This window comes from Coffea arabica, chromosome 3e (genome assembly GCF_036785885.1).
Source record: "Coffea arabica cultivar ET-39 chromosome 3e, Coffea Arabica ET-39 HiFi, whole genome shotgun sequence".
NCBI classification, from domain to species: Eukaryota; Viridiplantae; Streptophyta; class Magnoliopsida; order Gentianales; family Rubiaceae; genus Coffea; species Coffea arabica.
In genome coordinates, this window is record NC_092315.1 from 44,056,116 (window position 1) to 44,122,699 (window position 66,584).

General features: G+C 33.1%; 3 protein-coding genes and 1 long non-coding RNA gene across 7 annotated transcripts; 3 read left to right on the forward strand and 1 right to left on the reverse strand.

The window, feature by feature from the left end:
• The first annotated feature begins 16,701 nt into the window (after window positions 1-16,701).
• Window positions 16,702-34,332, forward strand: LOC113737834 (disease resistance protein At4g27190-like). 3 transcript variants are annotated; one of them, XR_003459990.2, is made up of 3 exons: window positions 16,702-16,884; window positions 17,582-17,656; window positions 20,114-21,884. XR_003459990.2 is itself a non-coding variant. In XM_072083512.1 (3 exons), the coding sequence occupies exon 3, from the start codon at window positions 30,246-30,248 to the stop codon at window positions 34,065-34,067; it is 3,822 nt and encodes a 1,273-aa protein (XP_071939613.1). In that variant the 5' UTR covers window positions 16,702-16,884; window positions 17,582-17,656; window positions 30,232-30,245; the 3' UTR covers window positions 34,068-34,332. The 3 variants fall into 3 exon arrangements, 2 of the variants coding, with proteins under 2 accessions (XP_071939613.1, XP_071939614.1); XM_072083512.1 differs by lacking the exon at window positions 20,114-21,884 and adding an exon at window positions 30,232-34,332; XM_072083513.1 differs by lacking the exons at window positions 16,702-16,884; window positions 20,114-21,884 and adding exons at window positions 17,157-17,478; window positions 30,232-34,332.
• An 11,941-nt stretch (window positions 34,333-46,273) lies between these two features.
• On the forward strand, window positions 46,274-48,241 carry LOC140038288 (uncharacterized). Of its 2 annotated transcripts, XR_011842121.1 has the most exons (4): window positions 46,274-46,583; window positions 46,858-47,645; window positions 47,776-47,835; window positions 47,939-48,241. It is a non-coding gene; the product is annotated as an uncharacterized lncRNA (long non-coding RNA). The 2 variants fall into 2 exon arrangements; XR_011842120.1 differs by having other exon boundaries at window positions 46,858-47,835.
• A 1,310-nt stretch (window positions 48,242-49,551) lies between these two features.
• Window positions 49,552-51,101, reverse strand: LOC113736889 (probable aspartic proteinase GIP2). The gene has a single exon (XM_027264088.2). It carries the CDS (start codon window positions 50,987-50,989, stop codon window positions 49,673-49,675), a length of 1,317 nt encoding a protein of 438 aa, XP_027119889.1. The 5' UTR covers window positions 50,990-51,101; the 3' UTR covers window positions 49,552-49,672.
• Window positions 51,102-63,543: 12,442 nt separating this feature from the next.
• LOC113737681 (protein indeterminate-domain 7-like) lies at window positions 63,544-65,980 on the forward strand. Its single transcript, XM_027264873.2, has 3 exons — window positions 63,544-63,892; window positions 64,070-64,466; window positions 64,801-65,980. The coding sequence occupies exons 1-3, from the start codon at window positions 63,721-63,723 to the stop codon at window positions 65,675-65,677; spliced, it is 1,446 nt and encodes a 481-aa protein (XP_027120674.1). The 5' UTR covers window positions 63,544-63,720; the 3' UTR covers window positions 65,678-65,980.
• The last annotated feature ends 604 nt before the right edge of the window (window positions 65,981-66,584 follow it).

The window sequence follows — 66,584 nt, forward strand, 5'->3', positions numbered from 1 at the left end:
AATATTGTAATATTGAGTAGGTTGATCTTGAATTGAAAAACCAAAAGAGTAGTAAGTTTCAAGAATAATTCAGCAATATAAATCATCTGATTCGAATAAGTCATCTAGCATTAATGATGGGTATATAAGGAAAGTCAAAATTAAAAATGATTTGTTTAACTATAATAACTAACACTTCTTCATCTGTGTGAAATAAGTAGGCTTATCACTTTGGGACACAATGAGTATTTTTTTCCCTAATTTCAATTTTTTCTTCCTTTTCATCTCTATTCTTAAATTGAAATTTTAGTGCCAGTCAATGTTTTGAAAATCGGATTGCACCATTCGGTTCAACTAGTTGAGTTGCAAACTGATCATGACTTGGATCCAACTCTATATTTAACTCAGGAAGTCAAATGAGTTGATCAAAATTGGTAAAAAATCAACATTTGAACCAATTTTTCACTAAATATTTATTTTCTTTTTTTATTATATTAGTTTTTCTCCAAGTAATTTAAAATTAGAATAATTAAAAATTTTAAAAATTATTGACCCAGTCGAACTAATTGAACTGTAAATCAAAATCTCATCTGGTGCATTGCCGATCCAGGTTTCAAAACATTGGTGACTAGGTATGTAATTGAACCGAGTCGAGCTACTCGAGCTGATCGACTCGACCTATAAATAACTATACTCAAGCTTGAGATCGAGTCGAAAAGTCTCAAACTCGAGCTTGACTCGGGGAAATCTTTAAAAACTCAAGACTCGACTTAATTGATAAGGCTTGACTAAAAGGTCAAGCCTTATCGAGTCGAGTAATCAAGCTTTTTGACTCGGCATCCTGTTTGTAAATTCAATATAAATTATACTTATAACAGTCATTTTATAATTATAATATATATTATTTAAATTATATATATTATTTATACGGCTTGACGAGCTACTCGTCTAGCCACGAGTTGCAAAATTCTAACTCGAACTCGACTTGAATGTGTACTCGAATAACTTGAGACTCGGTTCGAACTTGGTTTGACCAAGTTCAATCCAAGTCATTGACCGAGCTGCTGGCTCGGCTCGCGTACATCCCTATTGGTGACTAACCGCGAGTGGCAAGTTTTTCTCATAAATGCAAAGAGTAGCAAGTTGTTCCCTTCACGAGTCTAATCAGTCCCTACGCCTTTGTCTTCTGGGTAGAGTCTAATCAGTCCCTATGCCTTGTCTTATGGGTAGGGATAAGGGACAAGGACGGTCATCAGAAGGACCGTCCCTGAATAGTTGATGGTCATGATTTGGCCACAAAAAGATGTATAGTCCAGATCACTTCTTGTATCTCGATATTTACAACGTGTGTGGGATCCACAAAATTTTGTTATAAAGTTACACGTTGTACATACAAAGTTACGTCGTGTGCAAATAAAGTTACGCAATGTGCAAAATGCACAAAATCGCCAGAAATGGTTGCACCTCAACCGTTCCTGGCCGTGGTCCTATGGGTAGATATAAGTACCTATCACATTAACTCTAACGAGCAGTCTTTAAATTATCAAAACAAAAAAAAAAAAAAAAAAAACTCTAAGGAGTTGCAAGTTCTTCTCTTCTCAACATAAGACTTATCTCAAAGTTTAGAAATAAGTCCCTATCACATTAATTCTGAAACGGGTACATACATCATATTGATCTTTTACTCTTCCTCCTCGGTTATCTTGATTTTCTTAATTGTTTGTCTATGTTTTCGGGGGTTGGGCGGGGCGGGGCGGGGGGAATTTAATTAGTGACAAATTTATAACAATGGTATTATTAGTTATAAGTATTATATAATGTATTTTAGTATATGTAATATAATTGATATTATCAATTATACTAATAATTATATATATTTACTAATAGAAATTATTAATTAGTTATACTAAATTTACTAATACATTTACACTAAATTCCTAATTACACTTAACACATTAACATTTTTTTTCTAAAAAAAAAAATACGATAATGACTTAGTGATAGTATTTATTACAAAAGTGAAAACTTAATTACTTTAGTTGTATTTGTTTCATCATATTAGATTGTATTCAAATAGTTTTGTTTGATTATTTTTATGGGTTTCAATTGTGAAATTACAATAGATAATGACTTGATGATATATTGATATTTTAGTACTTAATTATTTGTTAAAATTTGATTATAATAAAATTATATAATAAACTTTTATTAATCCCACAGGAGGGTAGGAGGCAACCGTAGGAGAAGCAGGATGGGGCGGGGGACCCAAACCCGCCTCGTTGCCATTACTAGAATTAGTTTTCATTGGGCTTATCCAAGAAACATTTAGGAGTGATCTTGGCCAATCATGAAGTCCCCAAAGATCCCATTTCAGAAAATTTTGACCCCAAGAGCTTCTATGGTTAGAAAGGAAGTGGAATCCAATTACTCTGCCACATGGAACCATCCCGGAACCTAAAGGCTAAGACCCTGATTATGTGAATGTTGCTTAAGGTCATCTTATACATTATGATTGGTGCAAGCTTGATAAATTGGCCTCTGGTTTGATCGCATTCCGAGTTAAGCATTTATTGTTGAGAACGCAAAAGGATTACGTACTTTCACTTGAATTTTTCAAATGGGTTGAGCTCAAGAACTCGAACTCGATTACCCTTCAAACACATTCCATCAGTCTGCATATTCTTACTAAAAATAGGAAACTTAAGTCAGCCGCCATTGCAGATTTCTACAAAACCTAGTTCTTCTCCCAAATTTTCCCAATTCTTTTCTATTTTCTAGAGTTAATTGCGGAAATGAGTTGTTCAAATCTGTTAATTGCTGAAGTTTAGTTCTATATAACGATTATGCCCTTATTTGGTCATGTGGAATGTGTAAAATGTGGTGGTGCCACTGCATAAGTCCTATATTGAAAATAAAAAACTAGTTTGAGGACTAAATTGGTTAAAATAAATCATCGAGGATGAAATTGATTTTAGTGAAAATATTTAGGGACCAAAATGGTGAAATTCCCATAACATAAATAGGTGACATAAAGAAAATAAAGGCTGATAAGCATTACTCCTTTTCATCCGACCTTGATAGTTTTGATTTTTTTCACTCAGTTAAAAAAAAATTCGTTAACCTTGTTGAAATAGTAAATGTAACCTACCATTTTCCTAGAATATCCTTATATTAATATTAGGAGTATGATTAATTATTATATTTTTACATTAATTACAACAATAATACTAATAGAAAATTGCACCATTCAAGATGTGAATCAAAATAATTATTAATGGAAAAGTTAACTGTAATAAATAAGGCAGGGGTAGAGAGCTTTTTGATGGGAAACTTACAAGTAGGGGGAGGCAAGCATCGACCCAACCTTATGAGTACTTGGAGTATGATAGTTCTAATGAACAGTCAGTCACTTTTCACAGTTATATGATTCCAAAAGATGATCGAGAATTGGGTCAATCATGTTTATTAGAAGTGGATAATAGAGTGGTTGTACCAACCATAGGAGTGTCAATTGGGTTTTTTTGAGACAGATTTGGGTTCAAATTAAAAGGTTCAAACTTAAATCACACTGTTATATGTGTTTTGTGCTCAAATCGAGTTTGGCCCAATCTCATAATTAAATATATAATTATATATAATATATATTTTATAAATATGAATTAATATAAATTTATATATAAATTATTAACATTTTATGCCATAATATATATAATTATAAATTATAGATATTATAATTATGAATTAATATAAATTATTAACATTATATGTCATAATATGTATAATTATAAATTATAGATATTATAATTATGAATTAATATAAATTTATATATAAATTATTAAAATATGTATAATTATAAATTATAGATATTATAATTATGAATTAATATAAATTTATATATAAATTATTAAAATATGTATAATTATAAATTATAGATATCATAATATGTAATTTATATATTTAATTATACTCATATATGGGTCAGATTTTAATCGGGCATGAACCTAACATGGCCCAAAGTCGACTCATATATAGTTTGGGCCTAATGTTTAGATCCAAATTTTGCTCGACCCAATTAAAACTTAAACTCATTAAATTGTTTACTCTTTTTTTTTTTGTTAGCAATGATACAGACCCCAACTAGATCAAGGGGAAGCCTAAGGAGGCTGTTGTAGGGGCTAGTGGGTATACAGACCCAACTAGATCAAGGGAGTGCTATGACACGACCCTTATATTTTTTTCGCTGCAGGTGAGGATTGAACCCTCACCTACAGCCCAAGGAGGGACGGGACTTAAGTCCCTCCCTGGTAGCCATTGGGCCAAAATTGAATTGTTTACTCATTGTCCATTGAACTGTTTTTTCGATCAAATGGACCAAGTTTGAATTGACTCGACCCATTAATAACCCTAACCACCCAATACTCATCTATATATATATATATATATATATATATATATGAAAGTAAATATTTTAATTAGAGTTGTTTCTCACTCCTATATGGCATGCCTAATTGAAGAGAATTAAGGAGTCATGGGTCACTTGGATTTTATCCATATTGAATCCTCTTTGGATTATATTATGTGCTTCAAAATTATCTCCAATTTTAAAATAACTTTAAAAAATAACTAATCTTATTTTAATGATTCTGGTTTCTATCAAATTATTACATATAAAACTATAGTAAAATCTTTTTCAATTCACAATTATTAAAATCTTACATATTCCAAATTACTTCCTTAATCACAATTATTAAAATCTTACATATCCAAATTAGTTCCTTTCACTACCACACCGTTGATTAGTATTCAAATTGTTCATCATTTTTTTCCTTTAATTTTGAATTAACTTAGTGCAAAAAAGAAAATTAACTATTACACCAACAGATTTACCAATATTATTGGAAACTGAATATTTATTGATGAAGAAAAATGAATTGCTGAGTTTTTTCATCGTAGTTAAATATGAATATATAGTTCTAAGTTTATGGTCATTATAAAAATTTAAATTTTCTAAAAGAACATTTGTCCAAAAAAGAATATCGATCAAGTTTTGAATAATGGATACATTATTTGATGTATACTATCATATTATAGTGAAAGTATGTAAACAAAATTTTAAAAATTAGTAAATAATTGAATATTTAGAATACATTAATTTTTTAAAGTTAGTGGATGAACATGCAGAATTGTTGTTAATTTTTATATTTAAATTATTTATATTAGTATAAATTCACAATAAATTAAAAAAAGGACCATACTGAGGCACGGACAAAATTCTAGTTTACGTATTATTGCAACACTGATGTACTCATAATTGGGCTGTATCTTCCTTAGGTGTCAAATGTGATGCTATGCCTAGGGGTGCTAGCAAGTCAAGCTGCTCGCGAGTAGCTCGCGAGCAGCTTGATCAAAAGCTTGACTCGAGCTCGGTAAAATCGAGCTCGAGTTCGAGCTCGAGCTACTCGTTAAATTTAACGAGTCGAGTTCGAGCTCAAGAAATAAGTACTCGAGTGCTCGTCGAGCTTAATCGAGCTTTTCATATTTTATTTATATTATATATTTATATTATATTATATATTATATATTTTAAAAAAAATTATAAATTTATTTCAAAACTCGAGCTCGAGCTCGAATAGCTCGGGCTTGATATTTACTCGAGCTTACTTGAGCTCAAACGAGTCGAGCTCGAGTTTAGTTTTATTTCATCGAGTCGAGCTCGAGTCTAAATTTTTTTACTCGATCGAGCTCGAGCTCGAGCTCGAGTAGCACAAATTTTGATCGAGCTCGAGCTCGAGTATGGTGCTACTCGAGCTCGACTCGGCTCGACAGCACCTCTAGCTATGCCTGGTTGTTATAATGCAAGGTGGGTTGGATACTAGCCAGTTCTCAAATCGATCGCTAACCTCACCCGTTTCACATATCAGCAAGTATTCGACTTTACTCAGACTCAGACCAAAATAATGCAGAAATATACCTAATTTTGGGCTATACACGAGTACTAATGTGGATTCTATTCACAGAATGGAATCCTATGTTTATTGAAATCCCATGAATGGTATCCTGTGTTTTGATCAATTTGTCATGGTGTACATATTCAATGCACATCCTTCGCTAGGACACAAACTTAGAAGGAAAAATCATTCAAAACTTCCCTCACATTTTACAAAATGATTTTTTTTGTCCCTTACTTTTAAAAATATAATTTTATATTCCTTACAAATTCACATCGGTCAAATTTGATACCTACTTAGATTTTCGATTAATTTTTTTGTCGGAATCCATGTTTTGCACGTGATCATTTTTTAGGAGCAAAATTATCAAATCATATTTTACATAATCCGATCCATAGTCCCTCACATTTCACAAAATAAATTTTTTTCGTCTCTCACACTTCATACGGTATGATTATAAAAAATTCCTCCCAAATTTTTTGCCGGTGGACAACTCTATTGCTGAACCAAGTAATTAAAACCAATTGTTTAGTAAAAGTTCATTATTCACTATCACTATCATTAGTTAATGATAAGGGATTTTGTCGAGCCCATAAAGTGTTTGGTAAGCAAAATGAAATAGGTATACCTTTTACATTTTTTTCCCATTTTCCTACTTCTTTTTCTTCTAAATTTTCTTCACTCTCTCAATTTGTTCTAGTATTTTTTTCAAAAGTTGATATTATACTAGTATAATAAAAGGAGACTAAAAATATAAGGTATTCTAGTAATAAAAGGAAACTAAAAATCTAAGATGTTGATGAACATAAGATGATAATCAATGATTTCAGCTACCATAACAAAATGAATGTTACCTATTGATTATCTGGGTGAAAATTATACAAATTCAGAGGTCTCAAGTTTAGAAGAATTTGTTGTTGGCATCACTGAATATCTTGCTAATGATGAAAACTGAGGATGATACTGTAGTTTTTGAAGCCTGTTACGCAGAAAGAAGCACATCAAAGCATTAATAACTCTTCATAATTTCTTATTACAACATGAGAATTCAAGTTCAAAACTTTTAGATCCAATAAGAAAAATTAGGGATGAGATTCAGGTAGATTTAAATTTTAAGAAATAACAAACTATAATAGACTCATATTTTAGGAAAATATGATGCGTAATTTTAGTGAATTATTAATTTATGATATGAATATGACCAAAGGTTGTATAAGATTTTCCAAAGAATTATTATTTTATTATTTTATCAAAATTATTAATTTAGCTTGTTAACCCAAGTTGGGATCGTGAAATTATTATTTAATAGAGATTATTAATTTATTGAGTATTAATTTATAAATATTTTACTGGTCATTTGTAAAAATATCATTCATGAAAACTAGTTTTTGTAAAGGATGTTTATGATATGGTGATTTTTTTATGGTGTTTAGTTATTTGGTAATTAATTTCAATTGGTTAATTACTAATATAATTTAAGTTCATATTCAAAATAGGAGGATGTGTAATTAACTAATTAACAAAACTACCCTTGAAGCCATAATTTTTTATTTGAGAAAAAATTAAATACTCTTAATAGTAAGGATACAAATAAAAATTTAGAAAATATTAAACGTGTGTGGATGACTACGCACCAAATGTACAAAATTTCAAGTTGAATTCAAATTTAGATTACTTGTCATGCTTATACATTTTCACTTAAACTTATTTATTTAGTGAGTTTTGAGTTAATATATTTGAATGACTCGTTTAAGTCTAAATGCATATTGAAACTCAACTATTCATGGGGTTAAGTAAATCCACCAAGTATTTTTAAAGTTTGTTATATACATTTACTATTTTTTCTTTTCTTTTACATTTTCCCCTTCTCTTTCTTTCTCCTTATTTAAAAATTCAAGCAAAATTTTCAATTGTTGCGTAACTGATTTCTCATGTTAATACCTAAATCTTTTTAACTCTTGTAATATTTCATTAGCTGAAACTCTTCACAATCACCATTTGTATTGTGGTCCAAAGTTTCATTGGTTCTTTTCTTTTTTTTTATTTGCTTACAAAATTTATTTACTAATTTAAAGTATTTTTATTTTTTATTACAATAAAATATGATTACTTAGGTTTAAACAATATATGGGACCTTTTTTTTTCCTTTTAGATCAAATGGTAGAGTATATATGATAATTCATCATTTAGAATGTATAATTGGTAGATAAAGTTGAGGCCCAAAAAATTAGAGGTCTTGGGTTCAAATTTCTCTGTCCCTTTCCTATTTCTTAAATCCCACTCTTTCCCTATTGAATTTTTTTTCAATATAGGGACCTTAACTCCTACATGCATATGGAAAAATCTAATTATAATCCAATTTCTAATTAAATCATTATTCATAATACTAAGATTTATTGCTTTCGCTAGTTACCATATAACACAGTCACATCTAAATTCCTAACTCTTGTATTCATCTTTATACTGCATTTAGTTAACTTATCTTTCTACAATACTGAATCATTATTTCTTTTTTCCTTTTAAGAACAAAATTGTAGTGCCATGCTTGAAAAGTCCACCCATTTTCTTTCGTCCCACTCTCTTTTTATTTTATATTTCTTTGACACCAATCACTATTTTATTTTCATTTTTTGTTTGGGCCCGTATGTCTAGAAAGTTTTCAAAACATCTCCAATTGTCGGGCTATTTTAAGATGACCAAATTTGCAAAGGCGGCCTTCCTTGTAATTTCAGAAGGTTTTCTACCCTGTACGTGGATCGAATGTTTTTTTATTGGGAAAATCGTTCAGAACATCCCTCATATTTTGCAAAATAACTTTTTTCATCCCTTACTTTTAAAAATGTAATTTTACGTCCCTTACATATTCACATTGGTCAAATTTGGTCCCTACTTAGGTTTCCGACTAATTTTTTGTCGGAATTCACCACGTGCCTTGCAGTGATCATATTTTAAGGACAAAATTGTCAAATTAAATTTTATATAATTCGATTTATAATCCCTCACATTTCATAAAATACATTTTTTCGTCCCTTACATTTCACAAAATGAACTTTTTTCATTCTTCACATTTTTTAAAATGAATTTTTTCATCTTTTATTAATCATGTATGTGAATAATTTTTTTTAAATCTATATATATATATCTATTTAATTTCACCTAAATAGTATGAATAGCATGTGAAATCAAATAGAGATATATTACATACTATTTGTACTGCTTAGATGAAATCAAATAAATATATATATATATATAGGTTTAAAAAAATTATTAGTTTTTCACTTATATTCATTTTCTTTTACTCGAAATTTGAAAATAAAGAAGACATTTAATCCTAAATATTATCGAGTGTTTATATCGAATTAAATTTGGACAAAAAAATAAACAAAAGAAAAGTATGAACAAAAAGAAATAAGTGATTGGCATTTTCAAATTTTAAGACAATCATAATGCAAGTAATTCAACTGTTGGTCTTAAAGTGTCGAGTAGAAATTTCATATTTAAACTAAAATTTGTTAGTACAATTATAAAATTCGAGTTAGGACCCATTAATTAGATGATCTTATTATATAATTCAATAAATAAATTATTACTAAAAGAGAAATGTCACAAATATTGAATAGGTTCAAATGATGAAATCATATAAATATAGACATCGGTTTCAAACAAAATTATTAGTTTTAAACCCCTATATATATCTATTGAATAGCATGTGTATAACTATGATTAGCATATTTAGATGAAATCCAATAAAGATAAATTACATGTTATTCATACTGTTCAGGTAAAATCAAATCGACATATATGTGGGTTTATAGAAAAAAAGCTATTCATACACATGATCAATGAGGGATGAAAAAATTCATTTTGAAAAATGTGAGAAATGGAAAATTCATTTTTTGAAATGTGATTAACGAAACAATTCATTTTGTAAAATGTTATGAACGAAAAAATTCATTTTGTGAAATGTGAGGGACTATAATTCAAATTATATAAAAATTTGATTTGATAATTTTGCCCCACATGCAAGTCACGTGGTGAATTCCAGCCAAAAACTAGTCAGAAACTTAGGTAGGGACCAAATTTGATCAATGTGAATTTGTAAGGGACGTAAAATTATAATTTTAAAAGTGAGGGATGAAAAAAATCATCTTGTAAAATGTGAGAAACGTTTAGAAAGATCTTCCTTTTTTATTTTTTTGGATCCTACAAGCAACCGGCTTTCACTCCTCTACAATAAATCTTTCGGCTACCTCGCTCTATCGGCCCCCACTAAGCCCTATTGGCTTTCTCTTATTTGTTCGGCCCATGGTAAGCAGAAATATTCACTTTCCACAGTAGCCAGAAAGAATCCCCCTCCTTGCAACATATGGGGAAGAAAAGTTGGTCGAGTATTCTAGAGCAATAAAGGAAACAGAGTGAAGTAGCGACATGCACATATAACCAAACTTTTTGTATTATGTGATTTATGTTTATAATTATTTTATCTACAATCTCAATTCTAGCTTCTTGATGTATTATGTTAATTATATTTATGATTACTCATCTATAAAATTGATATCGATTTGAAAGTCACCATGTTACGTATAAGATTATTTATCTAATTTCTAAATTTAAATTAAAATCTACCAGGTCAATTATGTCACGATTCTAATTTTTTGTAGCACTATGTTAATTGTATTTCTAATTATTCATCTATAATTTTGATTCCAGTTAAAAAACCACTATTTATGTAATATATAAAGTTAGAGAGATCGCAGTTAGTGTAAACTGTTTAATGTCATTTTCTAAACATTCAATTTTATCCTTAGGAAAAAACTTTTCATTTTTGCTCTAATTAATTAATCACGTTTTGCCAATATAACTACCCTAAGTAATGTAATTACCAAATTACTATAACCTTATAAACCAACATTCTTCAATAAATTTATAATAAATGTACTTTTGTGAAAAATAAAATTTATACAAAATTAATTCCTTTTAATTATTTATGTATATAATTACTCATCTATGTCAACTAACAATTAAATTTAAACCGTCATAACTCTTTTGTCAGGTAAGCATTTATAGCTTAAGATTGGAGTACACATGGTTTCATTTCCGCATATCCCAAGGATTATTGCATTTGACCAATTTTTTCTATTCTTTTGTTGGGTGGACTAGGGAAAACGGATACTCCAATTTATGGGCTTTTAACTGACCAAAATTGCCCTTCAAATTTTGTCCTTGCCAATTTGGCCTGGGGAGCTGCTCCCCAGTTGATGCCAAATTTTGGGTGCAAACAAGTGCTCATAAATTGTTGAGGGGCTTGCATTTTATTTCTCCTAGAAATACAATGGGACTCCATAATCACGCTTCTAACCCCTACAATGATGTCGAGTAGCTCATTGAATAGATACATCTTGCCCGGCCCCACAATGATGTCTTGGCCAAATTTCCTTTGCTCTTCCCACCATGCACATATGAATCAGCTTTCCACCATAGATGAAACCGGAATAGGTGCAACAGATCGTGGCACGATTCACGGGAGACCGGGTCAACATAATTTTTTTGTCTAGGTTTGGTTTGAACTTTGAAGACATTTAATAAGATCGTTGCTTTAGCAATCCCTAGTCAGCTGATGGACTTATCGTCCGCTACTAGCCTTTTGTACTGGTGGAATTGCTTGGTGGTAGGGAAGGTTAATTAAAGGTTCAAGTTTTAATTCTCGCCTTTCATCAATTTGTCATTATACATGGTTTATTTTCAGTGATTTTCTTCAATGAAGTCTTTATTTCAATCGATTTCTTCTAGATAGATTATAAAAATGTTATCATTGTGAAGAAATAAAAAAGACGGACTTATTGTTGGGTTTGATTTGAAAGCATTTAATATTGACAACAATGTATCTTGAAAAGTAAGTCAAGTCAGACGTAGTCAGTCAACTGTCCTGTGCTGTTAACCATCGGGCCAAAGGCTAGTAACCACCACCAAGGACTTGGTAGGGTGGGAGACAAGGGTTGGTTTTTTAAAAAATTCAGAAAGGTGTATTGTGCACCAGTCTGATCCGATGGTGGTTCAGTTCTCGTCGATCCTCTAATTGGTCCAATTGGATCCCCCTATAGAATAAGTTAGAGTATGAGTTGGAGTAGGTGTAGAGTAGACTATTGTCGACTGTGAAAAAAAGTGTCAATGTGCTGTCCACACATAGCGTTTGTGTCAATGAATTTATTCAGTAGGTGCCAAGTAACTTATAGTGTGTTTGGATAGTAAATTATTTGGAATAATTTTTTTAAAAAAATAATGTAATACTTTTTTGATATGATACATGTGAGATAAATTGAAAAATATGATGATGATGCAAACAAATAAATTTTGAGAAATAATCACTACCCAAACAAACACATTTTGGCATTCATTGTCTTTCTTCATTTAACTTCATTTTTTCAAAAAATCAGTGTGAGCATTATACATAGTCAGCCAGACCTTGAGGTACAGTGGGAGGGTTTACAAAGAAATGTTATCATTGCTGTTTTGATGACGGTCCCAAGTGGCCTAAGCCGGCCATACCTTCCAGAATGGTTGCCGACCTTGGACTGGAGCGTCACAGTTGAGTTTATTTAGTTTAACTAAACTGATTCGTGTAATCCTTACTATATTTGAAACAAACTCGTACAGTTTTTGATATAATCACTAACTTATATTGTATTTAAATTTACATCTAAATTGTATAAATTTACAATAATAGTTATTGAAATTGTATGAATATGAATGAACTGAATAGAAATCAACTTGTAAGGCGCCTAATTCACGGCTTTATGGTCCCCAGAATTCGTTTTCAAAACAAATAGACGGATAAGAACATATACCAACCTTCAACGATTAGTTCATTATTCGTGGAAGACCACAATGCAACGTAAACAATAAGCATAGGTGGAATTAATCCTTGACAACGCCATGAAAGGGTTCATATCAGGGCGGAGGAGTAAAGAAAAGTGGCCGTATGGAACGAGCATAAAAAGCTAAAGAAGAACTTCAAGAATAACGTAGATGAAGAGAAATTCCCGGAGACTTGGATAAAGAGAAATTCAAGAGAATAACGTATAAGAAATAACGCAAGAATAAACAAGTTGTGGCTCCCACGCGTTTGATTGGTAATATGGTTGCCGAGCGAAACACAACAATCAACTTAAAATATGGTTCAGGACCACAACTTCTTGACGAAGTCATCACAAGTTATTATCTCAATTAGTTGGCAGGAAAATAGCTAATTCTTGTTTGAATAGCAATTTTATATATTTACGGAAAACGTACGTTTTCCATGAACATATTTTCTAATTATCTTTTTACATCACATATATCAAATCACTACAGTATATTTTTTACAAAAAATCAAGAAAAATGCAATCCAAACAAGGCAGTCCGCCAACTTTTTGTTAAAGACATCCTGCCCTTAGAACTTTTCGTTTAGCCAATTTAAGACGTAAACTTCAAGTAATTATCTGATTCAGTCCTTTTAGGCCAATGTTTAGCACAACAATATTCTTTTCAGTACTAGCAGTGGGTAATTTTGGAAACTTGCCTCATTCTTCAATTTATGACCAACATCATTATTTATTCTATGTTTAACGAATAACCAATATAAATGGGGCACAACCAATCATTTGTCTAAGAAGTTCGGCTTGGATCAATGTGGCATATTAATTACTAACGAAAAATCATGTGCCTACAAAAATTTAAAAATGTGTTGTTTTTTCTTCAAACTAGATCAATTTTACGATATCTCAGTGATGGTAATGTGTAGAGGTGGCAATATGGATAAATGGTTCATAATTGGTTTTGACTTAATGGATGGTGGATTAAATTTATCCAATCCATTTAGATCCATTTATTAAATGGATCTAAATGGATGGATCTAAATGGATTAAATAAAAACCAATTATCCATTTATAATCCATTTAAATATTTTGATTACTTTTTTTTGTATTACCATTTCTTGTAATATGAAGATACTTTTTTATGTACTTGTAAATTTTAGGTGTTGAAAATGACAAAAATCAATAAATTACAAAAATAATTGGAACTAACCATGAAGATTGTTGTACAAATAACCATATGGTAATTAATGGGGGATTAATGGGGACTGAATCACATCATAATCAAAGGAGGGAGGTCATATAATTTATATTTTATATAATTTTATTTTAAACAAGGGATATAATAGACATTTTATACTAATAAATAATATATATATATATATATATATATATATATATATATATATATATACACGTGTGCGTGTGTGTATGAAGTTCGATTAAATTCGACGAACTTTCAAACTTCACATGCTAGGCTGAAACTAAATTCGTGAAGCAGTTCGAGCTGTTCAAACTCAAGTTTGAACTCCATGAACACAAGTACTACTAGTGTTTCGTTTTCTTTTTCTTGATAAACAAAAGTACTAATTAATACTATATAAGAGCTCTGCAATTCCACGACGTGATATTTGTAAAACAGCAATGTTGATTTCTGTTCCCTTGCGTGATCATTTACGAATCAACGTTGCAACATTTTTGTTCCAACACAGGAGCAACGGTAAATCTGTTGCGCTAGAGTTAACTCTTCCATGACTGTCGAATATGAGGATTGCCCTGTGATTTTCGTAGGCTACGGCCTCTGCAAGGAACTCACAAAAGTGAAATGTTGCCCACGTTGAACCACCACTAGAAAACATATGACAGGAAATGAAAAAATGTAGCCGAGAACATCTTTCAAGTTGGAGGAGCGATGTTGATAATTTTGAATCTGTACGCGTATGAACAAGGAAGAATGAAGAAAGATAAACAAACCTTTGATTTGGGGGATTAATGGGGACTGAAAGTCCATTTCTTTTATTTGGTTTTAAGTAAATGGATATATATGGTTTATGTGGATAATCCATATAAATCCATTTAATTTAATGGTTTTACTTTGATGAACCATTTAAAACCAACACTATAAATGGATAATCCAAATCCATTTAATTATGGATTATATGGATGGATAAATGGATTTCAATCCAAATTGCCACCTCTAGTAATGTGCACAATTACTCATTCCTATATGCATGAGATTAAAAAAAAGGCTAAACAATTTTTTTTTCTTATAATTGATTCAAACTTCGATTCTGTTGGATCAATAATTTGTTTGTGCATGCTAACAATATGCTTATAATAGTTATCCATCGAAAATGACCAAGTTGTTGAACAAAGTATCGGGATGATTAATTTTAAGTTAAGGGATGTGGCTGGTTTCTAAAATTGCCCCTTCGTTGTGCCACAAAAAAAAAAAAAAAAAATCTAGGCTACCCTATGCCTAAAAAGACTAAAGTGCCTAAAACATAAAAAGTTAGACACTTAACTTGCCAAAACTAAAGTTCAAGGACAAAATCTCTATTATGAAAAAAAATTGAAGGACGTAATGGGCTATTTCTGTTTAAGTTAGCTTACTCCCCGATTTCCCTTTCTGAAAAATTGTTTCAATCCATTGGGTAGGGAAAGAGATTAGTGTTAGATCTAATCCAACAAAACAAATAGCCTACAAAAATTTCTTGAAATACTTATGAGTGCGTATGGATTAGATATTTTTTTAGAGTTTTTTTAAATACTACATTATAACATTATGTATGAACAACTTTCATTGTCAATATATTTTTGGAAGCTTTTAAAATTTAAAATTAGAATATTTTTAAAAATTAAAAAACTTTGTTGCTCAAAAAAAAAATTAAAAAACTTTATCACCTACCACCACCAACTATCGCCGCCACCTCTTCCCTCCTCTCTCCTCCACTGTCACCACCACCCCTCCTCCTTCTCCTTCCTCTTCCTCCCTTCTCTTCCCCTTTCTCTCCTCATTTTGCGACAAAAAAGGGAAAAGGAGGGGATGAGGATAGTGAGGGAAGAAAGGAGAAAAAATAAGGGAGGAGGAAGAAGAAGAGCAAGATGGAGGAGGAGTATGGAGAGAGAAGAAGAAGGAGAGGAAGGAAAGAGGGGAGAAGGGCGACGGTGGTGTGGCATTGGACGAGGAAGGAGGTAAGTGGTGATGATAATGGTGGGTGCAAGAAAAAAAAAGATTGTAGGATTTGCTATATTTTTTTAAAATTTTATTTTTGTATTTTTGTAGGTTGTATTTAAAATTATTTGAACTAGGAGCTTTTAATGGTATTTTTAAAGTGTGTTACACCAGCATTATATTTAAAAATTTTATTTTTGAAAAACACTAGTTACGAGTTTGTTTGGACAACAAGAATTTGGAATAAAAATTTCAGATTTTGTTTTGCTTGCATCATACACACAATTCCCAATCACCTTTTTATCTCACATACATCACATCACAAAAAGTGCTACAGTAACTGAATCAAATAAATCATCCAAATAAATTCTTATCCAAACAAACTCAATCCAGCATATAATTTCGCCGTCAACAGCTCGATTTATATCCAATCTAATTTTAAGGCTGCCTGGGTGGCACATGGCATTGAATGATTCGACTGGGTATCCAATGTTAGAGGATCCATCCCAAGTTTCCATCCTATCATTATGTGATTTTCTAAAAAAAAAAAAAAAAATCAAAGAAATGGACAACCACACATTCAAATGTAAAAATAAACGTGCAGTAGCTGTAGATTGTTGATATCTGACGACCAAAAAAAAGGAAAAAAAATCTAAACATGACGTGACTTCTACACGCTATACAAGGGTCCGTTTAATTGAATGTTTCTTCCTCAATGCAGGCGTATGCAAGGATCCCTTTCTTTGAAGACCAATAATTCACCTATACAAATCCAAAAGCCAACAAAGTAACTAAAACCAACGCGAGAACCCATTTCAATATCCACAACAAAGACATTAACCTCAAAATACACAAACTTGGAATGCAAAACACAAGGCCTTGCGTTCAGGGAGCAAAATATCAGAACCCTAAGTTCCTTATGTACTAACGGTAAGTTGGTAACTAGTTCGAGCTTGAAATTGCTTTTAAACACGGTATCAGCTGAATATACGATGTTTTACAGGGTAAATTTGAGTCTTATTCTTAATTCTTAGTCAATGCTGAAATTCTTTGATTATGTGAAATGTAGACTACAAAAACAAGGGAAATTATTGAACAAAAAATTAAGAAAAAGGGAATAAAACTATCACGAGGAAAATCTAGACAAGTCTACTAGAGGAAAACTACAATTAGAAAATCTTGCAAGGAAGCAAGTTCTCACTGGCAGAACCAATAAGAGAGAAAACTTGTATGTATAGGCTCAGATGGAAGAGAAAAACTTTGCAGGGGAACTTCGCAGTAAGAAGGAAAGAGGAGAGAAGGAAGAGAGTTGCAATAAGTTCAATTAGCAATAGTTAAAACAAAAGAGAATTTGGGATTTGAGGGAGTTGTATATGGTATTTTCGCCCGTAAACAACAGCAAGTTATTTGTCTTTTTTATTTTTTCAACGTTGTGGAGCAACATCCGTAAATGTACTGTTTCCCCTCTGGATTTGATAATCGAGCAGCACCTCTTCATTCACTAATTTCAACTGTTTAGTGACTGTAAGCCAGCCCAAGCTTTTAATTCTTCATCTTTGCTGTTTACGATTTCAATTACACAAACCATAGCTTATACTTCTTTCGTATTTCATGATCTTACACATAGGGTGTGCTGAGCATCTTCAAGCAAAGGTGTGATCCTGAATGCTACAAAGGAAATTGTAGGAAGATCAACTTCAGTGTAAGTTCCATTATATTTCTAATATGTAACGCAGCTGATCTGCAGCTTTTGTTGCTTAAAGCGATAAAGTCTTTCTGCTTTGAGAAAATCACTTTTCTCCACCTTCTCTGTTTTTTTTTTCTTTTTTTGCATAATACAGAGTCGTTTGTTCTCGATTATCGCTTCCATGTAACATAGTTAGATCATATTTGTTACCCTTTTTGGAAAAAAGAAAAAGAAAACCTACCGAATTTGCTGGGTATCTAAAATATTTCTCCCTACATGCTCTATCATCATGCATCTTTGAAAGTTCAGGCGGAGTGTGTTTGCATGTATAGAGGATTTACAGAGTACAACTTTGAATGTTCAAAGTGATTCTTGAAGGATTCATTCAACCAATGTTCTTTTAACTTGTTTGACCCTCAAAACATCCCTTTTTTGAGTCTCCCTTGAAAAATAAAAAATGGCAACATGAGAAAAACTGCGGTTTGTTGCTGTTTGTTACCCTATACCGTCCCATTGAAAATAGTTCGACAGCCCAAACGCGTTAGAAGATTGTGCAGTCTGATGCTTTTGAAATTAAATGTAATTTAAATGATGTAGAAATCAAGTAGTAAACATATTGAGAGGGAGGACACATACTGAACGACTAAATGATTGGATTTAACCTTTTTGTTTTTTGGAATTGCCTACAAAATTACAACAAACAGTCAAACATAAAAATCTAAGAAGTGATAAAAAAAATAGGATTAAACGTATACACTAGTCCTTTGGATGCATGTATCACAATTTGAATTTGAATTCATTTTTGCACGTATGGCATGCATCCGCGGATGTTAATGCATACAAGATTACCAAAATAATAATAACAATAAACTACTCCTAAGCTACGTTTATCAGCTCTCATGCTAGCAACAGCCGTTAGCCTAAGATTGTATCTTAAGAGATGAATTGTTGCGTCTGTGGTTTTGGTGTAACTTCCATTGCTACTTGCCTTTATCTCTACTAGGTTTTATCTTATGGAGATCTCAATATTAGGCTTACTATTCATGGTGAAGTCCTCTTGCTTGTTTGATTAACCACTGATCTCCACCACAGAAGATTTTGTAGACATACTCCTGTTAGTTTCTAGGAGATTTGTAGACAATTGAAAGCTTTTATTTAGCCTCTCGCCCCAAGATTTTTGACAAAATTCTGTTTCCCTCCTCTACAATATTTTTTACCTTCCAATTTAGTTAATGTTCAACTTAAATTATTAAATGATTTAGCATTACATATTGAATTTTGAAAATCAATGTACTACGTCAAAAAAAGTTATCTAAAGTTAAATTGCATATGCCTTTCAATTAATTTTTACATTTCAATTAATTTTTGCTTTGTGAAATTTCATTTTTTATTTCTTGGTTCTACATACATATGATCTTTTAAATGTACAATCTAAACTAATAAAGTTGTATACTTCTAAAACCTCCCTTTGTAAAAATATAAAATCAAGATTTGGATCCAATTACCAACGCTATTTGCGTACTCCAAGTTGTAAAAAAATTGTGATTGTTTTTAAGAGTTTGATAATATGGAATACTGAATTTATACCTTTTTCCCTTAGGATTGTAAGTGAATTAATGTGTAGAATATATATCTTACTTATTATGTTTCATACACTTAAATTCTCAGAGCCAATGGTAGACCCGGGGCAGCCACGCCCAACTTTCAACATATTCCTACTAACTCCTAAGAAATAGAGAAGATTTTCATTAAAATCCTTAAATTAGCTCCTAAAATTTTGACAAAATTTTATTGCCCCTCTCTACAGTATTTTTGACGTTGCTCTCTAGTTAATTGACTAATAAAATCTAACTTTTATTTATTGCTTTAGCATTTCATATTGACCTTTAAAAATTAATCTTTTATGTCATAAGAAATTTCTTTAAAGTTAAATTGTACATACCTTTCGATTAATTTTTGCATTTTAATTCAATTTTGTTCTGTCAAATTTCATATTTACATATTGAGTCCTAAATACATATGATTTTTAAATGTAAAATTTAAGCTAAAAAGTAACATACTTTTAAAAGATCTCTTTGTAAATATGTAAAATCAAGATTTAGATCCAATTAATAATGTTATCTGTGTATTTCCAATAGAAAATGTGATTGTTTTTAAGAGTTTGATACTATGGGATAGTGAAGATTATATTTTTCCCCTTAAGGATTGTAAGTGAAATAATGCATAGAATGTCCAAGTTACTTATTATGTTTCACACACTTAAATACAGCTTTGTTTGAATAGCCAATGAATTTTGGGAAAAAAAATGTTGCACCATGAAAGCTTTTTATTGACCTTGTACACTTGCAGGAATTTATCGATCAAATTTTTGGTGTCGTTGCTAGGGACAACGCTTAATTCTTACACTTTAGTTATTTTGTAATTTTTGTTTTTATTTTATTTTTTCACTTCATTTTGAATTATCTTGTTCAGATATTTGGTGTATGATCCGATCTCAGAAAGATAGTTTGATATTTGATCCAGAAATAAAGAAGATTGCTAGGAAATTGAAAAGCAAGCCAAGTTATATAAAAAAGCATTGCAACAATCCTCTCCTGGCAATAATATTACCATTGAACTAGTAGTGTTGGGTAGTTCTGATAAAGAAGAGATAGTTGAGGAAAATAGGAACAATGCTAATGATCAACGGCAAATGGTGTTGCCGGTTCCACCCAGCAAGAATTTGTCTTCAGGACATCCAACATCCAGTTATTACAATTTCCCCACATTGTATTCAACTAAGTGAAAGGGCAAGAAATTATGAGTTGAAAATGGGGCATTTTAACATGTTACCCTCATTCCATGGTCTAGCCAATGAAGATCAGTTGTCTTTTATCCGGGAATTTTATGTAGTGGTTCGGACTTTTTCATTAAATGGGGTGACAAAGGATGACCTATGGATGAGATGTTTTCCCTATTATCTTAAGGATCGTACAAAGTCTTGACTTCTCAACTTACCATAGGGATCTTAAGAAATTGGGAAGACATGTATAATATCTTCATGACTAAATATTACTCATCGTATAAGACTATAGATTTGAGGAATAAAGGGGAGTCAATTCATGAAGATTGGGAACATTATAAGCTGCTACTCACCCAATGTCCTCTTCATCAATACTCTTTAGCTCTGCAAGTGCAACTTTGCTATGATGGGTTGAGTCTGACGGCTCAGAACATGGCAGATATCTCAGTTAGAGGATATATTGGGGACAAGATGCCAGAAGAGTTAGTAAGTTTGTACGAGTTGCGTTATAGTAACTCTCAACAAAAGGCGATTTGAGGTAAGAGAATAGGTGCCTATGAAGTGGAATTGCCAAAGGATTTGGGTTCGTAGGTTGCTGAATTAAGTCACCAAGTGCAGCAGATACAGTTAATGTTAACTCATGGCACTAAACCTCAGGAATCTTGTTCTTATTATCATATATACAGGCATACAACTACTAAAAGTTACACCCAAAAGCCTCCTACCTTGGTTGAACATGTGGACTTTACTAGTGCTTATGGTGGTCAAAAATTGCAACAGCAAAGAAATGCCCTTTTACTAACACTTGCAACCTTGAATGGAGAAATCATTCTAATTTTCATGGAAGGAGCAAGGGGCCACGCCTATGGACCACCTGGTTTCCAAAATCAGTAGCTAAGAGCTTAGTATCTACCTTCACTTGTTCATGAGAAAAAGTCAAGTGCTGAGGATATGATGCTTTAATATATACAAAAGATGGATCAAATAGCGCAATCTCAACAAGTCTCAAATCAAAATCTTGAGAGGCAAATGGGTCAATTAGTTAAGGTGTTGAATGAAAAGGAGCAACGAAAGTTCAAAGGAGGCAAGCATGGCGGTAACACTTCGTTCAGGTAAGGTATTGGAGGATCCCATTCAGAAATCCAAAGAGAAGCTAAATAAGCAAGATGAGCAAGTTGTTAGGAAAAAAGGTGAAGAATCTGAGAACAAGGTCCAAAGTTCATGCAAGGAGGTTATTGAAGAACATATCTCGATTGAATTATCTGAAGTCCGACCATATGTGCTACCAATCCCATTTTCTTAGTGTTTGAAGAAGAAGACGTGTTAGGAGATATCAAAAATTTTTTGGAGATGTTAAAAAAATTGTAAGTGAACATCCCTTTTGGTGAGGCCATTGCTAACATGCCAACTTATGCAGAATTCCTCATGGAGATAGTTTCTAACAAGTAATGATTCAAGGAATTGCTACAGTTTTGTTGACAGATAAGTGCAGTGCCGTGGTCCAAAATCGTATTCCTAAAAAAATATCGGATCTAATCTTTTTTACTTTTACAATCACTTTTTTCATCTTACATACGTTACATCCCAACTATGGTATAAAGTTATTCAAAAATTTTTTCCAAATGATCTTCAATCCAAATGGACCCATTGTTTTGTTAAAATAATCTAGTAACAGAAAATAGAAATTTATTTAGAAGCTTTTTTACTTTGAGGTGCAATTAGATATCATGCTGAAAAAAAAAACCATGACTTTCAAATTGCACCAGTAAACTGATAGTTTTTCTTCACATATAAATTCATTTCCCTCACTAAAAATCCTAACTCCATCACTGAAAAAATTAATCTTACATATTAATCTATCACCAAAGATAATAGTATTGTTTGAGGTTTTAACATAAGTTTTGGATTGAAGTGTGCAAAACTTTGGTGTTTGTGATCCAAAAATAAAAGGTGGACCTTAGACAAGGGGTTCGTGGAAAATTGGAACAGTTATTAGATCGGCGGGCTACTGGGCAGTTGCTTAGCCCTTAGAAAGTACTGAAGATTTTCATTGAAAGCCTCTATTTTGCGCACCCCAAACCCCCAAACACAAAGATTTTGGCAAAATTTTGTTGCCTCTCTCTATAATATATTTTTACCTTGCCATTTAGTTAATTGATTTTAAAAAATTTTAACTTCTTATTAATTACTCTAGCATTTCATATTGACATTTTAAAAATTAATCTGTGATGCCAAAAAAATTTCTTTTAAGTTAAATTCTACACCTTTCAATTAATTTTTTCATTGCAATTCATTTTTGCTTTGTCAAATTTCATATTTACGTACTTGGTTCTGCATACATATGATCTTTTAAATGTAAAATTTATGCCAAAAAGATTGTATACTTTTAAAAGTTCTCTTTGTAAATATTTAAAATCAAGATATAGATCCAATTAATGATGCTATTTGCATACTTCTATTTAAATTTTACCCTTTTCTATCAGAATTATAAGTACATTAATGTATAGAATATATAGCTTTCTTATAATGTTATATACACTTAAATTTATTGTGGCTTTCTTTGGATAGCCAATGTATTCCAAAACAAATTTTTTTTTTGTAGCATCATAAATATGTTTCCCAATCATTTTTTTTTATTTTTTTCAATCACCTTGTCATTTAAAATACAGCACATCCCAATCTATACTACAATATTATTTGAAAAATTTTGCAAATTATCATGAATCCAAATGGAGAATCCAAATGGACCTCCTGTTTTGTTAAAATAATTTAGTGCCAAGAAATTTTATTAAAAGCTTTTTACTTTGAATTGCAATTAGCATCATGGTGTCAAGAAAAAAAAATTCATGATTCTAAGATTACACTAACTTACAGTTTTCTACACCAACAAGTCCTCCTCCTAACTAAAAGTCCTGGCTTCCTACCTTCCAAAGAGGAAGAGGTTAAAGTCCTAAAAGAAAAAAAAAAAAAAAACCTAAAACTTGAGGTGACCAAGAATACTACCTCATAGTAGAAGCTAGGTGTCTTTTCCTAAAGAGTCTTTGACTCTTGAAAATACCACGTCCAAACACATGCTCAAGGTAACATGAACGTGGGGGTAAAGTTACTCTAGTAACTGATAGACTTCTTATGGTAAAGAGAACAATGAAGTCTAAAAAGAACAATGACAAAGAGGATCAATAGTAAGGGACCTCAAACGGATTGCATTACCCCCAATAAAGAGGAGTCAATAGTAAGGACCTCAAAGCATGCACGACCTCAAAGAATAGGAACCAATAGTAATGGACCTCAAGTGATAACTGATATGAACAGACTTGGCTGTGGGTACGTAAATATATGTCATATGTTTAGCTTAAACCATTCAAAGAGCTCTGAACTCTCCCTTTCCTTTTTTCTGTGACTTTGAATTGTTTGATTTACAGTGAAACATTAAAAGAGAAGCCACATTTTGCTCTCAACCTCCTGCTCACTGGTTCTCTGTCTTTCTATTTACTTTGTAAAAGGTTAAGATTCTTGAGAACTCAAAAGACTGACATTTACTTACGGTGTGCATAATCGGTAATTTACATACCAAATCATTGCTTTCTTAAGCATGCATTAGCTTAGCAACATGAAGCGGGTATGAAATAGGCACAGCTTCACAATATTTCCTTTATCGATCCAAGTACACACTTTGGATTCGGTTTTGCAAAATATTGTAGTTTTTTATTTCTTGCTCTTACACATATTTGTGTGTTAATTTGGTATATTATGTCTATATGACTATTTCGATAAGCTAACTTGGCATATCCAGCAAATTATACTTTCACTCTTAATCTTTTGGTCTACCAAAATGCATGTTATTATATTGACAAAAAGTTTATGTTTTGTTTGATGTATATCCTTCCTTTTGTTAATTTTCTTAGTTTAGACAAATGAAAAGTACGTTTTTAAGTTTATAGTTTAGTTTGCTTTGAAATTATCTTAATCTTGGAAATGACTATAAAGAAATGAACCAACCCTTTACTAAATTTTCATTGCTCATTTTTTGCAACCTTTTTTATCTCAGAAATTGTTAAGATCCAGGCGCGGAACAAACAACTATTGAGATATAAAGTGCATAACAATTTAATGAGATACAAGCCACAAGCATAAAAGATAGACGACACACAATATTTAACGTGGTTCGGCTCCACCATTGAGCCTACATCCACGGAGAGAAACCTGTTCTTTATTATGAGAAGAAAACCCTATACAAGGATACAACTTGAATCCAAACCCGACCCTTGTATACCATTTCTCATCTCCCAACAACCCTCTCTCACACCTCATGTATAAGGCTACATGATGCCCCTTGTGTCTTCTTGTGTGTGTCTTGTGTGTCCCTTGTGTAGTATGCTAACCCACCTATTTATAGGGAACATTACTGCAAAAAAAAAAATCAAATAACAATTGGAAACCAATATTATTTCCTAAACTCATATAGAGTAGGAAATAGCATCTAATTCCTGCTAAATAGGGTTTTACTTGACTACTACTTCAAGTAACTAAATCCAATTAGGAAACTAGTTACTTCCCACACCAAATAAGAAATCTACCCAAAAGAATTTAAGCCAATTTCCTAACAAATCTCCACCTTGACGAAAATTTCTTTTAGCAACCATTTGCCTTCAACTACCAAATAATATGGTACCAAACTACACATCTGAATCAATACAATCCTGACACCAAATTGATTCAATCGATAAATGAACATATGTAGTTACCTCGAGTTCAAACTCCAGTTGACTCATGAGAAGGTGCCTCAATTCACCATCTCCCTTTGCAGGATTTCTTCTCACCACCACTTGCAATCCGGAATCCCCTTTTGTGAGCTCTAACCCTAACCATTGAGGTAACCAAGTGATAAAATCACCATACTTCTTCCCATCCTCAGGACTGTCTCACCACGTGTGGTTTCCAAGACTCCACCTAAAACAAAAAAACTCGTAACTGTCAGAGTCTTCTGGCGCATGAAAATTAGATTTCTTTGTTTTTTTGGGACACCTGTCACACCACCCAAAGAAAATAACTGAGATCTAAAATCCATCGGGATGAAGTATCAATCGTTGGAGGTGTGAGAAAGTCTCCACCGATTCACGTCCAAAATCAACATTGGACTCCACCTTTTCCTTGACCTTTGAATCACCTGCCTAGATTCACCGTCAAACATCTCCATACTTTTCGACTTTTCATCCTTCACCATCAATGCTTTTCAACAAGTCATTGAAACATGGATACCACCCATCAAATTGTTCAATTAGTAACAACTACTAATCCACTTGATCTCAATAGTTAATTAGGATCCAACTACGAACCTTGAGCAGGCCAGTCTCGCAACCAAGCTCTGATATCACTTGTTAGGATCCAAACGCGGAACAAACAACTATTGAGATATCAAGTGCATAACAATTTAATGAGAAACAAGCCACAAGCATAAAAGATAGACGACACACAATATTTAACGTGGTTCGCCTCCACCATTGAGCTTACATCCACAGAAAGAAACCTGTTCTTTATTATGAGAAGAAAACCCTATACAAGGATACAACTTGAATCCAAACCCGACCCTTGTATACCATCTCTCATCTCCCAAGAACCCTCTCTCACACCCCATGTATAAAGCTATATGATGCCGCTTGTGTCTCCTTGTGTGTGTCTTGTGTGTCCCTTGTGTAGTATGCCAACCCACCTATTTATAGGGAACATTACTGCCAAAAAAAATCAAATAACAATTGGAAACCAATATTATTTCCTAAACTCATATAGAGTAGGAAATAGCATCTAATTCCTGCTAAATAGGGTTTTACTTGACTACTACTTCAAGTAACTAAATCCAATCAGGAAATTAGTTACTTCCCATACCAAATAAGAAATCTACCTAAAAGAATTTAAGCCAAATTCCTAACAGAAATGATGGTTGAGAATTGAACCGTCACTTCAGTAATTATTGTTTTTCTCCTTTAGATATACATTTTGACATGGCAGTTCTTTTCGACATATTCCTTTAGCACCTAGAAATTTTTGAAAGCCTTTATTTTGCCCCCCCTCCCCCCAAGATTTTTCCAATATTTTTGCAAAAATATTCCTCCCAAAATTCAGCTGCCTCCCTTTGCAATATTTTTGACCTTGCTAATTAGTTAATTGGTTTGTAAGATTCAACTAGTTACTAAATGCTTGCGCATTACATATTGACTTTTTTTATTATTATTTAGTTAAGTATAAACTAATATAATTGTGTACTTTTAAAAGTCCTCTTCATGAATATATAAAATCAAGATTTAGATACAATTGATAGTGTCATTTGCATACTTTCAATTTACACCAAAAAAATGTGATTGTCTTTCAAAGTTTATTACTATGGAATGGTGAAGACATACTTTTTTGCCTTAGGATTGTAGGTACATTAATGTATAGAATATATAGCTTACTTCTTATGTTTCAGACACTTAAGTTTACAGTGTAGGCAATGTTTGGATAGCCAATGTATTTAAAAAAAAAATGTTGCATTATAAACATGTTTTCCTTTCATTTTTTTTTTGGGTTAAAAACAAAAAAACCCCTGTGGTATACCTAATATATATAAAAGCCCCCATAGTTTCAAAACATACAAAACGACACCTCATGTTTTGAACTAAATTGTAAATTAACAGAATTCGTTAAACTTAACGAAAATGACGGTCTTGGCTGTTAAGTTTAACGAATTCCGTTAAATTTACCATTAAGTTTACCGAATTCTGTTAAGTTTTCCGTTAAGTTTAACGAATTCTGTTAGTTTACAATTTAATTCAAAACATGAGGTGTCGTTTTGTATGTTTTTGAAATCACGAGAGACTTTTCTGTGTTTTAGGTATACCGTAAGGGGCTTTTTTGTTTTTAACTATTTTTTTTAAATTTTTCAATCATATTTGCATCTCATATACATCACTTCTCAAACTGAGCTATAGTATAATTCAGAACTTTTTTTTTTCTCCAAGTGATCGTTAAACCAAAGAAACCCATTTTTGTTAAACTAATTAAGTGGAAAAAAATAGAAATTTAATTAAAAGCCTTTTACTTTGAGTTGCAATTAGAAATCATGGCGTCAAAAAAAATAAAATTTGTAAACCATAATTTTACACTAGTAAATTGACAATTTTGTACACATATAAGTCTGATCCATGTCTGAAGGTTCTGGCTCCGCCAACAGTATTTTAAACTAGTCTTTATAATATGATATATATATATATATATATGCACAAAGCTATAATTGGGCAGCCATCTTGTAGAACATCCTAAAAAATAAGCAAATTTAGAAAACGCAAAATAAGTCCAATCATTTCCTCTTCTATTCTGCCTCTTGTTGCCTAAAACCATAATTCCTTCACCTTAGCTAGTTGCAGTCATTATTAACCTGCCTTCTTTAACAAATGCTCCTAGGGGTGAGCAAATTCGGTTCTTACCGAATTCATAACCGGTTTCAAATTCAATTCGGTAATTTGAAATCGGGTATTTGGTAATTTGGTACAAATTCGGTACGTACCAAATTCACCGAATTCTAATATGGTATGAAATAGGTAATGAGATTATAAATTAGGTAATAACCGATTTCGCATTCAAATTCGGTAATTGAAATCGGGTACCGCATTACCGCATTCGAATTACCAAATTGGTATATAAAATTATATTATATATAGATAAATGCTATTTAGTATTAGTATATACTACTAATACTTTATTATATTATATAGGTAAATGCTATTAATAATAATTAGTATATGGTATTATCAATTTATCATCATATCATGTACTTATAATAATAATAATATATAATAATGTACAAAATATTATTTTAGTATTTGTTAATTGTTATATGACTATAATAATACCAATATATAGTAATACATAACAATATAAGATAACTATAATACTTATTATTTTATACATGAGTAACATGACTAGAATTAGATAATAATTAACACATATATGTATAATACTAAATATTAAACAATAAACATAATTAGTAATTAAATTTAGATATTGGTAATTTGATACATCATTCATGTTTGAATTATTGAATATTTGAATGCGTAATCTCTAACTTGCAAGTATTAGTGTACTCTACATATTTAACATAAAAATTCATATTATCTATTCACTAATCTTAATTCTTAAGACTTTAAGTATAGATAAGACAACTAAGTAGTTAGCAGTGTAAGTGAATGCATATGAATTGCAAATCAATGTACTAGTGTATTGACTTTCACAATAATATATGTAAGTAAATAAGTTTTATTTTGATTTGAAATAAATTATAAGTTTGTAAATAATATAACTTATCACTACTCATTGTAATTTGTAAGTTTGTAACTAATATTACTTATTATTAATCATTGTAAATTATAAATTCATAAAATCATCACTAATCATTGTACAGTCTAAGGTTTATTCTAGTTTAAATTAATCACTTTTTATGTGTTCCTTAAATCATAGACTAATGATTTTAGGCATAAGTTATCAAATAAGTTAAAATTCATATTATCTATTTACTAATCTTAAGGCTTTAAGTATAGACAAGACAACTAAGCAGTGTAAGACTGTAAGTGAATGTATGTGAATTGCAAATCAATGTATTAGTGTATTGACTTTCACATTAACATGTGTAAGTAAATAAGTTTTTATTCTGATTTGAAATAAATTATAAGTTTGTAACTAATATAACTTATCACTAATCATTGTAATTTGTAAGTTTGTAACTAATATTACTTATTATTAATCAGTGTAAATTATAAATTCATTGTAACTACTAACTAATATTGCTTATAATTAATCATTGTAAATTATAAATTCATAAATTATCACCAATCATTGTATAGTCTAAGGTTTATTCTAGTTTAAATTAATCACTTTTTATGTGTTTCTTAAATCATAGACTAAGGATTCTAGGTATAAGTGATCAAATAAATGCCAATTAAACCACAAAATGATTAGAACATAAGTAATGTGTTCAATTATGAATAAATTTAGGGATCAAATCAGTAATAATTTATAAATCATAGATGAATTCGGTTTAACCGAATTCATTACCGTTTTCGAATTTGAAATCGGTTGCGGAATGAATTCGGTTATGCCCAATTCGGAATTGAAAACGGTTGAAATTTTTACAGGTAGAATAACCGAATTCACCGAATTCAGTGCACCGAATTACCGAATTTGCACCGAATGCACACCCCTAAATGCTCCAATTAAATTAGTGCACTGCTTTTCCTTGGAAGGGTCGATTATTTTTCTCATTTTCAGGAAATATTTTCCAAACTAACCGCACAATCCAACATGCCATAATGACTTTGTCAATTGAGTTTTATGAAGAATAAGCAATAACCACAGAACACCGCATCTCTGACATTCCTCATCAGGTTCTTCTGCTTTTGAGATAATAATTCCATAATTCTACATCATCAGATATCCTGGGTGGTCATTTTTATAAATGAGAAAAAAATGTTAGTGTCATTTCGTAATTAATTATGAAGCAAAGGCCTATAAAGAAAAAAAAAAGGATTGCACATAATCATCTTTCAGTTTTGTGTTTTGTACACAAAATCTGATTTTCGGACAAATGCTCACCTCCCTGCAAATTAGAAGGGAGAGACAGATGACCCGGACTGACCCAGTTCTCTGTTTAAACCAAAGACTCGTCAATTTTGTGAAGTTGAGAAGTTGTTCGATTTGAAATAATAACTTTGGAATTGTTCTAAACCAGTCTCCACCTTTCAAGATTTTCAATTATTTAGTGCTTATACTCGTGTCACAGGTGAAAGGGAAATCATGAAGATGAAATTTTGGTTCCATGCAAGAGACAATCCCCCCAAAAGTAATTTACAGGAGCTCAAGTTAAAGTCTGATTCCTTATTTGATAAGAGAGACGCCATCATCAAGAATTTAGTGCGAGAGCTCAAAAAGGGAAAGATTCCCACAAGAGAGTGCCATACATGGCTGAAGAAGGTGGAAGAGATCAAATATGAGGTGTGTGATTTGCTGAAATCTAAGGCACATGATTCCGAAATTTCTACTATCCGGTCCCGCCTGGATGCTGTGATGAACGAGATATCTGAATATTTGGACAAATCACCAAATAAAAATGACACAGTGGATGATGCAATGATTGGAAGATCCAAGGGAATACAGGAATATTCAAAGGTTGGGGGCGATAAATATCGTACAGCGGAAGTGGAAGTGGGTAAAACACACAACTTTCAAAGAACAGCCGTTCAACTTAATGCTGCTGCAGGGGAATCATCCCCAGCGGGCAAAAAACCAATTTTGGGAAACAGAATGGAGCAGAATAAAGATAAAGAGATGATTTCTCCACCATTAGCTGCTGTTTCTGAACCTGCAGAAACTTGTAGAATGGAAAATGGGCATGTAAAAGCCGAAAACAAAATCTCATTGCTGGATGAAGGGATGTCACTATCAGCTTTTGATCAAAGAGGTGGAGAAATTCCTGAAAGTTTAGGTCCTGAAGGATTAAGGTTGGAAAAATCAGTCTCATCAAAGCTGCTGTCACCATTATCCAGCATGGCACACCCGGAGTTGAATGAATATGAGACAAGGCGAGATACCGTATCTCTTGAAAGGGTAGAGACTCAATCCAATCTTGCAGAAAAAGGTGAAATTACTTTTGCAGAGGTAAAAGAGATGTTAAATACAAATGAAATAAAGGATTCAGAAACACAAGAAAAGCAACATGGATACTCTGGACCTGAAGGCAAAATCCCAGTGAAACAAGAGGCCAAGGAAAAACTAGCTCTGGATGTTGGAGCAGGAATGACTCCAAACAAAACGGTTGTTGAGGTAGCCAGGATTTCAGAGATAGAAGAGATTTCACCAACAGGTGAAATGGGGGATTTTAGAATTGGGAGATCCATCCCTGGACCAGAAAGTTCTATTTCCGATCCTGAAGGAATAATTCACGAATATCAAAGTATGTCCTCCAAGTCTGGAAATAAAAGAGTTAATCCAATGAAGACTAAACCACTTATGAATCTGAAAAGACGTCTGTTTGCCAAGTCTTCTTCAAGAAGTGTAACTGTTCTGGGAGCTCCAAAAGTGGATTCATCAAGAAAAGATGATATAAGATTGACTCAGGGTGATGAAGAACCGAGAATTAGCTGCATGGTACAGAAGATAATTGAATGCATGAAAGATGATAAATACAGAAGAATTGGCATCTACGGAAATGGTGGAATTGGCAAGACAACCGTACTTAAGGCTTTGTTATCCGCTCCTGAAATTAAAGATAAATTTGATTTTCTTATTCAGGTGACCGTCTCAAGATATTGGAGCAGGAAAAAGATTCAGCTTGAGATTGCAAGGCAGATAGAGCTCAGCATGGAAGGCATTCAATCAGCAGATGAACTTGCAAGCAAGTTATTTCATGCACTACAAAGCAGGAAATATTTGCTGCTACTTGATGACGTATGGGACAGTATTAATTTGGCGGCACTAGGTATTAATTTGGAGAGCCATTCTAGATTAGTGGTGGCAACAAGATCAGTTCAGATTTGCAAAAAAGTGGCCTCAGATCGACAGATAGAAGTCGGTGCCCTTTCTTGGAAAGAAGCTTGGAATCTATTCCAGGAACAGGTAGGAGGTGTCATTAACTCCCCCAGTATAAGGCCTCATGCAGAAGCAATAGTTTCAGAATGTGGTGGTTTGCCATTGATGATCATTGTTATTGGAAGAGCGTTGGCTAAGGAAATTGATGTCTCGGGCTGGAGGATTGTGCTGAGTAATCTTTTATCAGTTACTGGATTAGAATCTGGTGACATTGAAAATTGTGATGAAGCTCTACTCCAGAAGCTAAAAGTTGGTTACGACAAATTGCATGACGATGATTTGAAATGCTGCTTCCTATACTGTGTCTTGTTTCCAGAGGATCATAACATTCAAATAATTGAGCTTATCAATTATTGGATCCAGGAGGGCCTTGTCACGGGCAATTCAGCAGATGCATCAAGGAAAGGGTTCAGAATTGTTCGGCATCTTACTGAAGCCTCTCTAGTGGAACCTGTTGATGGTGTTTCAATTAAAATGCATGACTTGATAAGGGATTTGGCATCATGGATCATCTTATCGGAAGAAGGATCCTTGGATTTCTTGGTGGGAAGGAAATTTAACAAAGTTGGGAACCAAGAGCTGATGTTGGAACCAAGGACAATATCAATAGCAAAGAGCCCCCAAAAGTTGCCCAGGGTAGAAAATTGCCTCCTGTCAAGAGCTGGGGCAGGTTTACTATTGCCACCAAAAGAAAGTGAATGGGAAGAAGCCGAGATGATATTTCTCATGGATAATGACATTTCAAAGCTACCCGAGGAGCTAAATTGCCGCAAGTTAAAGATGTTGTTCCTTCAAAGAAACAGACGTCTTACAACTATACCTGCATCATTTTTCAACAGCATGCCTCGTCTACAAGTTGTGAATCTATCCAAGACAAATATAAGATCCTTACCAGCATCACTTTACAGTTTAAGTGGGCTCCAAGCTCTGATTCTTCGCCATTGCCCATGCTTATCTGAAATTTCTCCCAGAATTGGGGAAGTAAAGTCCATAGAGATTCTTGATCTGACAGGTACTGAGATTTATAGCCTACCTCATAGCATTGGCCAGTTATCATCTCTCAAGCATTTTCATGTATCTTTTTATGCATACGTGGATGACAAGAAGTTTCATAATAAGCACAAAAATTTGGTTCCTTGTGGTATAATTTCTGAGCTTCAGTCACTGGAAGAATTGAGCATTGAAGTGCAATCCGGGGATACTCAGTGGAATACAGATGCAGAATTTGTAGCAAAGGAATTGAGCAATCTGAACAAATTGGATACTCTTGGTATCTGTTTCCCCGAAATAAAGTTTCTACGGACTTTCCTTGGATCCAGTCCTGCTTGGAAAGCTGATAATTTGAGGAAGTTCAAATTTGTCATTGGCCATGACATCAAAAGGTCGGCATCTCGTGTCCCAAGACATGCAGAGCAGGATTATGATCAGCAACGCAAGTGCTTGAGATATGTCAGTACTGATAGTGATCACATACCTAATGAAGTTAAGGAAGTCCTCAAGCGGGCCACAGCCTTCTATCTTGATCACCAATCTAGGATCAGAAGCTTAACAGAGTTTGGCATTCAAATTATCAGACAACTGAAGGTCTGTACTGTAAGCGAATGTTCTGACATGGAGTCCATTGTAGATGGTGGCAGTATCATTGATGAAATTGCATTACCAAATCTATCTCACCTAAGTCTTCATTACTTGTGGAACTTGAACAAAATCTGGAAAGGTGAGATAACTGCTGAAAGTTTCAAGGCTTTAAAAGTTTTGTCGGTTCACACATGTCCGAGGTTGGGATTTGTTCTTTCATGCTCTATGGTACAATATTTTCCTAGCCTTGAAGACCTTACGGTAGAAGATTGTGCATCTATGATAGAAATCATACTATGTGAGATGCAGACCGAGGTTTGTTCTGCTGAAATTCCAAAACTGAAGAAGTTGGAACTTCGTTATCTGCCTCAATTGCTTAGAATCTGCCATCAATCTTATCAGCATATTGAGCATCTCAATATTATATACTGCCCAAAGTTTGAGTCCAACTAGCCTACTTGCAGTGAGAAGGCATGCACAGTGAAACCCTTTCTAGGTACCTCATGGATTTATGAATCGTGTGTGAGAAACAACTCAGTTTAATCAGTCCAAGCAGATTGCTGAATAAAAATGTGTATCAAGCTGTGTTAAAGTGTGCTCTTTTCTTTCTTCGTTGTACTTCGTGATTTATTGTAGTTGTATATATATGGACCCCTTGTCTAAAATTATTGAAATATGTTGTGGATATTTTGTAATTTTATTTATTTTTTTCTTTTCACATCCTTTTCAGTCCCAACTGTTAGGTCCAATATTAGAACCCCAAAACGTGACAGTAAAGTCGTTCTTGACCATTTGCCCAACTCTAATAGTTATTATATTGTCGACATCATTTAAGGGGAATAATATTCATTCAATTATATGATTGTATAAGCATATTTTTGCAAGATGTAGAGTTGACTTTAGTCTATATAAACCAAAAGGAATTTGTTTATTATGATACATTTACTGAGAAACAGTTACAACCAATTTTACAATTTGCCATGACTCATATTATACCTTTATAGGTGAAACACGTACTCTTTTCTCTGATAACATAATTGCAGGGCTTTTGTAATTCATATCAAACTATTAAAGTCTTTGCAAGAAAACTACTACAAGATTTATCAGCACGCATGGTTGTATACAATTATCATTAAGAATCAAAAGAAGATTAACGTTCTATATTCTAAGCTGACATCTCTGTGAAAGATCTATTAGTAGAAAATGTTGCAACTAATAGTGGTCGATCCAAAGGCACTGACCATAAGGCCATAATCCAAACAAAAATACACTGCTAAATTCAGCAAATCACGTAAACGTAAATGTTCTGCCAATTATATTCTTGTGCAAATAATCATCGATACACCCAAAAAGTACATATCTAAAATAAATACAGTAAAACGTCTGAAAAGGCATCTAGAGAAATCAAATGACTCTTTTGAAATAGTTTAGGCGGTGGATGTGAAGTTAAAGTTTGGCGCATGTGGCTTGAGATCCCAAAAGCGTAAAGGTGAAGCCCAACCTTGAAGTTGCTAGATCAAATTGTAGGAGTAAATCTTCCAACTGAAAACCACCAATCACAATTGAGGTTCTGGGATTCAAAAAATGTTAATAAAGGTTCACCCCAAAATTCTTGGCTTGGGCTAAAATTTGACAAATGTGCATCAACGATTTGACTTAACTCGTGATTTTTCCTTTCAACTACACCATTTTGTTATGGTGCATAAGGAATAGTAATTTTATGTTTTATCCTAGCAGACTAAATAGTTAATATCATTATATTCTCCACCTCTATCAGACTTGAGCATTTCACAGATGTTTCATGATAAAATTCAACTTCACTCTTATATATTTTAAATTTATGCATGACTTTACCTTTTAAATGCAGCAAATAAACATGACAATATCTAGAGAAATCATTTATAATCAGTGACAAAATATTTATTTCCTCCTAAAGTAGGTGTGCCATGTAAGTCACATGCTTCACTATGAATCAAGTCCAAAACTTTGATACTTCTTTCAACTTCAAGAAGTGGAATTCTTGTGATTTTTTTGTTAGCATGCTTTTGTTGCATTTTTCTTCATTTTTGTCACAATATGGCAATAGATCAAGTTTTATAATTTCATGCATTCTTTTATAATTAACATAACCAAGTCTATTATACTCTAAACTAGAAGAAAACTTAACCAAATATGCAGAAACAATATTATTCTTACTATTACCAGTTGCAAGTACATTTAATTTAAACATCCTATTGCAAAGATAACCCTTACCTACATATATACCAAACTTGGATAAGATGAACTTCTTAGCCTCAAAAACAAATTTAAAACCAAACGTGTTAAACAAACTACCCGACACTAAGTTCTTCTAACTTCCAGCACATAGAGTACATTAGTCAAAGTTACTACATTTTTAGAAGTGAACTTTAATTCTATTTCACTAACCCCTTGAACAGAAATGGTAATAGAATTTTCCATATAAACCACGATGTCTTCATCCATCAGTTTCACGATCATGAAAACCTCTTTATTGTTGCAAATGTGATATGTAGCACTGAAATTAATCCACCAAGCAAAATCATTTTCAATCATATTGATTTCAGAAATCGTAACGACCAGATTTTTGTTTACATTGTTGCAAGAGTCTTGCTTCTCCTTTTTACTCTTAAGAATCTTGCACTTGGACTTGTAGTGTCCTTTCCTTTTGTAGTAGAAGCACTTGCCTTTCTTCCTTTTCTTGTTGTTGGACTAATTCTTGCATTGTTGGCCTCTCCTACTTCCTTGGGACTTGCTTGTTTGTTCCTCTTCTATCATATGCACTTTGGTTCTCTTCAAGGAATTGTGTATTCTTATTTTCTTGGGTTGAATTTCCTCCTCTACTCGAAGAGACTTAGCAAGGGTCTCAAGAGAGATATCCTCCTTTCTATGTTTGAGGTCTCTTTTGAAATCTTTCCAATATGGTCGTAACTTATTTATTATAGAACATATAATAACGGCTTCATTCATGTGCAATTTGTGTTGTGTAAAGTGATTAAGAAGCCGTTTAATCTCAGCAAATTGCTCCGTAATAGACCTATTATCTACCATTTTATAACTATTAAAAGAGGAGATAAGAAACTTCTTATTTGTTGCATCTTCTTGCATATATTTGGATTCCAATTGATCCCAATGTTCCATGATAGTTGGAATTGAATGGTAGACATTGAACAAATCATGTGTTGAGAATATGACCGTGGCAAGTCTCATTATCATTCTACCATTTTTGGCGTTTGTGCATGTTCTCAAGAGCTTCATCAGGATTGACAATCAAGGGTTTTGGAGCGGTCAAAATATAAACTACTTGAAGAGCAGTAAGGAGGAAAAGAATACATTTTTGCCATCTCATAAAGTTCCTGCCATCAAACCTTTCTAACTTGATAATGTTGGATGCTAATTCTTTTAATGTACCAGCGATTGCAAAAGAACAAATTTAAGCCTACAAATTGTTGAGGATATTACAAAAGAAATGGCTAAATATTGCAAAGTATAAGATACAAAAAATGGGTTCAAATCATGATTCAAAATCACTTTCCTTTGGCCTTTATTTGTGCAGTATTGTGTGCAATAGAAATTGGACAAATATCCTTTAGGTTAATTTGAAGTTTGCTTATCTTTCAACTCTTGTATAAAGTAAGACAAACCTACTTGAACAATGGTGTATTTTACAAAGGATTCAAGTAAGTAGGAAAGTAATTTTCTGCAGCAAACCATCCTCTTACTTGTTCTTATATAGATGAGATTGTTATAAACTAAGGGGGTGCTTGGTTGGAGGGTATAGGAATCAAGAATTGGAATGAACCCCAAAATTGTTGCTTGGCTAATGGGTATAGGTTTTGAAATCTTGGAATGATTCATGAAAAATCAGCCACTCTCAATACCCAAGTAGATTGGAGGGTTTTGATGAATCCCACATTTGATTCCCAAATCTTAAAAAAAAAAATTATTTTTGGGATTTTTTTTAAATATATACTGTCTCTGTTTCTATATATTAATATTTATTTATTTATATATATAATATTCTTTATTTCAATTTTATTTTATAATATGTATATTAATATATATTTAATATACATATATAAATATATATAAATATAAATATTATAAAAAAATTGAAATATATATTTATATATTTATATAAATATATATATTTATTTCAATTGATATAATATATCTAATATACATAATTGAAATATACATATTAATATTACTATAATTTAGATATATTATATACATAATTGAAATATACATATTAATATATATTACTATACATATTATAAAACAAAATTGAAATAAATATATTTATAAATTTATATAAATAAATTTATTTATTTATTTATATAAATATATTTATATTTATATTTATAAATATATTTTAAACAGATAATTAATATTTATATATGAATATATATATGGTGGATGAGTATGTGGGATAAGCATTTGAACGAGGAAGAAGAAAGATATGAAAAGAAAAAAGAAATTAAAGGTAAAAAATTGATTATTAAATTTGATACCCATTCCTTACCAATATTTACCAAGCACCCCCATTTGTAATCATACCTTTGTCCAAAACCCATACTAAGTTTTTTTGTATGATTCCAATTACAATTCCAATTCCTAAGCTTGAACCAAGCGCCCCCTAAGAGTTGTAACTGTTGTCCAAAGATTTGATGTCTATTCCTTGATTTTACTAACACAAGTGGTCGGAAGTTTTACACAAGTTTTAGACACCATTTGGAGGGGTATAAATCGCCAAAATATGAAAAGGTGTCAAAATAGAAAAATTGACCATTACTAAGGATCCGCCCATAGATCCAACTAGATGGAATTTCACAACTCTCTTAACAGAATCCGGTCCACGAATCCAGTTCAATTACAATTGAATTCGTGGCAGGATTATGGATCCATAGAGGGATCAACAAGGATCCGTCCACAGATCCTTTATAAACTTTGGAAATTTCTAACACTATGTACTTAGAATTTGTATGTATTCTAGTTTATATAAGTTTGACCATTGTGCAAGTGTGGTTAAATATAGAGTTTTATGCTTAAAATTTGTTGCAGTTATTTTTTAAGCATGTTTTCAAACCAATAGTGAAATTGGTAAACTGAATTTAGATAATAAATCAAACTGTAAGTCCGTTAATATGATGGAAAAGTGTTGTGGAAAAGTCACATTGTTTGATTGAATTGTTTTGCAATGTTTTTGTTGAACATTTGCTGAAATAATGGTAATTTATATACGCAAAATAGACTGAATGGGTTGCTCATTATTGTAAGTTGATGCAGACTTTTTATCCTCTGCTCGTCCACAAAAAAGTTGCACTATAAACGGTAATATTGGCCATTACAACCAAATTTATGAGGCTTATTTATTCTTGACTTTTCTACTTTGTTTATTCCATTTTTGAGTAAAATATTTTTGGCATAATTTTTTGTAATAACTCTAAGGATAACTTCAGAATAATGTTTATTGTCAGAATTTTCTTTTAATAATTTAAGTCATTTATCTTGACAAGGGTTGATTTTGTAACCATAAACTTAAAGTAGGGACGTCAGTGTAATCCTTAGAATTGGAGGGCTACTAAGTGAAATTTGTAGAAACAGTAGGAGAGTTTTAAGCTTTTTGAAATCATGCCAAGATAAAAGGACGCTTTTTTTCCAATGCCGCACGTACTTTACCTCACAATAGGCCTGTCAACGGGTCGGGTCCGGGTCGAAATTCATTATTTTGGAACCGAACCCCGCATACCATATTGACCCGGATTCGACCCGTTTACCCGACGGGTCTTCTACTCTATGTTCCGGATCCGACGGGTCTCAGATCTGAGTTGGGTCTACCCGAAAAAATCTATCAAAAGTTACAATTTCTAATAAAAATGAGAAAAAAATATATTTGTAAACTAATTTCAAACTAATACAAAAAAAAAAATCAAATAAGAAAAGAAATCAAATTAACTTTACTCAAATACATCACCCTAATCAAATTATATTGATAAATATATATATTTTTAAATTATTAATCCATTTATATCCGGATCAGGGTCTAATACGGGTCGGAATACTATATTCCGTACCCGACCCCTTTTTTTGTTTGACAAAATGGATCCGGATCCTGGTCCAGATAACGGAATTAAATTCCTCCCCGTACCCGCAAAAATTTGGGCTAATTACTCAGAATATGGTTGAAAAGAAGAAAACACGGACATCTATTGCTCTGACATTGGTCTGGTGCAAATCTATGGGTACCAGGCCGTGTCAGCCCCATTCAAAAGTCAGTCAAATTTTTTTTTCAGCTCTGACATCTGACACAGCCCGGTAGTGGAAATTTTTTTTTTTTTTTTTTTATAAAGTTGTCGGCTGCTTGACTGACGCGTCCGGCAGCCGACAACTTCTGCAAAAAGCTGGCTGCTGGGCTGAGAGAGCCCGACAGCTAGTCCAATTTTTTTTAAAAAAAAGTGTTAGTCAAACATTCCTACTCTAATCAAGGCAGAGTGATAGGGGTTAAAGAAGAATGCATTTAAGTAGAAGCAGAAGCAATAGGTTACGTCTACGGTGGAAAGTTCATTTTTCTGTGCATAATAAGTAGAAGCAATGCAAGGAGGCCAACTGTAATATGTGGAGACGCACAAAGAAGTATATTGGGGCACTGGAGAAAGCGAATTATGCATGGATAAAAAATGTTATATATTTTAAAATCGTAATAAAAGCCCTCTTAAAAATTTATTCATCATCTAATATCCAATACTTATATTTGGTAAATTAAAATAGTTAATTAAATATTCTATTATAATATAAGTAACTATATGTCATTGAGTCGATTGAATAATAATTTATTTTTTCTTTTTTTGGCATTTCAACTAATTGTCTATCAAGTTTCAATTGAAATAAAGATTTTATAATTATTTAAATTATTCAATAAAATAATCAATTTAAGATGAACATAAATATAAATACATTAAATTGTATTATTGAAATACTTGATTTCATATGAATGAAAGACAAGAAGAAATGGCAAGAAAATTTTTAAAAATTCATGTGAGTTCTTTAGATTGGTAATCACCTTTATTTGTTATTATAATCATAATACCTTATTATAACCGATTGAAACTCATATCCTAATACTATTTACAACTAAAGTTACTATATACTCCAATTAAAATTTTCTTTTTCACTAAATTTTCTTTTATATATGATGTATGTGTTATCATTTGTTGATAATTAATATAACGAAAAGATGCTATTTAGGCTAATATGTCTTGACAATGTGGATTACTTTTAAGGATTTTAATGAGAATTAGACCACATTTTTTATGGATTCAATCTAATTCACATTTTATGTCATTTGAAATATAATTATTTAAAACATAAGGGACCAAAAAATACGAAGTAAAACTTTTGACTAATTCTGACTTGTTTTGACCGTTATATATTATAGTTTTGTATTAGTTGTCCTAAATTTGGCTAAAACAAAAAATTTGCTATCATAATTATTTTGGTCAAAATATCACAGATTAGTTTAACTGATAGACCAAACGTTGGGGGGACCAAAATTGCACATGTTCCTTTATTTTAATCATATTTGATATCCCAACCCTTTCTTTTATATTTACACCTCAATTATTTGAAATATGAAACTCAATTAAAAAATAAAATCTACCACAATATTTGACATGTACAAAATTCACTAAATAATGTTGAAAATTTCACCCATTTTCCAATACAACAATTTCACCCTTTTTTTTATTAAAAACTTATGTTGCATGACGTACTAAATCCGACAGTCTTTTAAGTTAATTAAATGACGTTTCAAAATTCGAACAGCAAAAATAGATGAAAACATGTTTGTTAAATCAATAATTACTTCTATAAGATGTTAAACTAAACAAAGGCCGTTTTAAACAAAAAATCTCATTCATTTTACAATAAGATGCAGTTCTCAAATTGTTGAAAAATTATTTGTTAAAATTGTTATGTAATTTTTAATGTACAATATAATTTTATAAATATAAATTTATTATGCAATATAAAAACAAAATAGTCTTATACAATGTCTATCATAATTATCCCAAAATGAACTTTCCACCGTAGACGTAACCTATTGCTTCTGCTTCTGCTTAAATGCATTCTTCTTTAACCCCCATTGCTTAAATGCTTCTGCCTTGATTAGAGTCGGAATGTTTGACTGACACTTTTTTTAAAAAAAAAATTGGAGAGAGCCCGGCAGCCAGCTTTTTGCAGAAGTTGTCGGCTACTAGGCCTTGTCAGTCCGGCAGCTGACAACTTTATAAATAAATAAAAAATATTCCGCTGCCAGCCCGGCAGCGATGTCAGAGTCGAAAAAAAAAATTTTGACTGACTTTTGGGTGCCGAGCTGACACTGCCCGGTATCCATAGATTTGCACCAGAATAATGTCAGAGCAATAGATGTCCGAGTTTTCTTTTTTTCAACCATATTATGAGTAATTAGCCAAAAATTCGACGGATCCGATCCGGGTCCGGGTCTAGACTCGGACCGTTGACAGGCCTACCTCACAAGGCACCGCAAGCGTGCAAGGGCCACAACTACTAAGCAGTTTAGAGACACATATTTTTGTATTTTCATTTTGCTGACCAAGACTTTTCAATTTTTGTGAATTTGCCACGTAAAATTGACAAACACTATGTTAATCAAATTGATTGGTATCTATGATATTCATTACGAATATATTTTCATGTCCATGTGAAACATTTTTACTATGGATGGTTGATTTGGATTCGGTGTTCTCTAAGTTGTACTTTGGGATATTTTTAGAATTTAAAATTTTTTTGTATATTTTTATAAATTTGTTAAAGAATTTCTATCATCCACCATCACCAGTAGCTATCCTCCCCTCTTTTAGAATCATTATCATCTCTGATGCCGAAAGATCGTAAAAAGCCCAAGCCGTCATCTTCTTCACATGGCGCAAGGTTCGCTCCTTATATTTCCAACTCAAAGAATCACAAAAATTGCAAGACAGACCAGAGGGATTGCTGTGATGAAAAGGACCGGTGGCAAGAAGCAAGATGTACAATCTGCATGGAGCATCCACACAATGCTGTTTTATTGATTTGTTCATCGCATGAAAGAGGTCGTCGGCCTTACATGCGTAGAACTAGCCGTCGCCTATCAAATTGTCTTGATCGATTCTGTAAGTTGAATTCGGTGAGGCAGTCAAAATCAACAGGTAATGATCAGCAGCCAAACAAGTTCGTTCGTTGTGGAGGAAAGGTCCCTGATGAACCAGATGATCAACTACTCTGCCCTCTTTGTCGGGGGCAGATTAATGGATGGATTGTTGTGGAATCTGCTCGGAGATTTCTGGACTCGTTAGTACGAAGTTGTCCTCTGGAAACCAATGTTTTAAAACCCGGACCGTCAATTGAACCGGTGAGGTGAAAGGGTCGAGGTTCAACCGGTCGGACCGGTTCAACCTCGGTTCAATGAATTTTTTTAAAAATAATTTATATAAATATATATATGCACAAAATAAGACATGCAATGGACTAATTTAAAACTTTATAGGATGAAAAGTTCACTATTTTTGAATAATTTGGATTTTCAAAAATAAATTTTTTAAATTATAAGTTAAAACAAATAAATTTCATCTTAATTTCAATTATATCTACCAAAAAAATCTTAAATCCAACCAAAAAATATCACAATATTTTGAAATTATACAAAATTCACGTCTATGAGAATTTGACATTGTGAACTTAAATTTTAATTTACGTCTTTGAGATTTAAAGATTGTAATTTAAAAAAGGAAGTTTGGAGTTCGAAAGAAGTCAAGAGAATCGAAAATAGAAATGCAAACTTGATAAGAAACAAAAAATGAGATAAAAGTGAGTGGTTGTGGCATTAAATAATTTGGGTTAAAGAAAAATAATTCTTTTTTAACTTTTTCAATTTAATGGATAAAAACAAAATTAAAAGATAGAAGAAAACATCAATATATTAAAACTAAAGAGCTTTGATTAAAAAGGAAGTGACAAAAGAAAAGATGAGAGAGAAAAAGAGAGTTGAAGATTAAAAAGAAAGAGTCATGAGAGGATGGAATTTTGTAAGAAAAATGGAAAAATGAAATATAGATGTTTGTTTTATATAAATAAGTTATCAAATGAAGCAAATAAGATGTGATGGTGCAATGGTTACTACATTGGTCTTCTATTGCAAAAGTCTTGAGTTCGAATCTTGATAGAAGCATTTTGCAAAAAGTAAAAAAAAAAAAAAAAAAAAAAAAAAAAAAAAAAAGGAAAACTCGAAAACCGGTTCAATCCGGTTCGATACGGTTCACACGGTTCACACGGTTTTTACCGGGTTTGACCGGGTTTCTGGCAAAGTCAACACAAGCATAGAACCGGACCGGTGCAATGGCCGGTTCGCGGTTCAACCGGTCGAACCGGCCGGTCCGATCCGGTTTTCAAAACACTGCTGGAAACATGTGACTTCTCAGGGAATTATGTTCAATTAAGGAAACATGCCCGGCTTGAACATCCGATGCTGGCAAGGAGATCCGACGCTGGCAAGGAGCGTTTGTCTGATTGGAATGATTTGGACGACGAAGCTGTTGAGAATGATTCGATTGATCAAGAAGATCTAGATGATGAAATTGAAGAAGGGCAATTCGAGAGATTGTATCCAGGTGATGATTTCTTCAATCATTTCCATTTTGGGGATGAGAACGATACGATTCTGAAGGAACGTTACTTCATTGAGAATTGCGTTTTCAAGTAATAATTCTTGTTTTAGGAATTGATTGATTTAAGTGATTTCACGTGAGTTGTTACATGTATCAAGATTTGAAAAGTGAGATTCTAGGTTAGGAGATTGAGCCACTGTCGAATTAGACGGATGCATTATGTACCGTATGAGTTTAGAAAAGTCATATATTAATGGCAAAATGATAGGAGACAAAATTTAAATTCTTGACCTCCTACCAACAAAACTTAAGTTATTTATAGTCTCTCTCTTTTGTACATGTTCCAATTTAGTAAACGGGCTGCAGATGGACCTTTATCTGGGTTACTCCAATCACACAGCACGGCGATTCAATCATGATGGATACATGCTACGATAAATTAGCCGGGAGATTCTCCGATCAAGCCCAGTGAGTCCTCAGCTTTAATAATGCAATGTAAGTCGGACCAATTCATAGGTGTCCTGGGCAGCCTGTCGAATAGCTATGCTTGTCCCCAACCCAAACCCAAACCCAAACCCAAAAACTTTTTATTAACATAAGATAGTAATTTTTTTTCTTTTTTTTTTCTTTTTTGCTAAGTCCTTGAATACCAGCTCTATCCAAGTTTTGGCTATGCTTCTAATTAAATTATTCACTTTTGATTTCCCTTTCTACTTTTTGCCTGTTTGGTATGTATAATAGTTTGATTTGTGTAAGTTGTACTTTGTCTCTATTTGGTCAAAGGAATGGGGCAACTAAACTAATGAATCTATGTATGTCAATGCAAAAAATGGGCCAAAAAAAATAAAAGAAAAAGAAAGTGGGTGCCAAAATTTGACTTTGACAATATATGGATGGGTGAAAAAGAAAGAAGATTCCAATCGTTTCCCAAAAAAAAAAAAGAAAAAGGAAGAAGATTGCTCAGATTTCTCTTTTTTTTTATATCTCTAACTACATAAAGCGTCGAAGGTCTTGCTACAGTGATTTCGCTGGTTATTTTGTAATTTGGCTGTTCGATTTGTCCTTCTTTGTCCTGTGGTCCAATATGTAGCCGTCAACGTCCTCTGCTCTCAATCTGTGCCCGTGAAGGTGTGAAGCTCCAGTTACAAGTTATAAATCAATTGTCCGGCTTTGTTCTATTAAATCACCCGTGCTCCCTGCTTTGTTCGATTAAATTAAGCCCTCTTCATTATTAAATTAAAGCTGCTCACTTGTTCGATTAAATTAAATGCTCGATACAGACTGATAATTAGTTGTATTAAATTAAAACTACTCAATTATTAAATTAAAGCTATTGTGTTTTTAGATTGAGTAGCATGGCATAAATGTGCTTAATACAAAGTGATAATTAGTTGTGTGTCTTATTAAATTAAATCTAATTAGAGCTTTAGTGTATAAGATTGATCTCTCAATTATTCAATTAAAGCTACTCAATTATGAAATTAAAGCTATTGCATTTTCGGATTGAATACCATAACATAAATGTGCTCGATACAAAGTGATAATTAGTTTTGTGACTTATTAAATTAAAGCTAATTAGAACTTTTGTGTATAAGATTGATAATATTTGTTAGCTATTGTTAGCTTTAAGATTGAATATCATAATATAACGTATATGTGCTCAATACAAAATGATACTTAGTTGTCTACCTTATTAAATCCATTAAATTAAACTCTCTCGATTATTAAATTAAAGCTACTCATCAGATCTTACATGGTTCTTCTTTGTTCCTTTCACATTACGTGGCGCAATTCTCCTTTGAGTGTGTCAAATTTTGCCTGACGTGTTGCATGGTTACAAATTACACAGTCAAATTTTGCCTTACGTGTTGCATGGTGACAGATTACACCTTGCAGATTGCACTGGGTCAAATTTCATCTTACGTGCTTACAGCTTACGCATTACAGCTATATTTGGTTCATTCGGTGATTACAGATATGCTTGCTTCGTTTGGTTCTTTTATCATAGTGGACTTGCAATCATTACGTGGATTTAATGCATGCATGTGCTTGCTTTTACCAAAGCACAGGCTCTTTGTATAGTTAAGCACTCTGTGTGCTATATCTACATTAGCTTTTCCACCGTCAGTTTCTTTGCTTTGACTTTCTCTACGTGCATACCAGCAACTATTATAATGTTTTAGAGATGTTTCTCTTTTGTCCTGCGTCTTTCTGTTAAGCCTCCATCTTGTGCCAGCCTTTGGTGATTTTTGTTTCCAGTTTTCTCGTTCTCGCTCGCTTCAATCAGGTGCTGCCTGTTTTTCTTTACTGTATTTCTCCACTTTTGCGCCTAATATAGCTGTTTATTACGTTGTTCCTTCGGTGAACTTTTTGCTGTTTCACTGTGTTTGTTTATTTTTGTTTCGTATGCTTCAGATTATGCTTTTATCATTTTCTCTTCCCCATCATTTCCATTTCTTTGTTGCAAGTTTTTAGTTTGCATGGACTCTGACTTTTCTTATGTTAGCTACTTCCATGTTATATTTATCTTTTCTGTGATCTTATCGGTTTATTCCATGCAGCTCAGCTCAACCATCCTATTCGAAGCTTATTGTTCAGGTAAAGCAATCTCTCCTTTACTTATTTGTTCCTCATCTGCTTAGTGCTTAGCCTGTTCTACTTCGTTGTGTTTTATTTTCTATGTTTGTTATCGTTTTGCTTATTAAATGGTAATCATCTGTTTCATTCACGCTTGTTTTGTCTCCTCCAAGAAACTTTAGATGATTTATGATTGTGATTGTTGGATGTCATGGATAACAGAATTTTCTTAATTTTGGCTACAATTGCATATGGGTCGGAAACGTAAATTTTCCTCAGAAGATGAATATCGTTTAGAAAAAAGCCGTCGTGATCGCGAAAGATATATTAGAAAATTAGTTCGACATAAAAAGGCAGCTCTTTTGGCTATTGAACCCCAGAGTGCAGAAACGCAGGTTTTACCTATGACCACTGCTCCTCAGACAACTGAGCACAATCTTTTTGATGTTCCTGTTCATCATGATTTGCCAGCTAAACATGCAGTCGGCTGTTTCTGTTTGGATTTGCCTGTGTTTTCACTTCCAGATAACACAGATATTCCATCAACTTCAACTGTGTCCAGCATTGATCCATGTAGTATTCTTCCCTTATTGTTATGTGCTCTTTTTTTGTGTCCTTTTTTCCCCTGACCTATAGCAGGCTTGATCATCTTGTTAATATTTTATTCATATAGTTTGTCCAGCTATAAACGATGATTCGGTTTCACAGAGTTTCTTTAATTCAGCTTCATCACATGTTCATGTACACCAATTTCCTCTTCCTCCTCATTCAGGTAGTAGTGATATCGTTCTTTAAATCATCCACTCACTATCAATATGAAATCAGAGAAACATGCTAGCTCACTCAATCACTTAATTTCTCCATAAAATATTCAGCTTGCATTTCAAACTTTCAATTTTCAGCCTCAAACTCATCCATAAACGAAGGATCTAATATAGCAACATCTTCAAACCTTCGACCGGGTATCTTATCAATTTTCAATCTTGCTCCTATATCCTATTTATACTGGTCAATATACTTTTATTTCTTGCATAACCAGATATTGGCCATGCTGTATACTTTTAGGTAATCATCGCCGTCGAACAAATATACCGCTCATAGAGCAGATACAATCAGAGCCAAGTATATTCCCATTTGTTCCAGATTGTATTCACTGCCATGCTAAACGGTATTACATGGAGCTGCCTCGATTCTGCTGTGCTTCTGGAGAGATTAAATTAGCACCAACCAAAATGCCTGATAGATTAGTACAGCTTTATAAAGCAAACACTCCTGAATCAAAAGAATTCAGACAATGTGTTAGGAGTTATAATAACATGTTTGCTTTCACATCTCTGGGGGTTCATTATGATAAAGATCTCAGCAAGAGGAATGATGGTATTTATACTTTTAGGGTGCAAGGACAGATATACCATTTTATGAACTCATTATTTCCTTCTGATGATGACAAGGCATCAAACTTGCAACTGTATTTTTATGATACAGAACATGAGTTAGCAAATAGAATGGCTATCTCAGGCAAATTCAAAGAGTCTATTGTACAACAGCTGAGGTCTATACTTGATGAAAATCCATATTCTGCTTTTATTCGAAGCTTGACAGAAGTTCAGGACCTAGACAGATATCGGATATTTCTAAAGTCTGACAGTATATGCCGCTCTACTTTTTAACAACATTCATCCCACAACAATCAGCAAGTGAAGCACTATCTCAGCAAGTCATACAGAGCACGCCACACACATTGCTAACAAGACCAACATCTCCCCTAAATAATATGCCAGAGGAGACTGTTTCAGACACAAACATCACCGAAGCATCTGCATCTTCAACCCCAACCACTGACAAAACAATCTCGCCACATCCAAAGCTGCTAGAGACCTCATCCTCCATCAAGCGCAATCTTGAGGCAGATTTCTCTGAAAGCACAAAGCATCAAAAACTAAACTAAATAGTTTACATTCCAGTTGGATGTAAAACAAAAAATTGTACTTTTTGTTTACGAATCATAGCAGCTTTCTACAATTTTGTTCTGTACAAATAACAACTAACTTTTGTATTAAGCTGCAATTCCCAATGATCATGTATATATAAAAAACGCATGGTTTTCTACTTTCCTGTTTATAATCCATCTCTTACCCAAACATCTTCTTTACAAAAAAACCATCAGTTAACACTCACCAACAAGATAATATGGGCACCCCGCGACACCTGCGGGGTCCAACACCTAGTATATATTTATTTGGCTATCTAAAAGTGGTTTTAGCTCTTTCATAATTGGCACATCACGAGATTGGACTTTCTTTTCTTCAGCTCCAACTTTGGGGTAGGCAACAAAATTAGAGATCAATTTGTTTCCTGTGAGGACATTTACTGAGTTTCTCACAATCAACTTAACAAGTTGCCATGAATAAGTAAACCATAATAGATGGTAGATGTACTCTTTTCTTTGATACCATAATTGCAGGGATTTTGCAATTCATGTCATGTCAAACCATCAAAGTCTTTGGGAGAAAGCTAATACAAGATTTAACAGCATGCGTGGTTGTGTATGATTATCATTAACAGTCAAAAGAAGATTAATGTTCTATAGTCGAAAATAAAATCTCTGTATTAACAAAAAGTTTACAACAATCCAAAGACACACTGATCATGAGGCCATAATTCAAACAAAAATAAAATGCCAAATTTAGCAATTCTTATGCAAACAATGATTGATACACACCAAAAAAATTCAAAATAAAAATAACATAAAGCTTAAGAAAGCATCTATTAGGAACCAAATGACTCACTTGACGTAGTTTAGGCTGTGGATGTGAAGTTGAAGTTGGAGCATGTGGTTTGAGCGCCCAAAAGCGTAGAGGTGAAGCCCAGTCTTGAAGTTGCCAAATCAAATTGCAAGAGCAAATCTTCCAACTGATAACCACCAATCACAATTGAGGTTCTGGGATTCAATCCGCCGTCAACAAATGCAAGGCACAGAACATTATCATTCACAGAAACCATGGAGTTTGAACCAGTGATGGTCCAAACCACATTTTGACCCTGAAAAATAAGTTCAATGTATGGAACTGATGCACCAAGTCTTGTGCCAAGAACATTCTCTGAGCTGAAACACACCTCAAAGGGTGCTACACCAGCAACTCTACTGATGTTCCTTGCTGCAGCTTCACTAATAAAGGCATTGGTGACTGCTTTAAAGATGGAAGTCTCCAGTACAGTGTAAGGATTGACAGTGCTGATCTTCGTTCCGCCGTAGCCTTGTCTATCAATGGTCAGCAATGTGTTGTTAAATTTCACAGCCTTGTCGCCCACCCTGATAGATTTAACTCCAATGAAGTACTCGTCCGACGGCTCGCCCTGGCTGGAAACTCCAGCAGTGCTCACTGGATTGATGAAAAGCGGGGTGTATTGCAAAAACCCGGCTGCCTCAACATTTGGAAGAAAATTATAAGGGCCATCACCGAAAAAGACAACACCATCAACCGTGTATGAAGTTGATAGGCAAATTGCAAACTTTTTATGGAAACTGAAGGCAGCAGACAACTGGGATGGCAGTCCAATTCTAGCCCGGCCAAGTCCAGCCATGCCAACTGTACCACTGGCAAGTCCTTTCAACAGAAAAGTAGAGCCACATCCGAAAATGAACTGAGGAACCGTGACGGATCGACCTGGATTCGAGCCATCGGTTGATGCTGCGGTGAGAGAATCCTGAGCTACCTCTCCCCCGGTGGCAGTATGAGTGACGGTGTTGTCAGGGAAAACGACGCAGGTGTTAGTGTTGCACCCTGGCTTAGGCCCATTGGTACAATTTCCACACCCATCATTCCCAGCTAGTGAGCACTGGGCACTGCGGCATCTAACCGGGCGGTACGTAGATGATATGTAATTTTTGTCGCAATCAACCCACAAGAATTGGCCTCCAAGATCAAGAACCAGGTTCAGGGAAACTGAGGGTGTTCTTTGGTTGATTTTGGTCACATATTGCAAAGTGGAAGCATCCTTTCGGACCGGAAGAACTAGAGCAGGTGGGCGAAATGAGCTCTGAGCTGAAACACTTGAAGCCAAAAGCAGCAAGAAAATGGATAAATTGACATATGTAGTGTCGGAAAAAGCCATATTGATTTCGGTAGCTGTTGCTACAGTTGTGAAGGATGAATTCGATGGGTTTTACTTGACAAATGTGGAGAAACGGCTCCTCTATTTATACAAAACCTTGGCGGGCTGGTCCGAGACAAGCCACTGTGGAGGCCAATTGTGGATTTGTCCACCTCGGCACCGTCTTGGAGAGCAGGGGAGCCTGGACTCCTAATCCAATGGGTACCAGGACTTCAATCCCAAAATCCTTATCCAAAGGACCAGGGTTCGAATTTTGGGGAGGCCCCCCTCCAAGCACCACCAGGGAGTCCAGGCTCCCCTGCTCCCCAAGACGGTGTCAAGGTGGACAAATCCACAATTGGTTTCCACAACCACCAATCAGGAATGATGATATAAATCCTTTTTTTTTTTAATGAATTAAGCTAGAGAACTTCTTGCATATTCAATTGTTTACACCCGATAAGAAGGATAGATGGGTTTGGAAAATGCCTTTCTATATTTATAAATATAAAACCTTGGGTGGTCCCAATTATCCTATGGTACAAGGCTGCGTGCCATGGACTGGCCCAGGACAAGCCGCCGATTACGAATGACGATATAAATTTGTTTTTCAATGTAGGGAAAATTTCAGAAACGTTGGGAGAGGTTTTGTCAATTTCACTGGGTTTGTTTGGATTGAAATAATTTCAAATAAAATAATTTACTTCACAAATTTCAATCACCTTTTTATGTTTCCAATTATTTTTCCATCTCACAAACATCACGTCATAAAAAATGCTACAATAATTATTTCAAATAAAGCATCCAAATAAACTTCTATCCGTCATCTTCTCTTGAGGTTTTCGAAACAATCACTCACTTCCCTATCAGTCATGTGAGTCTAATGCTTATCTTATCAATGATTAAATGACTTTATTATGCTCACAACTTAGGAAATATTACGTAATTATACGGAGAGAAATAATTAAGCCACTTGTATTGAATTAACCAAAATTTAGAATATAAAAAATTTGACAATGTTGAATACTAAATTTTATAATGATAAATGTTAACATTCTAGAATTCTTTTTCTATATTTTAGTAGATCTTGTAATTTCTTCCCCCTAAAAACTATTACAATTCCTATCGAGATATTACTATTTTATAATTTTTTTCATAAGAATAACAAGATGAACATGGAATACACAAAAAAGAGGATAAAGTGTTAAGATATGGTACAATTATATTTTATTAAGTTAATGGATAAATTGTGACTACACATAATCTATTCTTTTCTTTCTTTTTGAAATATTTGGTGTTTCTTTTCTTATCTTAGTATATATGATCCAAACAGGATGGCTAGAAATGATTTTCTCTACTTTGATTTACTTGTTTTTCAATTAAAATAATTTGCTTTCTATTAATCCAAGCATTGCTTGAGAGTTGTTATCTTTTTCTTACAAATGATGGAAATTTCTTATTAATTATGTGAAATAATGCACCTTATAAGCGAAAGAACTAATTCAAAAAGTGTAACAAATTTTAGCATATTTTATATTTTTATCATTAATTAGCAAACTATTTTGGTATTTTAGTTTGAAGAGGCCATGCTTTGTCTTGCTCAATACTGAGAGTTTGGGAATTCAACGTGTAAATCTTGATTCTAAATTAATAAAACTTCCTCTCCAATTCTTTGATTTTGCTATTTTATATAGTTCTATGGAAAATAGCCATTGTTAATAAATTATATTATACTCATGCTAGTGCTGCAATTTGCTTACTTTCACTAACACTCTCCAACTTTAGGTCTCATTTGGATTGCAACATTTTAGAGTTTTTGTATAAAAATATACTATAGCGATGTGATGTATGTAAAATAAAAAATAATCAAAAAATTTACAAGGAAAATATTTTCACAAAAAATAGCAATCCAAGCATGCTTTAGTCTTTATTTTCTATTTTAAACCAATATTCCCTTTTGATACATACTAAATCAACCAACTAGTAATAAGTTGAGGGGCACTTTTAGTACGAAATATCTTCTCACTCTTGAAATCATTTTTTTTTTATTGTTGATTTTTTTGAATTGGCTAAATTTTTACAAGAAAACTAGTGTTAAGGGAAGTTAGCATATTTTTAAAAGGGTTAATTCCACTTTGTCCCCCCAAACTTTGGACGATAATCCACTTAAATCCCTGAACTTCAAAATGGGACACTTAAGTCCCTAAACTTATAAATACCTCCCACTTAAGGAAAATTGTTAACAAATCCTGAATGCCGTTGGTGGTCAAAGTGTCCCATTTTATAAGGGTTTAGGGATTTAAGTGTCCCATTTTATAAGTTCAGGGACTTAAGTGGGAGGTATTTATACGTTTAAGGACTTAAGTGTCCCATTTTGAAGTTTAGGGATTTAAGTGGATAATCGTCCAAAGTTTGGGGGGACAAAGTGGAATTAACCCTTTTTAAAACTTCAGACATAAACAGTGAAGCCGTCAGAAACATCCCCTTCAATGAATTAAGCTAGAGGACATCTTGCTATCTCAAATGTTTATAGTTCATGGGAGGGATGTATCATCTACGGAGTACATCTGTTTCAACTTTGACGAGATGTGCAATAATAGTTTCCAATTTTTTTCGATTTTTCTTTATATGATTACAGCCAGTGCCCAATAATGAGATGTGCATATTTAGACCAGCTCAACAACATTATTTATTACTATCAACTGACAAATTGGGGGTCAGTCCTGACAAGTAATAAGGCTAAACTGACATATAGTGGGGATGGAGAAGGTCCAATGCGTCTAGTCATGTCCATTTGGTGTAATTTGTATATAATTTGGTGCAATTTTCATTTTTCACTGAGTTGATGCAACCATCATAAGTCACACGAATGCCAAAGTTTATAGGAATTTTTACTAAATCTTGTAAAAAACTGTGTCAACTGAATGGAAAGGGCCAAACTTCAATTAGCCCACTTCTCGATTGCGTGAGACTTGAACCTTTAAAAATTTTGTAGATTAATAACAGTTTCGAATTATGTATCCAATATAACAAATGAATGGTAGTATGGTGCTAGGTAATTGTAGACAACTGAAATCTAGAATTTGTAATTTTCTTAATGCCCAACTCATCACATAGCATGACGGATTAGAACTTCACAAGTTTCAGTTCAAATTAGTTTGGTCCTCAAATGCAAATAGGTAGAGTATGGTGCAAATATATTTAAGTGGAGTATAAATTGATAAGATTATAATGTAAAAAAAAAATATCATTTTATAATCAATTATTCTGAAATGAACTTGTGAGAACCGTAACCCATGCATGCATGACACCATTTTGCAAATTGCAAGTAGATTTGTCTGCGTGGAACTATTTTTTGTCGGTGGCTTTGACATTGAAAGACATTCAAGGCCAGATCAATCAAGTGCGTGGGACGGAAATTGGACAGGGACGGTCCCTAAAGATTGATGGCCATTATTGGACCGAAAAAAAATATATAAGGTTCAGAATATATTTTGTACATCAATTTTAGCATTATATACGAAGCTCATGTAATTTAATTTTATAATTACAACTTGTTAAAGATGAGTTACATTCTGAATAATTCTAATTAAATGAGATTATATCCTTTTTTTACCTATACGATAGATCTACAATTATTCTATGCTACGAGGAGGGGAGGACCTGAAGAGGTAAAAAAAAATCAAAAGAAATTGAACCACCTATCGGTTCAGACGAATGCGCGACACACACGTCAAGTGACTTGCTACATTTTATGACCAACAGTAGAAGGCAGGGTTGAACCCCGACCTCCCATCCCACCAACTTTGGTGGTGAGCTCAGTGGTTGAGATTATATCGTATTGAATTGGATAAAAACCATCGGAGATGATTTTTCTTATGACTGTCTGGGCCCTTGGTCTGCGTGGGACTGCTTCTTGACCTTTTCTAACCGAAGTTAGAGTTACGACTTTTACAAACCTAAACCCCAGAAGAACCTTCAAAAGCCGGCAACTTTTGGAGCCCTCCAGTAAGCGTGGACTGCTTACTAAAGCAAAATCTGATTCATTCTTTGACTTTCTGGTCAAAAGTTATTTCCCTCGGACGCGTTCCCGAGCTTAGAGGTGGCAAAATGGGCGGGATGGGCGGGATTTGCTTGGGTTTGTGATGGAACCGAGTCATATGGGTTTGGGCCCAACCTTACCCATATGTGTTTTGGGACTAACTTGGGCGGGATCACTTTGGGATGGGTTTAGATTGATCCCGCACAATACCCAAATCTATTTTCTACATATTTTTTTTCCTTTAATTCATTTTTATTTTTTATATAATTTTAATATTTTTGATTTATTAAATTTTTTTTAGTTTTATTAAATAAACATGCAAGTGCTTTATACTCAGGATTCCCATAAAAAATTGGATTAACAAATAAAGGAAAAAATAGATATACAGTCATATTCCAACATATATCAAGATGACCAAGGTACTTAAGGTGTTGAATATTTATTCTCATCATTGTCCAAAGATGACAGGTCTAAATTGACTGAAATGTTGAAAATTCTTGTGGATAATGACTAGGAAAACTACTAGATTATATTCTCTAGTATGACTATAAAAATTGTTAAAGATAATTTTTTAATCTAAGACTCCGTTTGGATTGGCTATTTTTTCAAAAAATAAGTTTTTCAAATACAATGTTACAGTAATATACAATAACTCAAAAAACATCCCATCCATATTAGTATATCAAATATTTCAAAAAAATTTTATAGTAAAAATTTTTCATATACACTGCTATAATAAAATATTTCAAAAATACCCCCCAAAAATAGCTAAACCAAACAGAGCCCTTGTTATTTGAGCCCAATGGGTACCCAAGTATTTCCCAAGTATTCCCATCAATTAATGGGTACAATTGGGATTTGTCCCATTTTAAACCCAATATCAAAATCCAATACCCATCCCGCCCAAAGTCCCCTTGGGCATGGGTAACCCATTGGGACTTGGGACAAATTGCCACCTCTACCCGAGCTTTTTCATATATCTCTTAAATTTGCTTTTCAGTACTCGAGGAGAATATTCAACTGGCTTACTTCGACCGTGTAGCCGTGGGGGAAATAGCGCAACGGATCTTCTGTCTCACATCCTGTGTGTCACTCTCTGTCCCACTTTTTATTATATTGCGATTTCTCATTCATAAACATCATGTTTTAGTTCTTTTTTGTTTCCTTAAGATCCAATAACTATTAATTCAGTAAAAAATAAATACAACAGTTTCAAAAAAATAATATATAATAGAAAATTAAAAAATACAGTAGAAAATTTAGAAAAAAATCTCATTTTTTATGCATTTTGATTTTTTGAGTTTGTTAAATTTTGTGTATTACTGAATTAATAGTTATTGGATCTTAAGGAAATAAAAAAGGAACTAAAACATGATGTTTATGAATGAGAAATCGCAATATAATAAAAAGTGGCACAGAGAGTGGCACAGAATATGGGACAGAAGATCCGTTGCGGGGAAATAGCCGCCCACAACTGCGTTCTCTGTTTCTTATCTGATGAACCCATAAAATTGTAGATTTTTTTAACGGTAAATTGCTCATAGCCCCTTTGTACTTTTTCATGGTATTATATGATTCCTTTAAGATTTAAAATATTCATATAATTCATTTTAATTTTATGTAAAGTAAAATTTTGATAAAAAATTGTCCTTGTAAGATTTATTGTTAGTTGAGATGTCAATTGAGCCTTTATTTAAGTACCAAATTGAATAAGAATTTAGTCGCTTTACATAAAAAGTATAGAAAAATTATATAGATGAATGCAAAATCACGGAGAGGTCAAGTAAATATTTATGTAAATTATAGTGAGGTTAAGTGGATATTATATTTTATCACATAAACTTTTGGAGCACGAATAGATCAATTGTAGTAACCAGAGATACTTTCTGTCTATTTTCTGCTTAACATAAACCACCGAGTGTATGTGGATATTTTAAAATCTTAGCTGAGTAATGTGATATTATACAAAAGCTCATAGGAGTAATTATGGGTAATTTAACCTATTTTTAATCTTAGTAAAGAATCTAAAGATTCAGACCATTTACAGGGTTTGCTTCTTATAAAAAATAACACAAGATTAAAGCGTCATTTTACAAGTTAAATACAAACAAGAGCTTGATAGAAATGTGTCACTAGAAGGCAAAATCCGTCGTCCATTAAAGAACAAAGCAGAATCTGTTTTCCAAGAAATGTACGAATTTCAATCTGGAGAGAAATCATGACATTGTGGTAAAGATAACTAATCCCTTTTACCTACCAAAAAAAAAGGTAATCCCTTTTATCCCTGATGTACAGCAATATAATATTTAGTAGTAACGTATTCTGGTTTGGTCTTATTTTCATGATATTTCAATTATTCTCCTCAAAAGAAAGTCAATTACATCCGGCAGCTTCATCAACTTGTTTACTTTCATTTTGTGATGAATACAGAGCCAGCATATTGTTCAAGATATTTGATATTGGAACTCTGATATATGACCACTTATAGTCTCTTCCAAAAAAAATTCATGAGCGTATAAAGTTATATATTGATCTCGTATGCTTAAGGCTGCCTAGATTTTATGTGGTGAATGCTTATCAATTGTTTGAGAAATGGCGTTTTACATGATAAAAGAAGAATATTGGCAGGATATTGGAACTATGTACCAAGTTTACTACATTGTGAGATGAAGTATTTTAATTCCAAGTTTGCTACATTTCAAAAGAACGGCATGGAAAAGCTATACAAAGTGGTGAGACATGTTTATGCCTTGTTTAGATTGCATTTTCTTGGATTTTTTTTAGAAAAATTACTGTAACAATTTGATGTATGTGAGAAAAGGTAATAAAAAAATATGGTAACAAAAAACGACGCAATTTTTCGACGCGATTTGATTAATGTCCAAATTACACTTAGAGTTATTCCTGACTTGACTTGATCTGACTACATAGAGAGGTAGTACTATGCTTGGATACTGCTAAGCTGACATGTAGTATGATATTTACATATATCATTGGATAGTCGAGCATGACATTTATATGCATGGTTTTTGAGCAAAAGAAGTGGATCGACTTTTGCTAATTGTAGTGCGTTCGATTGCAATTAGGATTGAAAAATAAGCGAACCTACTTAGTACTCGAATCGAGTTCACTTTAGTAAGAGGTCGTTTGAGTTTGATTCACCAACTAATTAAATCAAATTTGAATAGCGTTTAATGTTCAATAACATTCAAATTTGATCAAAAAAAAACTTGTTCAAATTCGATTAGACAAATAAACAAGCAAAATTTAAACAAAATTTCAATTTCATTAAAATAATCAAACAAGTTTAGCCCCCGTTTGAGGTTGTAGTGCTTTCGATAAAGTACCACTTTTAAGTGTTAAAAATACTCTTAAGGCATTTGGTGAATATCATTCCATAAAATTAGGAGTGGAGTTTTTTATATTAAAAGTACTTTTAGCAAAAGTTCAAATTTGGTGCTTTAGAGTAGCTTTGATGATTTAAAAAATAAAACATTAAATTTAATCATTTTATTCTATATTATATACTAAATAAAAAGATAAATACATTTAAAAATTTTCAAATCACACATTATCCAGTACAATAAATACTTATTGAACTATATTTCCAAATAGTATATTTAAAAGCACTTAACAGTATACTAAAAACTACTTAAACACTTAATAAGTACTTTTATTAAAAACTCTATTAGAAAAGTAGTTTTCAATAAGTTATTGCAACCTCAACCGAGTCTTTAAATACTAAAGTGTTCAACTTTATTAGGTTTGTTTACACCCCTAATTGCGAGTTGTGGTATTAAGCAAGCCCAAAATAAGTAAAACACTGCAAGAATAGGGACAAAAAGCCTAATGATCAGACTCGTAACACGGCAAGAGTAGAGACAATACCTAATCGGACTCATGCCAAGAGAAATGCTCCACACCAATTGGAGACGATTAACTACTCTTTAGACAAGGAGAATAAAGACAGGTATGATCATAAATCTTACTACAAAATAAAGTATTCATTTAAAAAAGATTTATAACCAGCTTTCCTAAAACAACTATTGAAACATGTCAATAAAATCACAATGCTCATGTATACATATCCATTTTAACTACTCAGCTCTAGTAATCAGCTTATATACTACAGAGCTATCTACATGTTTAACATGCAGAATGACAATAAGCATGTTAAAAACACAAAAAAAAAAAAAAACATTTTTACATACAGAAAGATAATAAGCAAGAAGATAGCACATATTCTTATCTATACGTATCAGATTGACCATGCAAAAGCAACCTAACAGATATTCAGAAAACTGAAATTTAACGAGTCTGGAGCTTTGGTAAAGCACAGCCAGAACAAGCCGCAGAGCAACGCCCCATGAACGGGAAAGGCAATTTCTTAACATTCGACAATTGCAAATTATACAAATCGGCAATATATAGGTGAAATCTCGATGCTTAGCAACGATTACACTACAGCTAATCGCTGCAAGAATTTAAATTGGAATGCAACTGCACTTCATGGAAAGACCAAAAAATCATATTGCTGACAACCAACACCCGCTATTGTAACAAGGGTAAATTCGGTAATTAAGGGCAATACAGTAAAAACAAATCGTATCCACACACATGACACCTATACACCTTATCTCCACTTGAAATACCAGATTTAGACACCTAGTCGAGGTGTTGATATGGACTTTTTTAAAAAATAAAAATAAAATTTCTAGCAGGGGATAAGAGGGACTTAAAAAAGAGAGGGATAAGAGAATTGAATGGTTAATGTGGACTTTGATAGTATTCATAAACCCCAATTGACTCTCTTATTTTCTTAGAATTAGAATTAGGATTAGAATAGGTTGTACGCGGTCAAGTAAAGCAAATGTAATCTATAGCTAGTTTTTTTTTTTTTTTTATCAGACTTTTTGAAGTTAATTAATTAAATCTAATCCCAAATTTAACCTCAAAAGCCAACAACTTTTGAGGCAAACTTGGGGACTTAACTACTCAATCCCCAAACCCCTTAGAATCGATGTGGGACTACGGGAAGCCTTAACGAAGAACCCACCTATAGCTAGTTACCTACTGCTTTTCTTATTGGCGTCTTGGCGGAATAGAAGATGGAAGTCATTATTTTATCATCAAAGTCCCCACTCGCAAAACTAATAAGTCTCGAAAAGGTAATTCGAGTGCAGTTAGACAAACAAATCTAATCTTACATACTCCATATTTGTACTGTACTGCCTATTTAAGAAAGTGTGGATATTTTTTCACTTGCTATTTCTTCCTTGTTGAATCGACCTAATTTGTCCATGATTAGATAATTTATTTGATTAAACATACATGTTTATTTATGGACAAATATTTAGAGTTTTAATTGTAGCTTATAGTGTGCTATTTAAATTATACTAGCATAGGAGAATGAGCATTGCACATTTCTTGTTAATCTTTGTTAGGATCAAGATTTAAATGTAAATTGCATAGTAGTTTGCATAATTATTATGCATGTACAAATTTTCTCTGAGTAATGGATATCCAAGACAAGACGTTTAAATTTTTATCCATTAAATTTAGTGTAATTCTAGAGGCCTCTCAAACAAATACATGGTTGACGAAGCAATTAATGTTCTATTGGAGAAGGAATTTCTTTTTTCACTCTAAATTAGCCATAGGCTGTTTCAAATATTAATTTAAAAATCCTCCGTCAAAAAATTTCATTTTTGGCCCTCAACGTTAGCGTTCTATTTTTTTTTACTAAATATATTAGTCTACTTTTTCTTTTCTTTTTTTTTTTAAAAAAAATTCTAGTAAGGGAAGAGTGGGATTTAAGGAGCGGGGAGCAAGCGGAAGCATTTGAATCCAGAATCTTTAAATCTTAGAATCTCAAGTTTAACCACTAAATCAATGCCTCCTCAGCTAGTCTACTTGTTAATCCCTACTTTGGATTTAATCTTGGTTTTGAATCCTTGTTTTCATTTGTAATGTGGGATAATAATACTCAATTTTTGTAACTTAATTATTCTCAACATATACCTGCAAGAATTACTTTAATTAAGTACTTGTTCCATCAATTTAGCAAGCATGTTAAAATTGGACAATCACAGACCCGAACTTTATTCTTGTTCGGGAATTATACACTACAAATGTTAGATATATGCTAAAAGTTGAAGCTCATATGAAATAAGTTATGATATAAAGAGAGACTTTCTTCTTATAACATTCTTTTATTGGAACTCAATTCTTTTTGTTGCTCCTTTTATAACATTCTTCTTATATGTTATCATCTTTAAAAATATTTCCTTTTTTTGCTCCAATTAAATGCACTTTGAAATTTTTATTCTGTATGTTTGTTTTATTATTATAATCCATTTAAGTTAAATTTTTGTATAAGCACTTCTTTTCTCTGATTTTTTCTTTGATCCTTCAAAATAACATACGATTTATGACTTGAGAGAACCAATTTGCATTAATTTGGTGGACTAAAAGTCCACAAGATACACGCTTTTGATATATTATATGCATAAAGAGTAATACCATTTACGATTAGATACAAAAGTATTATGCCCAGGGCTTGAAGCATTATGTTATTTTCTTAATTAAGGAATAAATATTTTATCATACAATATATTTTAAATATTTGAAGTGTAATTAATTATTTTTTTATTTTGCAAATTCATCTCAATAAATTTCCCAATGGCCTATATTTTAGAGAAGATGCTCAAATAATGAAAATTTTTGTATTTTCCTAAGGAAAATTTACCAAATTGGTCCCTCATCTTTTCAAAAAAAAAAAAGATTTTTTAGTCCCTCACATTCAAAATTAACCAAAATAATCCCTCAGATTTAAAAATATCCGCCCATTAAGTCCCAAAACTCATTTTTGCTATTTCTCCGGCCAAAAATGCACACCTCCCTCGTGAACCCATAATTTCAAAGGTAAAAATGGAATACGAGAGCTATTAAACCATTGCAAGAATGTAAAACAGTGATCTTGCCATAATTACTCAAGTGCCAAATGATGTTACCCATGGAATTAACAGAATAATCGGAGAAAGAGATGAAAATGAGCTTAGGGATATCTATCCATGTCCGGCAGCAAAACAAAAAGATGCCCTTTGTAGCTGAGGAACTGGGGGTGGTGGTCGGATAAACTCGCAAATGGAAACTGGAGAAATAGGGGTTGAAAATGATAGAGATCCATCCTCTTGAGACATATTGGAAGTGAAGGAGAAATGAGTGAAAATGAGCTTGGGGACTAATACATGCAGACATTTTTATATCTGAGGGACTATTTTGGCTGATTTCGAATGTGAGAGACTAAAAATTTTTTTTTTCAAAAATGTGAAGGACCAAATTGGCAAATTTTCCTTTTCCTAACTTGAGAATGTTTTGCAAAAGAGAAGTAAAAAAATAAAAAATTTACACAAATTTGAGAAAATAGGTTTAGAAAATTTAAAAACTTTAAAAATTACATCTTGATTGCCCCAAAACAATTTAAAAAATTCATTATAATCTACAGTAATTTTGGATCTCTTTAAAAGTAATTGTGGAAGTTATTTTAAGAATAAATTCCTTCAAAGTTTTCAAATTCAAATAGAGAGAATGATTTCACTTCTAGATTTAAGAACAATATCAACTTCAAAACCAATTAAACTTAAAAAAACTATACGTCTAACTAAAACATCAATCGGTTTTAACTGTACTATTACTTCATTTCATGTACTGTAAAAAATAAAATTGAGCCCTCTAACTATAAATAAAATTGAGCCCTCTAACTATAGGGTGTTGGCTCTGTCACTGTGTACAAACGGTATTTATTTTTTTTTTTTTTTGTCAAACTTCAACTGCTTTATATAAGTGTACAAACGGTATTGAAAAGTCGATTATTGTGTGGTACACGTTGTCATTGTGGGGTCCTGAGCTGCCGAAAGGTGGGCCGCCACAATGCTGCTCGGTCGTGAGAGTATATGCTGCAGGGTGAATGGACGAAGGTAGGAAGCAGGTATCCAAAACTCTTTTGAGTTTATAATATTACGATTGAACAAATTTACTAAATTAGTATATTTAACAGTAGGAGGCCTATATTGTCTCTTTATGTGGATCTCTCGCTTGTAATTCTCCTCTTTGTCGCTTACAAATTGTCTGATGCCCTTATCATCATATTTCCCGACTCATTCTTTTCTCCCACTTACTTCTTTGCTCTTTCTTCTTCTATTAGTTGTCATGTCGATTCACCCATTAACGGCAAATTAACTTATTTTAGAAGTGTTTAGTACCCTAGACTGCAGTCAATGCTGTGTAGAATTATATACATGTAAATTTGCATTGAGTTTAACGAGTCATGAGTTTCATTTTCATCTGACTAAGTAGCTATAAAGTTGTGTAATAGATTACATGTTACGTATCTGTAGTGAACGACTGATGCTTTGAGCTGCTAAATAGGACAAATAGAGCAATTCCTAAACGTCCATTCTTGAAGAATTAAGAATGGATGTGTCATTGTTCAACAGAATTTTTAAGGCATTTGATTAACAATTCTTCGACCATGGTCTCTTTGATCGAGTTTGATGAGGAATTTCTCCTTGTTTTTGTCTCCTAGCTTGCTTACACTTTCCAAGAACCATATAACTTCAGTAATGTTTCCCTCTTCTCCAAAACCTGCAACAGAATCTCTCGCCTGCGGACCCGAAAAAGTGAGATTAGTTTGTTTGTTGCAATCAACATGTCCAAGTATGTAGTCCAGGATTTTGAAGAAGAAGATGAGCAGCTTCCAGGAACTGTAATTACACAATCATCAAATGATAGTCCTAATCCTTTGGATAATGGCGCTGATCAGCCCACTCAAAACATTGCAACAACTTCTAAGAAGAAAAGAAATCTTCCAGGGAATCCAGGCAATGCAACAATACTAATTATAACTCTACTTGATTGATCATCTCATTTTTAATCTGTTTTTCTTTTGCCTAAAAATTGAACCAACATAACTAATTAGTTAATCAAATTAAAAACAAAGTAGACTAATCATGATTGTGTCTTGCTTAATGTTGATTGTGTTTTCTGTTTATTTGCAGATCCGGATGCAGAGGTTGTGGCCTTGTCACCCAGGACTCTTATGGCGACGAACAGGTACATTTGTGAAGTGTGCCACAAAGGATTCCAGAGGGATCAGAATCTGCAACTGCACAGGAGAGGCCATAACCTGCCCTGGAAGCTTAAGCAAAGGCCAACGACACAAGTGAAGAAGAGGGTATATGTCTGCCCAGAACCGAGCTGTGTTCATCATGACCCAAGCCGGGCTCTAGGGGACTTAACTGGGATCAAGAAGCATTTCTGCAGGAAGCATGGAGAGAAGAAATGGAAATGTGACAAGTGCTCCAAGCGGTATGCTGTGCAGTCCGACTGGAAGGCCCACACCAAGATCTGTGGAACTCGCGAGTACCGCTGTGATTGTGGAACCATCTTCTCAAGGTGAAATACTCATGAAACTTCTTGTTGATGTAATGCATATGAATACTTAGGGTCTATCCTCAACTGATTCTGATTTTTGTAATAGCTGATTTTAGAAGCCAAAATCAGAATCCAAGAAACAGGTGTCTTTGTTGGTTCTGATTTTGGCTTGTTTTAGCTTTCAAGATAAAGAAAAATCTAAAAGACGTAACAAAAAGCAATTGACGATATCACGTAACTGATTTTCTAAAATTAGAAGCTAAAAGCAGATTCAGAAAATAAGTTGAGAAAAAGCCCTCAATAATCAGGCCTGCATTCCACTTGAAGAGGTTTTCTTAGATTCTTTCTTTTGCAGAAAGGATACTTTCGTGACTCACAGAGCCTTCTGTGATGCTTTGATCGAAGAGAACAACAAAATGAACCAGACCCTCGCTGCAGCCACGGGAGGAATGTTACAACACCAAGCACAAGAATTGTTTCCTTCTCCATTGCCAGTGCCTGACCCCACTAACCCCATGATGAATCTGTCCATTTCTCACGCTAACATGGATACTTCAGTACTAAAGCCTTTATCCCTGAATGCTCAGGGGCTCCTGGCGGTGTCAAGCAATGTGGATCCTATTTTTAGCCCAAATGGGGCGAACCCTCGCACAAGCTTCAGCACCTTAGGAGGTCACAATGGCAATTCTCATCTACCAATTGGATCGGCTTTCAGCTCAGCAACAGCCTTGTTACAGAAGGCTGCAGAAATGGGTGCAAAAATCAGTGACAATTCAATGGCTCCAATCCTCCTCAGAGGATTTTCAGGGTATTCTACGAGTAATATGAATACTTCTAACTCAATTCAGGAGGGTTCTAGTGCAGTGGGCGGGCAAACTTCCGGTGGAGTTCCCAATAGTTTATATATGCGAAATTTAGATGCTTACGGAAAGTCTACGGAGGCTGGAATTCAGAGAATTAACAGTTTCAGTTCTTCCCAATCTGGTGGCCTATATGACCCCAATACCCTTTTGATGCATTCGTCAAATGGAACTTCTGGTATCCTTTCGGATAGAGATCACGTCCTCATGGGGGGAAGTGAGAGATTGACTCTCGACTTCCTAGGGGTAGAGCCTGCCGCTGCGGCTGCTCAGTCAAGTTTTGCAAAGAAGAGAAGATTGGAAGGTGATGTCATGGGTTTGGACTACTCCAAAGCGCAACAAAACCTGCATCATCTTCATTCAGATTGGTAAATGAAGGCGAAGGTGATTGCAGGAAAACACTGATGAAATTATGCACTGCCACCAATCCTCTCTGGCTCCAGCTCGCTGTCTCTTTCTCTGCTTTTACCATCTGATTTTTAATCCTAGACTCAACACAAAAGTTTTTTTCCCCTTCCTTCGTTATCATTTAGTTCTCTACAGAATTCAGTTTTCTCCGAGCCATGTATGCTTGTGATTGATTTCTGTAACCGGGCAGTTTTCTCTTGACACAAACAGAAGAAAGAGTCAAAAGGTATAAAAAGCAATGAGGCTTCGAGAAATATTTCTCATTAATTGTTGAATCTCTTTGATTTTGATCTAGGACGATGAGGGAATTTGATCACTTCAAATAGATAAGCACATACGAAATTTATCGGAGCACAAAAGCTTTAACACAAATTAAAAACGATGCTGAGAGGTAACTGGCAGTGTTCCTTTCTGTTTTTTAAATCTCATCTCTCTCCTACTAGAAAATAAATGATAAAATACCAAAAACCTTCCTATGATTTGCCAAATATTCAATTTAACTTTCTCTAATTAGGAAACCTATACTATAACTCCCTGTAATTTCGACTAAATTGAAAATTGGATTGAAAGTATCCAATTTAACGATTGTACATAAAATATCAATATTGCCTCTACTATACATGAAATACTTTCCATTTAATTTTCAATTTGGTCGAAATTGCAAGGAGTTATAGTGTAGTTTTCAAACCAAAAGGAGTTAAATTGAACATTCGGCAAACTATAGGAAGTCCATTTATACAGGAGCAATATTGACATTTCATATATAATTGTTAGATTGGATGTTTTTTGTCCAATTTTCAATTTAGTTGAAATCACAATGAACTATAGTGTAGGTTTTCAAACCAGAAAGGGTTAAATTGGATATTTGACA

Coding starts and splice junctions, on each gene's coding strand:
- LOC113737834 (XM_072083512.1), top strand. CDS start 30,246: ATGAAGATGAAATTTTGGTTCCATGCAAGAGACAATCCCCCCAAAAGT.
- LOC113736889 (XM_027264088.2), bottom strand. CDS start 50,989: ATGGCTTTTTCCGACACTACATATGTCAATTTATCCATTTTCTTGCTG.
- LOC113737681 (XM_027264873.2), top strand. CDS start 63,721: ATGTCCAAGTATGTAGTCCAGGATTTTGAAGAAGAAGATGAGCAGCTT. Junction 63,893..64,069: donor AAATCTTCCAGGGAATCCAG/GCAATGCAACAA, acceptor GTTTATTTGCAG/ATCCGGATGCAGAGGTTGTG. Junction 64,467..64,800: donor TGTGGAACCATCTTCTCAAG/GTGAAATACTCA, acceptor TTTCTTTTGCAG/AAAGGATACTTTCGTGACTC.